The sequence below is a fragment of the Gigantopelta aegis genome, chromosome 4 (genome assembly GCF_016097555.1).
Source record: "Gigantopelta aegis isolate Gae_Host chromosome 4, Gae_host_genome, whole genome shotgun sequence".
Classification (NCBI taxonomy): Eukaryota; Metazoa; Mollusca; class Gastropoda; order Neomphalida; family Peltospiridae; genus Gigantopelta; species Gigantopelta aegis.
In genome coordinates this window covers 22,461,412-22,533,500 of record NC_054702.1, presented here as the reverse complement: position 1 = coordinate 22,533,500, position 72,089 = coordinate 22,461,412, and the positions used below count along the sequence as shown (strand labels likewise).

Sequence of the window (72,089 nt, the reverse complement as noted above, 5' to 3'; positions counted from 1 at the left end):
TACAAAAGAATAACAACGACTTATAGAAGTCCAACTCAAAAATGTTCTTGTTAAGTGGTGAGGTTGACAAATGAAAAGAAAATATGTACAAGCCTAAATGCATGTACAGCGAGAATAAGTTAGCCACGTTTAACAAATTATGAAAATAGAACTGTAACCCCTCCTTGTGGTCAGTTAGCTCAACTGCAGATGGATGGATGGATGGATGGATGGATGGACGGGCTGACGGACACACAGACAGACACAGACAGGATATATGGATGGAGACAGCCCAATGGACAGAAAATGTCAATACTACAATATACATAAAATGTGGGCGGCAGTCACGCGGGCATCTCCTATCGCTCTTGTAGCAATTTTTTACGCTTGCCGCCCACTGCTGCATGGGTGAATTTCCATTTGTCAAGTGTTCTCGGCATTTATTGAGGAAATAGTTGAGTGTTTATGGTTGTTTCTTTTGGGGATTTTTTTTTCCGGAAATATTGCCATATTGCTTTTCCTGTAGTATGTTGTGAACCCACCATCTCCTTTTCTCCTTCTGCCTCTTTCTTTCAGCATGCAGGTAAAGTAATAGGATAGTTTCATCATCGTCATCATCGCTGGACGACAATGATAATGATGGAGGTGACGAATCATTAACAATATTCATAGTTGAAAAATAGAGAAAAAAAAAGCAAAACTAGAAAAATGGCTTTTGTATGTGATTTGCCACTTGCCAGACACATTCAGTATGTTTTCTTTTTCTGCTTGAGTGCCACTTGCCGCCTGCGTGGTGTCCTGTGTATTCTTAACTCCTTCAGTACAACAAACATTTTAAATTATTTTCCATCTTGGTGTGCTTTCACTGTGATGTGTAAAAGCTTACAACAGAAAATCAATGTATACTACTCAAAAGAATTTAAGGGTCAGACGATATTTTCGACATTATTTTCTAAATGTCAATTATAATAGCTAGACCATAATGTCACGCATGGTATTGTTCCATTTTGACGAAAGTGGGTCCAAGCAACCCATAAATGAATAAAAATCCACTGTCATTGACACTGTCGACTAGTTCTAATGGCGAAAACATGCTTACATTGGCACGTAAATTAGGGCGAAAGCGAAAGGTCTGCTAAGTGCCCATAACTTGCTTTTTCACAAAGCGCTTCATTTGTACGCTTTGCATGTGTATTCCATGTTCCCAATGCTGAATTTCCGTATAATTGGAGCTTGCGTTCGTGTACGGTGCACACTCCAAATTCGACAATGGTACGACGTCAACTGACTATCGAAGATCGAGGAAGGGCTATTGCTTGGCTTCAGGATGGCAATACGCAAAGAAATATTGCTCTGAGACTTGGTGTCAGTCAGAGTGTCGTTGGCCGATTGTGGCAACGGTACCAAGCAACGAATTCTGTTCGAAATCGTCCACGTTCGGGAAGACCCCGAAGCACTACAAATAGAGAGGACCGCTACAACACCAATATGGCTCTACGTCAACGCACAACCACTGCACGCCGATTACGTGACAATCTGCGGACTGCGACTGGAACTCGAGTGTCTGATCAAACCATACGCAATCGTCTGAGAGCCAATAATCTACGCTGCCGTCGCCAGGCTGTTCGACCACCACTCCTACCACGTCACAGAACGGCCAGACGTCACTGGTGCACACTTCATCTGCGGTGGCAACGTGTTCAGTGGGGTCGAGTGATGTTCACTGATGAGTCCAGGTTTAGTCTCTAGTTCAACGACAGTCGGGTTCGTGTCTACAGACGTCCTGGGGAGCACTTCGCTAACGTTAACGTTAGACAACGTCACCGGTTCGGTGGTGGCAGCGCCATGGTGTGGGGCGGCATCTCTATCCACCACAGGACCCCCCTCTATGTGGTGGATGGCAATCTGAATGGAATCCGCTATCTGAATGAGATTATCCGGCCGTTGGTTCTCCCAGGCCTTCAGCAGATTGGCGGCGGGGCAGTTCTGCAGGATGACAATGCCAGACCCCACCGCGCCAGGGTGGTAACGGACTTTCTCAGACAACAAGGTATCGCCAGGATGGATTGGCCAGCATATTCGCCTGACTTGGCCCCAACAGAGCACGCCTGGGACGAATTAGGCAGGAGAGTTTGGGATAACCATGCCCCTTCGGCCAACCTTCATGATCTGGGTCAACTTCTTATGGCAGAGTGGCAGGCCATTCCCCAAGAGTTCTTCAGACGTCTGATCAACAGCATGAGGCAACGATGTGTCGAGTGTATTCGCGCCAAGGGTGGATTCACACACTATTAAACGAATGTTCTAATGTGTAAAATCCATGTTTGACAACCTTCAACTTTGACAGCATGTCATGTGACTTTCTTGTATACAGTGACGTTTATTTGTGGTTTTTTGTAAATATGGAACAAATAAATTAAATTTTTGGTGTAGTTTACATCATCAATCTAATACACTCTGAAACTTATTTGGTTATAAATTTTTGACCCTTAAATTCTTTTGAGTAGTATACATACTTTTGACAGGAAGCCACCATTATGAAAACAGTAAGTTTCTGGAAATGTTTTCAGTACTTACTCAACTGTACACTTATGCTTGCCAGTGGCTGCTTCAACAAACTGATAATCTGGCAGGTCATATCCTGCAACAGATGAAACAGTGGTAGTGAGTCAACTGGTATTATATTGCACAAATGAAATATGGGGTAGCAACGACACATAACATAATGTTTCTTCATTTGGTTACTTCACAGCCATTTTAACGTGGACATTATACAATTAATATAAGGTTATACAATGTACAACAGCATGTCAGATAAATTTGAATCATGAATATAACATCTGACTGTTGACTATTTTTTAATACAGTAACAAAATTCTAAAATACTACCATTACTGTCAATGTGACAAACAATACTAAACAATTTTTTTTTTGTTACAACTTATAATCTCAACCACCTACTTTAGTAGTGGGTGGATCAGTCAGTTTGTGTATATTAGAAAATAAATGGTACAGGTAAATCTATATTGAAAAAAATGGAAGAGAAACAATGGAAAAATCAATTGTCCAAAAATTAGACCGGGTGCAGGCTTTACCATGAGCAAAATCAAGGTGAGCTGAAGTTTCAATTAAATTCATTAAAATGTTTATAATTGCAAGGCAATCAATTTGCATAATCTCTTCTAAAGGGGTGACATATAGCTAAAGGGGTGACATATAGCTAAAGGGGTGACATGTAGCTAAAGGGGTGACATGTAGCTAAAGGGGTGACATGTAGTTTGGTGGTAGAGCACTCGCTTGATGTGTGGTTGGTCTAGGATCGATCTCCGCTGGTGGGCCCACTCAGCTATTTCTCATTCCAGCCAGTGCACCATGACTATATCAAAGGCTGTAGTATGTTCTATCCAGTGTCTGTGGGATTGTGTATATATATAAAAGATCCCTCACTACTAATGCAAAAATGTAGCAAGTTTCATCTCTTAGACTATAATGTCCATTTACCAAATATTTTACATCCAATAGTTGATGCTTAATAATTCGCTGTGCTCTAGTGGTGTTGTTAAACAAAACAAACTTTTAACTTTTTCAAAACTTCCCAGGCGAGTGTGGACTAGAGTAAGAATGATCATTTGCCTTTCTTGGTGAAGACTGGGCTGACTCTTTAAAGCCAGATGGTTTACAACAGCGCTGTCTGCACAGTATAGCATCATAACTTACCCTCCCGTTCAAAGTATCCTTTGAGAGCTTTCTTTGGGTCATCAACGTAGAGGTGTTCATCCTTTGGTACCAGAGACACAAGAGGATTCCCTTCTTCAGGCTCCTCAGCATCTTCACCTGAGAGTTGCAGACATATTGGTATACATGTAATGAATTACAAAAACAAACATTCCAGGCCAACATTGGAACAAATTGAGGTTTAGCCAATTTGGTTAATTTGAGGAATATTTTATTAGCCAATGTCTAAATTTCGTAGCCATTTTGTATAAAAATTAGCAACTGGCTAATTTGGCAATGTACAGGGTCAGCTGAAGGTATGAAATAGTGCTGCTTACCGATGCCCCAGGAACATCCCTCACTGTCATGCCTCTGTTGCTCTAAGTCAACTCTCAGCTGTTCTTCCTGCATATCAGCTTGTCGCAGTACTTCCGCTTCTCTCTTGTGATGTTCTCGCTGCTCCTTTAACTCTGTTACCGACAAACTGGATTCTTCTTCTTGATCATCTTCTGGCCCCTTAATAGAAAGGAAAGTAACACCTGTAGGTATTTTGTTTTTAAACAGCATCCCATCATATTATATTAACTACAACTTCTGTATGATGTACATGTAAGTAATTAACATACATTGTATTTTATTTAACTGAAACACTTTATAGCTTGGATGTGTGATGATCTTCATGTACTCTACATTTAAAAATAAATGCTTAAATAAGTGTAATTTTTCTGCAGTTTAGATCAAATCAGATTATCCATTCTGTACTTAAAGGCATACTGTCACAGACCACTGACCTATTAAATGGCATAACAAAGTATTACCTAAAAAAATATAAATTTGATTTGTCCCTAAATGTACTTTATTCAACCATCTATGTAACCACCATACTCCATTTACTAAAGATATTTTGTAAAAATAACTGAATTATAGCAATGGTCCACAATTCAAAAGCTAATATTGCCAAGAGGGTTGACATGGATTTTATTCCATCATGGTTCAGTTATGGTGATGTGATAGCTAGATTTGGTTTCCAAACATTAATGTAATTATCATTATTTATACGTTTTTAGAGAAATGAGGTCCTTAAATCTGTGTCATCTATTCATGAGGTATTCATGCCGATATTGATTAATATGTAACATACATTTATGCATCTTTTAGATGTACAGAGCTCACTATATGTACATGTTATTTTTTTGGTACCAATGAATTTGTAATATTTATTTGTTATAATTTATATAATCATAATGTACACTGTATGTACACAAATAATATTAGCTACAGTAATAGAATATAAATGGTCATCATTACAAAATGTTACAATATCATAACTAATGATTTTTTTTTTATTATGATTAAATATTTATAGTATTAGGCCTACAGTTCTACCAAATTGAAAGGGGGAAAAACAGGGTTGAAAATTAGCAGTCACCCGGTTGCCCGTGGCATCCTTTGTTGGCGAAGGGCGACTAAGAATTTTAAAAAGGTAGTCCGTTCGGCAACCATCGATTTTAGAGTCTGGTGAGTATGGCACTATCAGTTAAAAAAGAAACACACTGAAAATGAATTGAATGACCAATGTGAAAAAAAACACTGCGTCTCTGCTGGTGCGAACAACAGATCTGGATGTTCTATAGTTTGACAGCGCCGGACTGACTCAGTCTCAGCTTCTACGATTTTGGTCTAGGGTTGTAAACAAATATAGCTCAAACCATACTGTAGACACTTGAATTGTTTTTTTTAATTTCGTCGGCTTATTGTAATGGGATGGATATACTATAATTATCTAGTAAACCTGCTTTTTGACATTATTAAATGTTATGGTACAAATTAATCCTATTTAATTACCTTACTAGTATTTTATTCTGGAACAAAATCAAAATTTATCTTGTAGTTTTAACTCACACTAACAATGAAATTTTCGACTGCTACAATGATTATTCCAAAAGTCAATTAATTGGCATGTAAATATAAAATTCATATAAAAACATATTAATTTATTAAATTGTAAACCCATACCATCTGAAAGAACTTTTTTTCAGTGTAAATAGTAAATAAAATATTTATAAAACTTCATAGGTTTTTAAAATGTTTTCTGATACAGGTTTTACGGCAATTGATGGAACATCTGAGGTAATCTGAAGGACAAAACCATAATACAATACGAGATCAGGGCCGTATCTCTGCAACAATGCAGTCGAATGGGTATTTTACAAAATAGTGGATGATTCCATCAATTCTTATCCAGTGCTTTGTGTATAGGACAGCCACTCTCTAGGAAATCCTTTACTGGAGAGTTCATCCCTTTGCATTGCCATAAAGAGGACTGCCACTCAAGACTAATTTACTAAAACGCGTGCAGTTCTACTTCTTAAGGCTTTAGTCTCTTTGTACTGCATTATTGATTACTTCATAGACAATGCAAGTGAAGCTGCATAAATTAGCTGTTCTAGCATTTTTCTTTACACCTGTATTAAAAATTATATTTAATCTGTATCATTTAATGGTAATTTGTAAAGAAACATTTTTATTTATAATGGATTTTTTTTTTCAAAAATGTTATTTGGGTTGGTATGGGTTTAAAACTTAATAATATGTTTTAAAATATGAATTTTAACTTTATTCATTATGAAATTACATGCCAATTCCTTATTTTCCTTTTGATGCAAACCATGCCAAATGGACTATATATACATGGTTATTATTATACATGGTTGTTATTCAAAAGAAAATTTTATTTTTGATTTTCACTGTGCAGTTAAATTGGAGGGCTAGTTGAACTTGAGAAGGGCCAGTAAGATTTTTCTTCAACTGGCCTTGCTGGTGACCATGGTTTTCATGTTCATTTTCAACCCTGGAAAAAGTGGTAATTACTTGTAACACATGAAGTCTTGTACTTCCACCAAATTTGACAACATGGCCCACTCTAACACGATGATAAACTTTGGGCTTAACTTTTATTTTGTTAACCCATGTTCCGTGCGTACTGTCCAAATCATACAAGTACCAGCCTTTGTTGTGCTCGTCGGTATGATCCTGACAATACTGTAAGACGGCATGGTAACGAGACAGAGAAGGATGTTCTAAAGTAAAGTCACAACTGGGCAGTCTCCCAAAAACATAAAAAGGTTTTGTTCCTGTCAAGTTAATCGTGTCAATTATTGCTCCATTTTTCAAAACTTCAAAATTGTATTGTTCTTCTGGTATCCCGCTCCATGTGGGTTCTTTGTAAGGAAAAGCTATCTGTGCTTGTTTTAATATTTCATCTGGAGAAAGTTCGGCAGGTTTCACATGTGGTAAGCGTTGTTTTGTAACACGGTCACCGTCACTTTTTAGTTTGTCACTGGCGACAGTATCACTGTCAGTAGTCTGAGCAGAGTTGTTTTGTGAATCGCCTGGCTCTGTGTTAGGTTTATCTGTCGTTTTTAATTTGCATATGCCCTCTGGGATTTTAAAGCTGTCTTCCTTCACGGTATTGTTCTCACAAACTGGTGACGGATCATTATTTGTATCGTCCTTTTCGTTCGTATTACTCTCCTCATGTGTTTTCACCGACTCACAACTTACATTGTCCGCCATTTTGTCTTTATTTATATCAGAGTGCTCTCCCATGGAACATTGAAACAAATCCAAGGCTGAATTCGGGCGACATACTTACATCGTACGAGCGTAATTGAAAGTTAAAGTTTGTTTTGTTGAATCTGACATATAATCCGTCTAAGAAGAAACCTCTATATGTTTTCATTAGCATCAAGGAATCTTTTATATGCAGTTCCTCACAAACAGGGCAGCACGTACCACCGTGTCCCCACCCTGCTCCAAGCAATTTGTTTTTGTTAAAGGAAGGGTCAACTCAAACAAGAGCCTTATGTGTTGTAAAGATGCATACCCGGACCACCAACACATACTGACACTTTAACAGATGAAAAACGCGTAATTTTAGAGTTAATTAAAAAAAACCCACATGATTATTCCTGCTAACTGGGGGCAGCCATTTTGTTTCGTTTTTGTGACGTCCGGTGGTATAGCTTGGGGCGAAGTGTCGTCAGCTCCGTCCATTTCCTCTATGCACAGTGTAAATAAATGTTCTAATTTATGATAAGGCGCTTTGCTTTCATCAACCTGACTTGTAAAACAACATAAATGACTTGATAGTATAATAAACTATTTAACTAAATATATTTCAATTGGCATCAATAGAACGAAATGGGACTATATTATTTTTCTTTTTTTAAAAATCCAAAGAAAAAAAATGCATATTATTAGGCCTATTGGTAGGGTACGTTCGAGCAATAACGACCAATCACGGTACCCAAGTGATAATTTTCTTTTCTTTGGAAGTACGTAATTGGTCAGTTTTGTGATTTTAGATGGGAAAGTCTACTTAATCAAGGGTGTTACAGAATTACTTACAGTAATAAGGCCGGTCGGCTGGTAATGTCCATTACGATTTGAGAGGTGTCCGTGCGGATATCACACAATACCCTGTGATCTTAATAAAAGAGGCACGTCTTTTTAGTGTGTCTAGACAGTGTCTGGGGACCGTCTAAATATACACCTGCCAACCAGGAACCACAGGTACAGGCCACGGAAAGAAAATACCAATTAACCAAGAAAACACTCCTATTATTATTTCAGTACGTGGTTTAATTTATGTACAAAATATAATACAGTTATTTTAGTACTTTGACAATGGTGGTTTATTTTGTATTGAAAAATAATATATAATTGTTGCTGGCTTACTGGGATGGCTATTATTACAGAACACTGCGATGCATCCGCAAAAATCAGGTATGTTTTGTTTCTTCAGTTCGAAGACTAATTCCTGACGTGACACGTTAGGTATTACGTAACCACCAGCTTGCCAGAGGGTGTATTCACTGGGATGGTACAAAATGGCTGTGCCCGTTATAATCGTCACATTTAACCGTTTTATTAATTAACTATATGATTATACTTGTTGATATTAAGCAATAATGTGCATTATGTATCGTTGAATATGCATACCAGGCCAAATGCTTTAATTGTCCCTTCTTTTAATGTATTTTTCATGACCAGACTTCTCATAAAACTTCGCTAGTTACAGTCTTTGCTTTATAATGATACCATCTCGTATCCTCCGGAGTCTCCGCACCACTATATCAATCCATGACGACTGGACAAAACCCTAGTCTGATACTCTCTCTCGTTCAGACGGATCCGGCTTCTCAAGATCTGTATTTCAACACAGCATTACACCTTCAACGTTTAATGACTGTCAATCTAGAGGTTTTCTTAACAGGATGCAACCCATCTCGTCCCTATAAGCTGTGCACCCAAACGGCCTTAACGAGGCCACTCATGTGGACATATAGATCAGACTTTTAGATCTACATTCAAAATGTTATGTCGAAATTACTTTCTTTTTTAATATTATTAAATAGTCCGATGCTCTCTTCTTTCTCTTATTTATTTTTGGACTGTCCTTCTAAAATGCTCCAAATTATATAAATATTCGGCCGAGCAGTCAATTCTTTTTATTTTTGGCTTGTAACTTTTTTTTCTTTTTTAAAAAAAATTCTATTAACTTTTTTACTAATTGCTATTTTAAAAATTCTGCCCATTTTAAACTCTACCCTCCCCCTCCCCCCATCCCGAGTCAGGCCACCGATCTAATCGGAGGTCGGACTCTGGATGGGCGTGTTCGAAACCCTAGTGGTATGTGAGCACGTTAAAGTAGCTTTCAATCAATCAATTATAGAATTCGTTTCAAGACCAAAAAAAACCCGTGATGGTACAGCCATAAAATCTGTTTATACTAGTATACAATCCAGAGTTTATTACTGCACGTTTCCCCCTGTTCTTTAATGTTGAAATAGACCAACAAGTTCGCCTATTGCATAAATAGTCTCGCCCGGTATTTTTAGAATTTGTATGCTCCCGAATAACGCTATAAAAGGCGAAGTGTAATTGGTCGATATTTAAATTGTTATTTATAGATGAAATGTCATCTGGACATGGGAGTCCAGGCAATTTTGATAAATTTACTGTTAGACCAGCAGAGCTAATTGCAAAATTAAGTTACCAATATTTGATTATTATTATTATTATTATTCTGTTTTGTTAAGTATAATAAAGAAAATCGTTATTTTAGAGAGACTGAAGGACCAGTATTTGCAAACATGAAAAGATATTGTTCATCATTCAACCAAAGATAATAATTACATATTTTTTAAAGACAGCATTAATTTAGAACCTTATTTATTATTACTAAATAAAAACAATATATCTACTTTTGTTAAGTATCGTACTACCAACCACAAACTACCAAACAAAGTTGGAAGGTTGGAGAATATTCCTAGAGATAAACGTAACTGTTGTTTATGTGATGAACATGTCGTTGGTGATGAATATCACTATTTGTTTCAATACATTTTTGTTCAATAAAGCAACATGCATCTATATACCAAAGTATTTCTTTACTAGACCGTGAATTGTTTTGTAGTACGAATATTAAGTTACTAAATAATATTTGTAAATTTATTGGCTGTGTTTTAAAAACATTTAAATCCCCAAGGAAGAGTATTCCATAAACAAGCAAAATGGCAGATGGCAGAAAACTGCGTGTATTTTGCCCGATGCGATCTCAGCGAAGTCGATATCCGTGACATCGTTACAGTCTCGTATGTGGATATCACTGTAAATACTAATGGGATTTTATTTTCGACTATTTGTGTCTGGACAAAATTGGGTGGAAATCTAACGGTAATTAGACGTATTTGTTAACACTTTGGTTCGGATTTTAGGGAGTTCGTGGGTAACCTCCTCCGTAAAATTTGAAAACTAGATATCATGAAATGCAATTTCCTGCATTCTACAACTAAAATTCATCTCTGCCCTAATTAAGATTTACTACCAATAATAGGTTTGATTTACAATTATTGGGGGTTGCTCCGCGGTGCCTGTAATTGTCATGCAAATATTTTAAGTAATGACTTGACGTTCATTCTTACAGGTTCTAAAATTTAGTATAACCTGACATCTTTTTTTTCGGCTGCGGGTGTTCAATCCCCCTCTCTCCCCCCCATCACGATTACAGAATAATCATGAATACTCACGAACGTTTAAAACACGCAAGATAATAAGGTGATAAAAGTTGTCCATCCTTTGTTTACAAATTGTCTGCTTTTGAAATTAGAATGTTGACACTCTTCATACCCAAGCATCTAACAAAAAGCTGCAAATATCATACATAGTTATTTGTATCCAATAAGTTTTTAGGAATTTGATTATATGTTATGTTATTATATATTACAGAATTTAATGGCATGTTATGTTATTAAAATATATTACAACTCAAAATATGTGTGTGCTTTGTTTAAAAGTTTGACTGTTGCTGTAATTTGTGTTTAATTATGAAACAGATCTAAAAGGTAATAAATTTGTTACCCGGGTTTTTAACAGGGTGTACGGGATTGCACGCCCCTCCAAAAGAAACCCCACCTAACTAGTGGTGTTCGTATATCTCCATAACTGCTGCAGGTTTCACTATATATGGTGCCTAGTGTGCTATTTGATCCATTTTGAATTTTCAACCTGTGTATCGTGACCATGTGTCTACAATATACTGATGAAGAATATTGAATTGTCTGTAGTATATAGGCAGCAAATAAAGTTAGTTTTGCGACTGTTGCAATCATTTAGTAATATTATAGTTTGATGTTTTTAAAGTTTGTTTGTCCTCGTACTCTACGTAACCAATATTTTATCATATACTAGTAAAGCAGTATTTGAGAGTACAGACGATAGTTTCAAGGAACGTGCCGTCAAAAATATATTTCTCCGTCGGTGGGCTCATCCAGTGCATGACGACAAGTATCTATTATCTTGTCTGTGGGATGGTGGATACAAAACACCCCTTGCTCCTAATGAACAAATGTAGTGATTTCCACTCTGATACTATATGCCAGAATTACAAAACGTTTGACATCCAATATCCGATTATTAATAAATCAATGTGCTCTGGTGGTGTCGTTAAATAAAACAAACTTTAACTTACAAATAGTATGCACAATGTTTACAATACATAACATTTAACTTCTTATGTGGTTTTATTCATACAGAATCTAATAGTAAACATAATTTCCCCGACATTGGTAGAAGAATATACATTTGGTAGGCTTTAGCGAGTCAGCTGCCTTTTTGAAACATTAGTTCGAAAGGAACATGCTATTGCTAGAAATGTATGTGCCGTTTTACCGTTACATTAGCATAAGTATTTTAATTTTCTGTACAAATGAACAATATGCAACAATTCTCTAGTTTGTAAATATGCAGATTTCCCACTAATCCTCTGAAATTGGATACTATAGATGTTGCCAGGCCATATTTTTATGAGCATGTGTCTGCGCAATGTTGATAATGGATCCAGATAGGTCATTAAGATTGTTCAGTGCATTTTACCATAAACAATATGTGCGTCTCATATGATCCATCATCGACAGTGAGATACCGACATTGGCGGAATGGTGTAGTGGTTAAGCCATCAGACTTGGTAGGTGCTGTGTTCGACTCAATGGGTAGGTGTAAGACCACTACACCGACTTCTTTCTCACTAACCACTAACCCACTATCCTGAACAGACATCCTAGATAGCTGATGTGTGTGCCCAGGACAGCGTGCTTGAACGTTAATTAGATATAAGGACGAAAATAAGTTGATATGAATGAATGAATGAATGAATGAATGAATGAATGAACAAAGAGATAATGCCTAAAATCATTTTGACCTACCCATGATATATCGATTTCTAATTCACCACCACTCCAAAATGCTACAGTATTTCAAGACTTAACGACCCACCCACCTCCCGAATGACCTTTTAATGCAATTTGTTCTCCAATTTGAATGGATTTCATTGAAAAAATATTACCTAGTTAAATCGGCAACTGCAATTGTTTGATAGCGTCGCCGCCATCTAGACACACAAACTTGAAACTGTATTTCCGTACACTCAGGCCGTCGAATGACATCATCTGAGGAATGATTGTACAATGGGTATTTACAGTGACAAGATAACGAGCTCGTCGTAGAATATATACGAACATAATTTAAAATTGCTATATACACATTTTAAAATGAAGACACATGGTATTGTTAACATCGCAATGTATAGTCCTAATATTAATTTTTGTTTAATAGTATAGTGTAAATGTAAGCATATGTGACCCATATCATTTGGCTGAAGAACATTTAAATGTTCTATAACAAATAACCTGTCACTCCTAAAATGGACATGATCAATTTCTTCTTTTCTTTTTCTTTGTTTAACGACACCACTAGAGTTCACTGATTTATTCACCATTGGATGTCTAACATTTGGTCATTTTGACATAGTCTTAGAGAGGAAACCCGCTACATTTTTTCATTAGTAGCATGGGATCTTTTATTTGCATCATCCCACAGACAGGACAGCATATACCACGGCTTTGATATACCAGTTGTGGTGCACTGGCTGGAACGAGAAATAGCCCAAATGGGCCCACCGACGGGGATCAACCCTAGACCGGTATGCACTTTCCACTACTATGTCGAATACTGAATACATTGTCTCTTACAAAAACTTTGAGTTGATAATAATTTATCAACTATTCAATGAATACAATCCATTCATTATTAGTCCCCTATTGGTCCAACCGGAGTGGACTATATGTTTCATCTCCGTCTGTCTGTCTGTCTGTCTGTCTGTCTGTCTGTCTGTCCCACATGTAGTTTTCTTGATTTTTTTTAGATATTGAGCTGAAATTGTGTATATAACTTTATCATATATACCACCATTACAGATCAAGCTTGACTTTCATGACGATTTACTCATTTTGACCGAATTATGGCCCTTGAACTTATGGAATACAGAAATATGTTTTTCCCCAATGTCTCGAGCTATTGAGCTGCATATAGTTTATAGTGTATCATTACAGATCTAGTTTGACTTTTATGACGATTTACCTATTTTTGTCAGATATATGTCCCTTGAATTAATGAATTTAGGAGATACGAAATTTATTTTTGCAATGCCTCAAGATATTGAGCTGAAGTTTTTTTTATAGAGCTTTATCATATATTATTACAGATCAAGTCTGACTTTCATGACAATTTGGGTAGGGAAGTACCCCAGTGGTAAAGTGCTCGCTTGATGCGCGGTCGGTCTGGGATCGATCCCCGTCGGTGGGCCCATTGGGCTATTTTTTTCGCTCGTCAGTACACTCACCATGACTGGTACATCAAAGGCCATGGTATGTGCTATCCTGTCTATGGGGTGATGAATATAAATATCCCTGGCTACTCCACATTCATTACAATTCATTATTATAATATGTACTCGAACATTCATTCATTCCACATTCATTAGTATACATGTACATAATAATAATAATGTACACATCATATTTATACACTTCATATTCATTACAATACATATAATCTACACTCCACATGCTTTATTATACACATGATTTACACACTTTTCTTTATTATACATATAACCTACACTCTGCATTCATTAATATAAATGTATTCTGCATTCCACAATTATGCTTATATATATGATCTACTCTTAAATTTATTACTATACATATAAAAAGGAATGTGTTGTCTAGATTATATGAATAATAATGAACGGGGAGTGCAGATTATGTGTATAATAACGAATGTGGGGTGCAGATTATAAGTGTAATAATCAATGGGGAGTGCACATTATATGTATATTTAAAAACACAAAATATCATTTGGCATGATTGTCAATTGATAGTAATGAATGGGGAGTGTACATTATATGTATAATAATGAATTGGGAGCGCAGATTATATGTATAGTAATGAATGGGGGGTGGGGGGGGGGGGAGTGCAGATTATATTTATATAATAATGAATGGGGAGTGCAGATTATATGTATGGTAATAAACGGAGGGTGTATATTATGTGTATAATAATGAATGGAAAGTGCAGCTTATATGTATAGTAAGGAATGGGGTGTTTGTAGATTATGTGTATAATAATCCATGTGTATATTATTGTCTAATACGCTGTTACCCACATATGTTACTAACATGCATCAAAATTAAGTTACCTTTATTTGATCTTCATTCTTCTGCTTTGCTAAGTACAATCATTTTCCATTTTTAAATACAAATCGTTGCAAGGTCGTCTAAAATTCGCTTTTCTTCCATTGTCTTTCAGATCGTCCATCTAACTTCCTTTAGTTAAAACATCATAAATGTCGTTCATGTCAGATCTTTAAGTGTTTGGCTGAGGTGGGGTGGGTCTGGTGTAATTATTTTGTGATTATACAATATGAACCTGTTTAAAGGCATATTGTCACAGACCACTGACCCATTAAATGGGCGAACAAAGTATTACCTGAACAAAAATATATTTGATTTTCCCCTAAATGTACTTTATTCAAACATCTACGTAACCATCATACCCCACTTATTAATGTTATTTGGTGAAAATAATTGAATTATGGCAATGGTCCATAATTCAAAAACTAAAATTGCCAAGAGGATTGACATGGATTTCACTCCATTGTGGTTTAATTAAAGAGATGCTATAGTTAGATTTGGTATTCAAAAATTAATGTAATTTTCATTTATTATCCAGTTTTAGAGAAATAAGATATTTAAATCCGTGACAGTATGCCTTTAAGACCAAGCTTTGCAATGTTATCTCCATATAATTTCTGTCATATTAATCGGAAGTAAGAGAAGCCAGTGATGGGTGAAGAGATTCTGGGATCCATCCGATCACCACATATGATGAGTTATTAGTTTTATTCTGCAAATTTGCAAGGGCGGATCCAGAAGAGTTTTAGCCTTTTTGGGTCCGCCCCTGATTCATTTACCCAACACCCTCGTTTAGATTCGCCACTGAGATTTATACCAACTTTTTCAAAGTGTACTGGCTATACAAACGTCAAAAACACTAAAAATATATAATTATGTGAATGCTTACAAATATATTATACCCTACGTGTAATAGGGGAGGGAATATTATTCAGAGGGAGTGCATATTATACATATAATATAGACGGAGGGAGTGTATATTAGACGTATAATATGCACTGGGGGTGGGGGGGGGGGTGCTTATTCTACGTATAATGTTGACTGGGGAGTGCAAATAATATGTGACACCGGTACCGGGATGCGAACCTCTCTGATTGTATGTTCAGCAATTGTTTATACTTGTCAACACTTCTGTCATTGGAAATGTCAAAGGTTAAAAGAGCCACCAAGTTAATATAATTTACCATATACATGAACTTATAAAAAGGAAAGGCAAACCAGCACATTGTTTCTTCAGCTGCAACATGGGTGAGATGAGAAACACTTTCTTTGCATCAATTTATAAAAAAGGAAAGAAATGTTTGTTTAAAGACACAACAGCATATTATTTCACCAGCTGCTTTGAGAAGGTCAAAGTTCAGACACAGTAGCTTTCAAACAGACTACCGGTATTATTTTCAAAGGAAAGGAATGTTCGCTCATCGACCAATGAAAACTGAGCATCTCGAACATTACAGATTTTAGTGCCAAAAACATGTACATATATGTTGTTGGGTATGCAGAGTTCTTTTTTTTCTAATCGAAAGTTCAAAGGATGAAGCATATGGTGGCCACCTTGGATTTTAAAAGAAAAGGAATGTTTTAATGACAATTCGCATAATACTTAATACTCAGTGGCAGGGTCAGGGCCATAGTTCAGAAACAGTAACTTTGTTAACCATTCATGAAGCATCCTTCTTTTAACAGAGCATAATTCATAAATGTATTAAAAGGAAAGGAATCTTTGCTCAACATGGTTGGTTCTGTCAGCATTGACCAATGCAAATTGAGCATCTCAAACATTATGGATATTGGTAACAAAAACATGTACTTGTATGTTTCTGACTAGGTCTAATTTATTTTCGCTAACTATAAGTGTCTACAATAATTTCTCTTGCAACAACAAAGTTATCGCCATCAATTACGAACAAAGAAACTTGCGGCTATATTTGAAACTTATTTTCATGCTTATATCAAATTATTGTTCAAGCACTCTTTCCTAGTACACACACCTCAACTATCTGGGAACTCTGTTCAGGGCAGTGTTTAGCTGTTAGTGGTTAGTGAGAGATGAGTAGTTGTAGTGGTCACACACCTACCCATTGAGCCGTTGAAATTAGCTCTGGGTTTGAATTGACATAATTAAATAGAAACGAAATATTTATTAAAAGAAGAAAACTCAAATTTCGTTTTATTGTAGCATAGTTGCTCGTGTAAAATTGAATACAACTGATTCAGGAGAACCAGTCACCCACGTAACAATAATTGACAAATAAAACGTTTGTCTAATTTATATAATTTTAAACACCATGAAGGCCGACTTCCAAAAATTAACCTAAATATCAGTGCCTACTGAAATGAACTGAACTATCTTCTCTTAATTTGTAAATGTCATGTGTTCCAACGTAAGGTTTACTGATGATCCATTTATCAAAAAGTATATGCACAGCTACCATCTGCTTTGTGGTGACTGGAAAATAAACGAAGTACTACATAATGAAGACACGCAAACGTTACTGCACACAGTCCACAGCTGAACTCATACAATGTTCATTTTCAAAGCTTCTTCAGACTTATTTTTATGGTCCTGATGAAGTGTTTTTAATACCTGATTATATCAACGTCACAAGGTATTTTTCAAGAAACATATGATACAAATTAAGCTGTAAAAGTATTTTTAAAATTTGCATTATGGGCGGTGTAAAATCCTCACTTCGTCCTGGCCGGGAATAAAACGCGAATCAAAATAAAACAAAACAAAAATAGTACTGAATGTTTATCGGACATTGGGCTTTCAATCACAGTGACCAACTCAATGTAGTAACCACCGTATCATGTACTAGTGCCGTTGCGAAATGGTTTATTATCCTGTCATCAAGTACCTATGATATTTGACTAGAATGCTGAACTTGTAGAATAGTGAGTAATGCACGACAAACTCGATTAATCGAAACACCACTTGTGTGTGTGTGTGTGTGTGTGTGTGTGTGTGTGTGTGTGTGCATTTGGTATATATGCATATTCGAGACTGCCCCTTTTACCACTATGGTAACAGAAATATAGCACAAGTACTTTGAGCCACATTCGTGCTGCTCATATCTAGCAGTAGCAGGTGGGACAGGAGGCAGTTATTCTACACATACAATGGTACAACGTAATAACCTCGGTGTAGTTATGAGTGTGAGCATAAAAAGTCCATATTGTCCTTTATGAAGCCAAGGCCGTACGGGCTTCCAACTTTGTAGTGGAGTGGGGAAAATACAGGCCCATTTTTGCCGGAATTAAACGAAAATGTCCGATTCTGGATAACATTTGCATTACAACCTATTAGCTATATAGTGTTCCAAATGAAGCACTATGCATTTTCACATGAATTACAACTAATAGTGTGAGTAGAATGATGGAAATACATGGTGAAAACGATTCTGACCAGTTCATTGTGCCCAAACGTCTCCACTGTTTTTTGCCCGAATGGGAAAATTTGCTCCAGCACGCGTGTGTATGTGTGAAGGGGGTTAGTTGATCTCCCTGACCCTCGTCTCCTATATTTGTGTTTAAAGCAGACACAACTAATTAATATTTAATCATGAACCTTTATTTCATCAAACAGAACAAGTAATATTAATAGTGCAAGTTCTGTGTTGTATATTATAGGCATAACTGAGTTGTGTTTGAACTCTGTGGCAAATCTACTTATATACGTACATATATGACCTCTGTAGTAGTTATTTAAATACATACACACATCCTTTACAGATATTTTTTTTACATCTCCTATCCAAAGAACAGCTTCAAATATGCACTATTTTCACATAAATTTTACACAAGTGGTTGGTATTTTGTCTTTAAAATTACAATTAAACAGACAACAAAAAACCCGACACTTCATATATAGAATAGCTCAATGACAAGTTACCGACAAAACACACACACACACACACACACACACACACACACACACACACACAAACACACAAACAAACAAACAAATTCTCACTCAAACACACACCATGTATGGGACTAAAATGACCACAGGTTTTATTGATTTGATCTAAATTATTATCAAACATGAAACACTGATGTCTTAACCTGTTACTTCTTGAACCACTGATAAAAAAGTCATTAAAAAATTAATGTACATGTTCCAATTTAATACATGTTTAAAAACTATTGATGTCAAACATTTGGCAATGCGGAAATGCAGTCCTTGGTGGAAACTTGCTACATTATTTCAAAAGTGGCAAGGGAAACCTTGCCACTCAGTGAAACCTCTCAAGACCGGACCCTCTGTAAACCGGAATTTTCTCAAAACCGGATATCTTACCCAGTCCCTTTTTAAAAACCAGGACAAAACTTAACCTCTCTAAACTGGATCCCTCTTAAAACCAGACATTTGTCTTGGTCCCAAGGGTGTCCGGTTTACAGGGGTTTCACTGTATATGTATTTTATAACAGACAGGCCAGCACATACCACAGCCTTTGATATAGCAGTCATAGTGCACTGGTTGGGATGGAGAAAACAAGTGAGTTAAATTCTACCAACTCAGATAACCGAATTAATTCACTGACACTAGAGACTATTTCTACTGGGTAGCAACAACAGATGTGATATGATATGCATTTTCCCAGACAGGATTACACACATCATCATGGCACTGTTAGGCCTGCCATCCATTAACATGCTGATGATGTTAACTTTTATATAGAAATCTGCTTGCAAAAACGCAGATATGGAAAAAACTGATTTACCACATGCTGAATCACATTAATACAAAGTAAGCCTTAGATGTTGAAAACCGCCAACAAGTCCACTGATGGCAATGGATCCTACAACCCCCTGCACACCAGGCAAGCTCTATACATATCTACATCACACCAGACCCACCTTCCTGTTTAACAACATACCAGAAGTAGTATGTCAACAATCAGTTCTACAATTTAAAAAAAAAAAATGTTTTTTTTTAAAGTGAACCCATGGAAGGTGAGCCTGAAAATCATCACTACCTGGTATTTCCAAGTATCAAGGGATCGAAGCAAAGCGATAAACTGCTGCTAGATTATCACTAATATGTGATATACCCACCGACTTGTCTGACATTGTTAGTTTACATAGAGTATATGAACAACAAGGAAATATCCAATGGATTAAAGGACCATCTCATAAAAAGGGTATGACATACTATGTACTGCACCGTGTTAAGCAGCAAGGTTTCTGCCAGAGGGTAAAAGGGGTATAGCGCCATACTTAAATATTATGGCAGATTTTAATTTTTTTAAGTTAACTTTTTGACAAAATTAATTACTCTATGATTTTCTTAATCCTAACCCTAAACTTAACCCATTTTCTTTCTGGGGGAGGTCCCCCCCATACCCCCTGTTAACTGTGGTTGCATTCAATTCCATAGTGCCATACCCAAAAATTTCTTTCTGGCAGAAACACTGAGTAGGTAGATGATTATTGCCAGGCTGCAAATTTAGCAGTATTTCGTGTTTCTGTGAATGCCAGATTTTATGTTGAAAACATAAGATTATATGACGGAATCCAAAAATAACCAAATTACATCATTCATCATTTTTACAATTCTGGCAGAATGAAAAAATATATATATATTAAAAAAATATATATATATATGTATATTTTTTTTTTTTTAAATTTTCAAAGCAATCTTTGTACCAAGATATTGTGAAAACCATCATAGACTATTGTGCGTGTCATAGAGATGTTATAGCCTACAGTGGTTTTACAATATTGTACCAAGATATTGTAAAAACCATCATAGACTATTGTGTGTGTGATAGAGATGTTATAGCCTACAGTGGTTTTATAATATTGTACAGCAAAGATAGCTTTGACAATCTGTAACTTGGTTTCTATGCATAAACAACAAGACTTTTGATGCTCTCTTCATGACAGTTGTTCTTGGGCTATTACACCAGCCGAATGCACTAGGATTTCAAGAGGTAATAACAAACAGATCTAACAAAGTAACACAGAGTTATAACTAAATGATCCACCAAAGCACGCTACCTCAGCCACAGTTTGAGTCTGAGAGCGTCAACCCCATTTAAATAATATCTAAACAATCTCTTGTCTCTAACAAAGCCCAGGTTTTCATAAAGATTTAGTGCAGCCTTGTTCGTGATTTCCGTCTCGAGCACAACCTGAAAAACAAAAATAAACCTTTCAATGTTAACATGTGATGTTAAACAAAAATACTGTGGAAAACATATTAAAACCTAATGTCTTCAACTGCCTCACCTCCACCCCCCACCCCCAAAAATATAAAAAGTTCCCTTTTAAGTTATAAACTGTCTTTTTGGTATAGTTGGAGAAGACTTTAAATCACTTTTTATTTTTTGTCTGATTTTCCTTGGTAGTTGTACTGCCCTCTTTGTTATTTCTGCAGAAATTAAAGTGGGTTACAAAAAATAAAATGCAGACATTTTAAATGGTCGAGTCCTGAGATTGGCCCTAGGATTAGCTCTGGGTGAGCAAACATTTTCACCAAATTGTCTATTAAACTTCAAAAATTGCAGAATTCAACAGGTATTTTCTAAAAAATGTCAATTATTGCACAAAATTATTTCACCAAATTGAATTAAAATTCGCCAACTGCTTTCAAAATTCGCAATTGGTGAATTTGGCAAGTACCAGAGCTAGCCCTGGACCGTTAGTGTTGCAGAATGGTCTAAAATGGCTGCCTAGATTCAAAATGTATGCAAAATATCAGCTCAAACGATATCAAGAGTTTTGCTTGGAGAATACGAAAAATTCTACAAACAGCTAAAACTACAGAAACATTATAAGAGACAGTTAAAAATCTGGAAAACTTTCATCTACATACACACATGTAGGTAGGGTCATAACAATGTCACAACTACAAGAGAATCAAGTACCTTTAAAGGTAGACTAAACTCCAACAAGAGCCTTATGTGTTGGAAAGATGCATGCAAATCAAAAACGCGTCATTTTAGAATTAATAAAAAAACGTGATTATTCCTGCTAACTGGGGGCAGCCATTTTGCTTCGTTTTTGTGACGTCTGGTGGTATAGCTTGGGGCGAAGTGATGTCAGCTCAGGTCCAACTTCTCTATTATGCACAGTGTAAACAAATGCTCTAATTTACGACAAGGCGCTTCGCTTTCATCAACCTGACTTGTAAAACAACGTAAATGACTTGATAGTATAATAAACTATTTAACTAAATATATTTCAATTTGCATCAATATAACGAAATGGAGTTATAGTATTTTTTATTTTATTTTAATCCAAAGAAAAAATGCATATTATTAGGCCTATTGGTAGGATACATTCGAGCAAAAACGACCACTCACGATACCCAAGTGATAATTTTCTTTTCTCTGGGACTACGTAATTGGTCAGTTTTGTGATTTTAGATGGGAAAGTCTACTTAATCAAGGGTTTTACAGAATTACTTACAGTAATAAAGCTGGTAAAGTCCATTACGATTTCAGGTTATCACACAATACCCTGTGATCTTAATAAAAGAGGCAAGTCTTTTTAGTGTGTCTAGGGACCGTCTAAATATACACCTGCCAATCAAGAACCACAGGTACAGGCCACGGAAAGAAAAGACCAATTAAGCAAGAAAACACTTCAGTACATGGGTTAATTTATATACAAAATATAATACAGTTATTTCAACATTTTGACAATGGTGGTTTATTTTGTATTGAAAATTAAACCACATATACACATTGCTGTGTTACTGGGATAGATATTATTACAAAACATTGCGATGCATCCGCAAAAATCAGGTATGTTTTGTTTCTTCAGTTCGAAGACTAATTCTTGACGTAACACATTAGGTATTACGTAACCACCAGCTCGCCAGAGGGCGTATTCACTAGGATGGTACAAAATGGCTGCGCCCGTTATATATAATAGCTGTCACATTTAACCGTTTTATTAATTAACTATAAGATTATACTTGTTGATATTAAGCAATAATGTGCATTATGTATCGTTGAATATGCACACCAGTCCAAAAGCCTTGCTTTAGCATTCCTTTAACGAAATCAATCTGTGTTAAGACAAAATTCTGAAGCTAAATTTACTTACCTCATCACAATGATCAGTTATCATTGCACGGATAGCTTTAGTCACAAGGTTTGAGCCTAAAAAACATTTAAAACCAGAAGTACATGACTGTATATAATACAGTTACATTGAATTAGGTGACAATAAACCTTTTTTTCCTTTCACTGCCCTGATAGCGACAGTCACACACACAATATACAGATCCAGGGCTAGCCTTGGGTGACCAGAAATTTTTACCAAATTAACTTTAAAAATGCAACACATATAGCTATTTTCCAACAAAATATTAATTATTACTCAATTTTTTTTCACCAACTTGAAATAAAATTTGCCAGTTGTTCTTAAAATTCACAATTGGAGAATTTGGCGAATGGCAAAGCTAGCTCTGAGAACTATATCAAATGTTATTTTAAAAACATTCCTTTCTTTTGATACAATATTTGTGCTGTAAAATAAGAACTGTATAGATCTAGTAAAAGACATTATAATAATTATATATGCATAAATCACAATATGTCAAATGAATATTGCATGTCTATTGCAACTAAAATGTATATGTAGTACTTACTATATGTATACATGTAATCATTTGATATCATATATCACACTACATACATGTAATATTATAATAATGTATGTTATTACAGTGTGAATATATATTACTTATATATAGATATACAACTTTCACTTGGTCAATGTTACATCAGATGTTTCTGTTTCAGGTTATAATGCATTGCACTGTGGTTTTAAGTTTAACAAATCTGCAATGTTTCATTGAACTCCTCAGCCTTTTTTTAAATATAATGAACAGTTCAACACTGTCCCTAATAATTGTGTTACATGTTAATTAAAGAATATCCAAACTAAGTAACCTATACTGCCTGCATATACCAACCTATCTTTTTCCTCCGATAATTTTGATCAACTGCCAGCATTGCAATGTAGCCTCTTCTCACCATTTTCTTGTGCATGTCCAGCTTGCAAACAATAGCACCAACACACGTATCTCCATCCATGGCCTACAACAGGTAAAAATACATCTACAAAAAGTAAAATTTGTTTTATTTAACGATGCCACTAGAGCACATTGATTTTTTTTATCTATAATCGGCTATTGGATGTCAAACAATATGGTCATTCTGACATTTGTTTTTAGAGGAAACCCGCTACTCTTTTACGACAGGCAGTAAGGGATCTTTTATTTGCGCTTCCCACAGGCAGGATAGCACAAACCATGGCCTTTGTTGAACCAGTTATGGATCACTGGTCGGTGCAAGTGGTTTACACCTACCCATTGAGCCTTGTGAAGCACTCACTCGGGGTTTGGAGTCAGTATCTGGATTAAAAAATCCCATACCTCAACTGGGATCCGAACCCAGTATCTACCAGCCTGTAGACTGATGGCCTAACCATGACGCCACCGAGGCCGGTAAATACATTTACAAGTGACATTGGGAATATGATGAACAGACAGAAAGTGAATCTCATCTGCAAGGAATGTTTTTGGAGGTAGGCTATCGTGTTACGATTCTCTATGCAGGTTTCATTAAAGTTTGTTTTGTTTAGCAACACAACTAGAGCACATTGATTATATATTAGTCTTTGGCTATTGGATGTCAAACATTTAATAATTGACATGTCATAGTTTTAGAGCAAACCTGCTTCATTTTTTCATTAGTACCAAGGGATCTTTTATATATATCATCCCACAGATAGGTTGGCACATACCAGAGTTTTTGTGCACTGGCTGTAATGAAAAAAAGTTATATATCAAATCGATCAAAATATTAATTATTGTTTTATGATTGGACCATGTGTGACGGTACATGCTCTTAATATCTTTTCGCCTGCGGCGATATTAATTGTTTTAGAAGGCCGTGTGCAGTTCCAAATGCACTTAGCCCAGGTGGGCAACTTGTTACGTGATACCTTTGCGCGACGGTCGTCGAGCCGTACTTCTAATACACACCCAGCCCAGGTGCGGAGCCATGTGGCCAGTAGTTACGTAATACCTCCGAGAGTGCGGTTTTTACAACCGTGATTTGGCGACTTGGCGTAATTGAGTCTGGCGATCTAAGAGAAAGATATGCCGTCTTGGTCGCTGTGGAAATTCAGATGATACGCGAGGTACCGCCTTGTGCCCCCAGGCGATATTCGCTGTCTCTGAGAGTTTTGAATAAATAGCTAGGATTTTAGATATATCGAGGAGAAACATAGGAAGGCACCAGGGATCGCTGTCCGTCCACTGAACGATCTATATTAGTTCAGACGGGACTTTGGTAAATATATATTTTCTGCTCTGTGTATAACCTTGATGTGATTGATGTGACTTTAAATATTTTAATACTGTATTATACCAATATTATTTAGACGGTGCTGCCGGTCATCTGACGCAGTAATCTGTAGGCTCACTGTCCTAAATAATTATAAAAAGCTTAACCAGTCATCCTAGAGGACCTAGGTGAACTGTAGGTTATTGTCTTTATTGTGATAGGTACCAGTATTAATTCTGTGTTACAAGGTCACTGAATGAGTAGTAAGGGTTAATTAAAAATTAACCAGTTAGGAATAGAGTTGTAATTCCTTTATTAATTAAGTTCCCCTGGCAGCGTTTCTCAATTATTACACTTTACTGAACGAGTAGTAAGGGTGAATTAAAAATTAACCAGTTAGGAATAGAGTTGTAATTCCTTTATTAGTTAAGTTCTCCTGGAAGCGTTTCTCAATTATCACACGTGTGGGTGTTGTGTCACGGTGAAGTGATTAGCATATTGTGTAAACTAGACACCTAGAGATTAACTAATTAAGTGATCAGTTCTGGGTTGTTATTATTTGTTGTTGTTAATTAACTACATTTGTCAGCGTAGGTTAATACAGATTCCAAAGTGTATTGTGTTTTTGTTGTGTTTTCTAGTGAACTAAACGTGCTATATTATATATACTTTATATAAGATCTTATCTCTGATCATACCTAGAGACGAGCCACAGCGGGTATAACTGCCTGTTACAGAGAGATCTAATTGATATACAGTTAGGAGAGATATTTGGGACAATCGTGTTTCATTCAGTCACGGGTATTATAGGATCCCCGTGACACCATGCAATATGAGAGGTTAGATTGTGATGATCCATGTGATATAACAGTGTTCGAGATTAAAAATTTGGGGCAGTATCCCAGTTGGATACTAACATTTCAAAATCTGGTATCCCACCTGAGAATTTAGTATCCCATTTAAATGAAATTCATAAATAACATTGTAACAAACTTGGACGACACTGTTGTTGTTCAGTCTATTGCAATGCTGCAATCGCCAAATTCATGAAATTTGCAATCAAACAGAATTTATTTTTGAATAAAACTAACATAAATTAATATTTAGCAGTAATTTATAAGTGATTCTGACATTATTAATGATAAACCTACCTGTATCAATTTTCAAATAACATTTGAAGGAAGGAAACATCCAACAAAAACAATACCGATTTAGCAGTTCCCAGTCTATTGCTACACCACTATTGTTATGGCATAGCATTAGACTGGGTACAAGCTCGAAAATACTGTTACTTAACTTCACCAGTAAATGATGACTTTCATTGTTTAGCAAAAAAAAACCCTGCAAGATTGAAAAAAACAAAACATTATATGGTATCCCGGTGGGATACTGGGCTCTTGAAGTCTGGTATCCAAAATTAAATTCTGGTATCCCTGGGATATTGGGATACTGTTAATCTCGAACACTGATATATGATTGTTTGTGAGATGAGTGCTTCAGACTGCAGTTTCGCCTTCACATACTGTTTGCACTGTAAGTTAATTCGTACCCTGGTCATTTCATATCATAGTCAGTTCTAAGATAGTAGTCAGTATTATGATTTGGCAAAGCAACAGAATAACTGATATACAGAAATCATGAGCACTTCCCTATCTGCACTTCAAATCCTAAAGTCCATTATAAATGCATTGAGTGGCTTGTGTACTTTTATAGACTGTTGTATTATGTTATTTAATTTATTGTTGAACTGTTTTTAATATGTAACGTCAGATGAAAATAATGAAAAGTTTGTTTTGTTTAACGACACCACTAGAGCACATTGATTTATTAATAATAATTATTGGCTACTGAATATTAAAGATTTGGTCATTCTGACATATAGTTTTAGAGAGGAAACATGCTACATTTTTCCATTAATAGCAAGGGATCTTTTATATGCACCATCCCACAGACAGAATAGCACACACCACAGCCTTTGATGTATAATACCAGTCATGGTATGTACACTGGCTGGAACGAGAAATAGCCGAATAGGCCCACCAATGGGGTGTCTGTAGCAAGAAATAGCCCACTTGTCAATTTGTAGGCGAGCAGATCAACTCATCCCCTACCAACTCGTCCCAGCGGCTGGTCAACGTGCCCCACACTGTTCAGTCAACTCATATTATTACTATTTCATTAATTAATATACCAATATTTTAAGCAATAATAAGAAAATAAGGGACAAACTCACAAATGTCATTAAAATAGGCGTAACAGTTCATTGTACATAATAGATTATTATTTACCCACTATTAGTATTAGGATCTCCCCAATATAAAACCATTTAATAAGTGGTCGTAATACTCACCGGTAATAGCAGAGTTTCACTGTAATATTAATAAATAAAATGACACCAGAGTTGTAGATGTCCAGTTTTAATTTTGTCACAATTATTTATGGACAGTAAAGTTTGGGGCGAGTTGGTTTTAGGGCGTGTTAGTTTTGGGGTGAGTTGACCTGCATTCATTTACAAGTAGAACTTTACTTCATGCTTCCTTTTCAGACATAATGAGACTAAAGACAAGCCGTATATCTACATTTGTCTACCGATGTATATACACTACACATGCATAACATCCATAGGCATAGTCACGTGATAGATGTCATGATCGGATCATTCAATTATCAATAAAACGTTAATAAATACTCACCAAAAAACATAATTTTGGCCAATTGTGAATGAAGTATCGATATGTGTAAATGGAATATGGTTCTGAAAGATCTTTAGTTATGAGGCGCATTATGTCGGGCATTTGCCTCTCTGATTCATACACAACATATTCAATGCCATCGCGAATATCTCTCATATTTTCATCACCAACTGCTAATTCATGAGTCGTGTTTTGTCCTTCGCTCATTCGTAGACTGTCATTCAGGTAGAAAAACGTCATCCAGCGGTACATTTAAAAGAATGACAGTTTATCCAAAAAGGCCGATAAGTTCATAAATTAGTTTGAAAGTAGTAGATGAACACGAAACCCGACGATCAAAGTAGTTCCGGACAATCTTATATACACTGAGGTAAGGGAGAATTTACAAATGTTCATCAGACATCATTTAAATAAAATACTAATATTAATTTGAATTATTAAATAATAATCACAGTGATTAAGCGACATATTCAGAATATCACAAAGTTGTCATATGTTCTAAGTTCATACGCATCTATATGTAATATAATTATATGCTTAATTAATTTGAAATTAAAATATTACACCTACAAAGATGTACTCATAAAAAGAATTATAACTAAATAATTTAACTTAATAGTAAAAAAAACCCCCACAAAAACAAAATATATTTATATATTATGTATTGATTGGAAAATCTCCAGTGAACGACCGACGTACGGTATTGGGAACGTTCAGATGAGGCAAAAGGGGACGGAATTTAGCTCGATCGGTTGAGTGCTCGTTTGATGTGCTTGTGTCGCAGAATCGAACCACTTCGGCTGATCTATTCAACTAATTTGATTTTTTTTCTTTCATTCCAACCAACCACCGGCCTCGGTGGCGTCGTGGCAGGCTATCGGTCTACAGGCTGATAGGTACTGGGTTCGGATCCCAGTCGAGGCATGGGATTTTTAATCCAGATACCGACTCCAAACCCTGAGTGAGTTCCCCGCAAGGCTCAGTGGGTAGGTGTAAACCACCTGCACCGACTAGTGATCCATAACTGGTTCAACAAAGGCCATGGTTTGTGCTATCCTGCCTATGGGAAGTGCAAATAAAAGATCTCTTGCTGCTAATCGGAAGAGTAGCCCATGTTGTGGCGACAGCGGGTTTCCTCTCAAAATCTGTGTGGTCCTGACGCCATATAACCGTAAATAAAATGTGTTGAGTGCGTCGTTAAATAAAACACTTCTTTCTTTCTTTCATTCCAACCAGTGCACTACAACTGGTCAAAGGCCGTGGTGTGTGCTTTTCTGTCTGTGGAAAAGTACATATAAAAGATCCCTTGCTACTAATGGAAAAATGTAGAGCGTTTCCTCTCTAAAACTCTGTGTCAAAGTTACCAAATGTTTGACATCCAATAGCCGATGATTAATAAATCAATGTGCTCTAGTGGTGTCGTTAAACTGATTTATTAATTATCGGCTATTGGATGTCAAACATTTGGCAACTCCGACACAGTCTTCAGAGGAAACCCGACACATTTTCCCAACGCAGCAAGGGATCCCTCATATGCACCACCATCCCACAGATAGGATAGCACATACCACAACCTTTGATACACCAGTCGTGGTGCACTGGCTGGAACGACAAATAACCTAATGGGCTCACCAACGGGGATCGATCCCAAACATACATGCCGCCTAATTCACAAAGGTCTCTTAGGCTCTGCTAGACAACAAAGCATCTTCTTTGTAAGTCTTTTAGCATTCCACTGCTAGATCGCAATTTTGCAAGAGTTTAGTTAATTAGGCCCCAGGCTCCGTATTCATAAACACACTTAAGTCAATGTATGATACCTAAATACATACTTAAAGTACACAGATAAGTATCATACATTCACTTAAGTACGTTTATGAATACGGAGCCAGGTCTGCAATCAGTTCCATGCACGTAAGTGCAATTTGCGGGGGATTCGGTGCCATAGGTTCGAGTCCCAGCAAAGGCACGGGACAATTTGTGAGGCCAGAAAGGATTTAATTATCCCATGTGCCAGTGCGTTAATATATATGTATGTAACAGTCATCCTCGACATACATACAATATATAGATATTCATACATCAATACATGCATACATACATATTGGAAGACTGAGGTAAATAGTTTTGCGAAATATCTATTCATATTACTGTTATCAAGCGATTTAAGAATTCACGATACTATTGCAATACTATTGCATCACAATACTATTGCAACAGTACTATCACTATTGCGATACCATCACAATAGTATTTTAACTATCGCAATACTATTACAATAGTAAAACTGACCGTAATAGTCATCCCTAATCTTTTATATACACCATCCCAAAGACAGGATAGCACATACCACGGCATTTTATATACCAGTCGTGGTGCACGGACAGGAACGAGAAATAGCCCAATGGGCCCACCGACAGGGATCGATCCCAAACCGACCGCGCATCAAGCGAGCGCCGACAAATGCTTCTTCCTTCAACTGATCTCATCTCAACTCATACACTTGTTACAGTGTGATAAGATGGGAATAAATGTAAAATTAGTGAAATATTAATTGAACATTAAAATTGTAAATTCATAGTCCCCGTATTGTGCACATTTCTAGGGTGGATACGTTGCCCAACACGGATGAGCTTGAATCTTTTGGGAATGTCAGCAAGTGTCATACATTTGATTGATTTATTGATTGGTTGACTGATTTGTTGAAAGAAAGAAATGTTTTATTTAACGACGCACTCAACACCTTTTATTTACGGTTATATGGCGTCAGACATATGGTTAAGGACCACACAGATTTTTTTAGAGGAAACCCGCTGTCGCCACATAGGCTACTCTTTTACGACAGGCAGCAAGGGATCTTTTATTTGCGCTTCCCACAGGCAGGATAGCACAAACCATGGCCTTTGTTGAACCAGTTATGGATCACTGGTCGGTGCAAGTGGTTTACACCTACCCATTGAGCCTTGCGGAGCACTCACTCAGGGTTTGGAGTCGGTATCTGGATTAAAAATCCCATGCCTCGACTGGGATCCGAACCCAGTACCTACCAGCCTGTAGACCGATGGCCTAACCACTACGCCACCGAGGCCGGTAAACTGATTTATTGATTGATCAATTGATCGATTATAACAAGATTTTTAAAAACTCATCTAACGGGCAAAAGCTAGTTTAATAGGCCTACGTTTCCAAGAAACGAGTTGTTAATTAAAAACCACGGCGTCATTGAAGCTACTCATATTATTGTAAATGAGTGACTGCAAAAATAATTCCAGCCGACGTAGGGACTCGAACCCTAGACCCTCAGATTAAAAGTCTGATGCTCTACCGACTGAGCTACGAAGGCTGATAGTATTATAATTGCAAAACTGTAACTATTTCACATTCAAATGGTAAGATTAAGCAACAGAACACGTTTACTATTAATCGTTATTTATATATAATGATTCAAATATTCAAACGCATGTTACACGTAGTCTAGATCGATATAATAGACATGAGAATCTCACTTTTTCTCTTTTGACTCCAGAAAATAGCATACACATCTCAGGTTTATAATGTGTATAGTGTTTCATTTGTTTATAAAACGTAGTGCCACCCCTAGGATTTTGATCAGGGTACGGCCCTGGTCTAGTCCGTTTGCGTTAAAAGGGAATCGATGAATTGGCATGAAACATTATAGTGAATAATGATAAAATATATATAAAAAACGAAATACTACGTGTTAAAGGCATATTGTAACAGACCACTGACCTATTTAATGGTCTAACAAAGTATTACCTGAACAAAAACAATTTGATTTGTCCCTAAATGTACTTTATTCAACCATCTTCATAACCACCATACTCCATTTATTAATGACATTTTGTAAAAATAATTGAATTATGGCAATGGTCCATAATTCAAAAACTAAAATTGCCGAGAGGGATGACATGGAGTTCACTCCATCATGGTTCAGTTAAGGTGATGCGATAGCTAGATTTCGTTTCCAACGATTAATGTAATTTTTATTTATTATTCATTTTTAGAGAAATAAGGTCCTTAAATCCGTGACAGTATGCCTTTAAAGCAACGACAACTTACATAACGTTTCTTATTTAAAAAACAGAACCCCCCCCCCCCCACCCCCTACTATCACCACCACCACCACCAAAACACCAAAACAACCTTCTTTTTTTAAAATTGTAAATAATAACATAGGTTTCTTAAATTTCCACCAAAATGCATAGAGTGCAATAGCCATTGTCTAAACATCAGCCACATATCAAAACATGCTGTCTGTTTTCTTTTCAGTGCATACATTCGAATTCTTTAATTAAATAAATTGTAGCTTCCATGCATATTTCCCAATGTTTGGAAATCCGTAAAGAATTAACCTATGTACACAAGGATTATCGAGCAGCTAAAAAGACAGAGGTTTTAAATGTTTTAATGACGGCGACGATAAAATACGGAAGAACGCGCGCAGTGCGTGGAACGTACTGACACGCGCTGCGCAGACAGGTGATGCAGTTTAGTCAGATACACATTTATTAGACCAATTTACACATTTCACCGTTATAGCTAAGAATGCGTCCACTTCAATTGTGTTGTGATCCGTCTTGTCAGTAGGGCCTCCGCGAATCCAAAAGATTGGACTCAAGTACTCGAGAGTCAAACCTGACCCGGATCCGAGTATCCGACATTTATACTAGATGATAATTAATGAGACTAGGGAATAAAGTAAAACAGCATTATGCATCTTAATTCCAGCACTGAACAATAATGCCAAATCATGGCATTGTATTGCATTCCACACATTCAACTTTTGTTTTCCCTTCATGTCTAGACTATGGCAAAGTGACGTAAAAATATATTTAAAGAGACATTCCTGAGTTTGCTGGAATTTTTAAGATGTTATCGACTAACAGAGACTTTTTGATGACTGTAATTACACACCAAATATATTTTTCTGCATACAGTATTAGTGGCTGTATATTAAACGTGTTTCCGATCGTTCTAATATTTGTACTAGGTTAAATTTCATTTTATTTCCTAAAATAGGCCTATATTTTTTTCGTACGTATGAAATTATTTAAAGACGAAATCCAGCTTGGGCTTCTTACAAATATTAAGACGACCAGACACACATTGAATATACAGACACTGATATTCTAAACAAGAAAATATATTTAATATGTAAGTTTAATCGTAAACATATTGTATTAGTTGGAAACATCTTACAATGCAACAAACTCGGGAATGTCCCTTTAAATGAGAATGCTCTTCCTTGCACCGATACTCGAGTCTTGAACGGACTTTCGAGTCTTGCTAGACTCGGCCTGTGCCCGAGTACTCGAGTACTCGTGGAGACCTAAAGTGAATATTTCTCTCTGTAAAGCTTTATTTCATTATATATATATTTATATATATATATATATATGTATATATAATGTTGTTTTTATTATTATTATTAATGATTTTATATCTATATCTATTTCTATGTGATATGGCTTTTATGGCTAGGGAATCCCGGTACAAACGTCAATCTAGATAGTGAGTTTTAATGACCAATTGAGAAGGTGTAAAGCCATAAAAGCGACTTCTACACAGTAAGTGAAAAGTTACGTGACGAGGTTTAAAGGCTACCGCAAACATTTGCAACTTTGTCGCAGGCAACTGAAATTGCATGATTGCAAGCAACTTTTTTCTCGCTGCACTGATCTGCACACACATGCGACAACCAGCAATTTTAGTCTAGCAATGATGACGTGACAGACAAAATGGCGGGTTTTTTTCCCGTTTTTGTTTGGACGGTGGTCATCGAGACATGTTCTACACCATATTTTTTATGACATAGAAGAGTGAATTTACGTAAAGTAGCACTGTAGTCGTCCCGCATAGGATATAACAACACAATTTGTGTATAAAACTTATATAAACATACCTGGTAATCCAAGCGCAGATTTCATCTCTGCAAGACACATCTCCCTTTTAGCCCTGTTGCTGTATTCAGGGGATGATGTGTCAAAACGACTTGGCATTGTCTACCATATCACCATTAGGCCTAATACATCCTCCTTTTCTGAATACCACATGCTGCTGGAGGCTGCCATTTTGAGTCATGTGATCACTATCTATCCGTTCATTGGCAGTTTAAATTATTGCGTCAACGTTTTGTAGCACTGAAGAAAGGAAGGAGATGATTTATTTAACGACGCACTCAACACATTTTATTTACGGTTATATGGCGTCGGACATATGGTTAAGGACCACACAGATATTGAGGAAGGAAACCCGCTGTCTCCACTTCATGGGCTACTCTTTTCGATCAGCAGCAAGGGATCTTTTATATGCACCATCCCATAGACAGGATTACACTTACCACGGCCTTTGATGTACCAGTCGTGGTGCACTGGCTGGAGTGAGAAATAGCCCAATGGGCCCACCGACGGGGATCGATCCCAAACCGACCGCGCACCAAGTGAGCACTTTACCACTGGGCTACGTCTCGCTCCTTGTTGCATTGAAGGCGCACACGTTTGCGACAGCGTGCAATTAGATGCCATTGCATGCAATAAAATCAAACATGTTTGATCAGAGCAATTTTAGTTGCATGTAACAAAAATTGCATCGCAGGCTAGCGGACACGATGCAACGACATACGATTTTTGTTGCATGCAACAAAAACTGCACCTTGTTGCAAAGGACTGCGGTGGCCTTAAGGCAATTATAGATTCTTCTAGTGTTAGGCGAAAACACGAGTCTAGTGAGCGACCGCGATAGCTCGCCCTCCTGAACACGCCCCAGGACAACTTATTGCTTAAATGGATCCAAGTACAAAATTAATTGAAAATTAATGAATGTTTTAAATTATATTATATTACATTACATTACATTACATTACATTACATTACATTATATTATATTAAACTATAAAGAGATCGAATCTGTGAACACAATATTTACTTGTTGCGAAATATCTTGTTACTGTTTGACGCAAATACGGTTTTACGTGATTAGTAACATTAAGCAAGATGAACATTTCATAGTCAGTTAAATCCTCGAATGCGACGCATTTAATCACTTTTTGCTGTTAGTAAGCGGCTGAGCGACGGCAGCACGTTCGGTTGTAGAAATGCCCGCCAGTACCAGCCGACAGCCATACATCATAATGTAGCTGTTTGGATTAGTATGTCCTGATAGGTCATTTGCATAAACTCGCTTAGACTACGCTATAAAACACCAAACGTCACGCTGACGAACAGAAGATACCTGCGACTATTGGGACAGATTCATGTTTTATTTTGTAAGCCTTGTATCAAAGCAGGACATTTAATTTTAAATTTATTACGCAACGCGGGTAGTCCACGGTCTAGTTGACTTTTTATGTACCTTTCGCCTCCGTATCTGATTGACTTGTTTGCTTTCGTTTCAGTATTTAAGCATATTATATTCTAATTAATTAAACCAATCCACAGACAAAGATTACTTTTAACGCAGATTAGTGTTTAGTTTCCGTTAAAAGATGAACTACAGAATAATGGTTCGACTGATTTTCACGGCTTGCGTTGCATGCACGTGGATTTCAATGACGTCTGCTGCCCGACCGACCCTGAGCAGTGTGTTATCGGACCTGGCGGCAGGGGGAAGTCGAATCTGTCCCTACTGCAGCTTGTGTTCCTACATCAGCATCTGCAACGGCTACTGTCTTCAGCAGCCGACGATGTCGTGCTTCCTGTGCCAGTTCAAAGGTCATTGCAATACCACGTGCACGAGCACGTGCAAGCGTCGAACCCATGCAGCAGCGGGAAAGAGACTTGTGAAGTGACCGGCAGCGGGAAGTATCGTTGTACTTGCAAGACGCTTGCATGTTTGAATCAGGTTCGTAATCTATCTAGGGCCCAGGGCCCCGTTCCACGAAGCGATCTTAGCCCAAAGATTACTGTAAGCGCATAGCTACCCAATACACGTAAGTTGATCTTAGGACTAAGAACGCTTCGTGGAACGGGGCCCTGTTCCACAAAGCGATCTTAGCACTAAGATCACCTTAAGTGCATAACTATCTTATGCAATTAAGGTGAATTTAGCGCTAAGATCGTTTCGTGGAATGGTGTCCTGTTCCCGTGTCTATAAAACGTTTAAAAATTAAGACGCATGGATTTAATGAAGTATATTTCCTTTAAAAATTATCTTGTAGTTAAGAGTATAGCTAAAATGTATGTTTGTTTTGCTTAACGACACCACTAGAATATATTGATTTATCTATCTGGTCCCGTGCTTATTATAAAACTTTTAAAAGTTAAGACTCCTGGATTGAATGGTGTATTTTCCCCATTTAAAATAACGTGTATAGAATTCTGCTAAAGTATTGAGTCAGGATTTTTCGAAGATTTATAAGCAATGGCTTTGCATGGTTTCCTTGATATAGCTCAGTCGTCCACTAGAGATCATGCCACTTTAAAATAAGCCACTGAGTCATTGAAAAGTGTGCCCCTTTTCGTTTCATTATTTTGTTCGAATTATAACTGATTTGACTTTTAGGATATACAGTGTTGAAAGTGGGTCTAAACCCCATAATTATGATGTACAAACAGGGTTGATTCTTGCGTCTAGAACTGAATGCCATACAATGTAGTATGTTGTCCGTCTACAGAGGCTTAACGAGAGTTGTTGGCCTTTTTTGGACCCCATCGAAGTAAAGCTACGTAACCGGCCTCGGTGGCGTCGTGGTTGAGCCATCGAACATAAGGCTGGTAAGTACAGGGTTCGCAACCCGGTACCGGCTCCCACCCAGAGCGAGTTTTAACGACTCAATGGATAGGTGTAAGGCCACTACACCCTCTTCTCTCTCACTAACCACTAAAAACTAACAACTAACCCACTGTTCTGGACAGACAGCCCAGATAGCTGAAGCGTGTGCCCAGAACAGCGTGCTTGAACCTTAATTGGATATAAGCACGAAAATAAGTTAAAATGAAAAGTTATGTTCACATATACACGAATACGGATCCGATCATGCGGCAAATGAATAAGGAACTGGGATCGTACAATCGGACGTAGTGCTCACATGTGTACGATTATAAATGCAATTCGTGTACGACAATAGGTGTCCTAAATGAAGACAACACTAAAGCACATTGATTTATTAATCATCGGCTATTGCATGTCAAACATTTGGTAATTTCTGACTCGTAGTTTTAACATAGCTGTCGTGGTACTCTGTTTAGAACGGGGAAAAGCAGAATCAGAGAATGGCTCCACTGTGGTGGTTCGATCCTACGACGAATGCACCTCAGTTCTAAATATATAAATGAAACAAAACGTTTCCCTTAATTAGTATATATCGTATGGTCATTTTTTTGTATAGGCTGTATGTAATCAGATTGCGAAGAAGGAAGGAAATGTTTTATTTAACGACGCACTCAACACATTTTATTTACGGTTATATGGCGTCGGATCAGATTGCGATGTCTAGTTTTTGTTTTGACTAGCAAACAAGCTGTCTGACTGTCAAACACCTAAGAAACATGCTTCTTTTTTTCCCTTTGTTTGTTTGTTTCCTTCCTTCTTTTCTTCAATAATATTCACTTTTGTCATATTTAAATTGTATAAATATATTACTGCCATATGTATGTATAATGGAGAAAGCCTATTAAGTTGTAAAATTTGTGCCTAATCCATTAGTTTTTCAAGATAATAAACTATGTTTCAAGCAATAAACAGGTCTTTCCAAACGAAAGTTGGAGCATAGCCCAGTGGTCAAGTGCTCGCTTAATGCGCAGTGACGGTCGGCCTGGGATCGATCCCCGTCGGTGGGTCCATTTGGGCTATTTCTCGTTTCAGCCAGTGCACCACGACTAGTATAACAAAGGTGGCGGTATTTGCTATCTTGTCTGTTCGATGGTGCATATAAAAGATCCCTTGCTATCAACTGAAAATGTAGGGGTTTTCTCTAGGAAGTACCAAATGTTTGACATCCAGTAACCGATGGTCAGTATGCTCTAGTGGTGTTGTTAAACAAAACAAACTAACTTTTTTCATGGGAAGCTATTTTTGTCAACTTCTGGCGTGCGTTTTGAGGTGGGGATACGATTTACATCACTATACGGAGCGATCGATAATATGAGCTGCGTTCAGCCAGACCGAGCGGGAAAATGTCTGCTAGACTGGTTTATGCGCTTCACAATAAACCAAATGGTCACGTTGGGAACCAGTCAAAAAGTTCACGAACGTTAGCGAAACGTTTGCTGGCTAAACTTGGGGCTGGTGTCCGTATCCAGATGTCGTGTACGTTTCCGTACCCAGACATATGTAAACACCTACACTGAAAACAATAGTTGGCGATTTTTGCCATATCCGTATCCGTATCCGTGTCCGTGTATATGTGAACACAGCTTTAAGAGGGCTACTCTTTTCTTCTAAGGGAGAAATGTAAACACTATTTAGGGTTTTTGTTCTACTTTAATTGCCAATAGTTGTGAGATACCGCCTTATCCTGTTTATATTCAAAGATAATCTAGCGCAATTAATGTTTAAAAATGTTTTGAAAACGGTCTGCAGGTATTCAATATTCATGATTAAAATACACAAACCTTACGAAATCTAATACAACAGACCATTAGTTGGATCTTTTTGGGGCGTAGGCGTACGGGCTTGAACCATTTAAAAAATATATATACATGTATATATTTATTTATTTTTTAATTATTTTGTTGTTTTTTGAAGGGGCGGAGGTTAGAGCTGGCTAACTTTTGCTCGAATTAAACGAAAATTCCCGAATCATATGTATATAAGCATTACTACCAAACAGCTATATAGTGTGAGCTATATTGTGAGTACAGTGATGGAAATACATGGTGAAAAGGTTTCAGGTCAGAGTATTTGCTTCGACACTGACACCCCTCCTCCCTTCCCGTCTCGAACGCTCATGTTCACCCTTGACATTAAACTTACTTGTTAGTGACTAGTATACATTTCAAAGATTAAACCCGACGGTCTTATCCGAAACCGGATGACTCTATGTTGAAGTGTCCGGTTTTTACTTATATGGGGTGCGAGACGTAGCCCAGTGGTAAAGCTCGCTTGATGTGCGGTCGGTTTGGGATCGATCCCTGCCAGTGGACCCATTGAGCTATTTCTCGCTCCAGCATGGTACATCATAGGTCGTGCTATCCTATGGGATGATGCATATAAAAGATCTCTTGCTGCTAATCGAAAACAGTAGCCCATGAAGTGGCGACAGCGGATTTCCTCCCTCAATATCTGTGTGGTCCTTAACCATATGTCCGACGCCATATAACCGTAATAAAAAAAGTTGAGTGCGTCGTTAAATAAACCATTTCTTTCTTTCTTTCTCTTTTTATTTCTTTCTACTTATATGGGTTTTTTTTTAAAAGACACAATTCATATATAGACTGCCAAAATGGGCCTAAATTGTTAACGATATTGATCATTTCAATAGGCCCAAAACGTGATCGGCTTCAAACTGAATAACTTAAAATAAATTAAGAGCGGGACATAGCCCAGAGATAAATTATAAACTTACAGATGCAGTAGTAAATAAATTACTGTATGTTGTTACAAACAAGGATGTAAAAAATAATTAATTATACTTTTTAAAAAAGCAAACCAAAAAACCCGCCCCCCCCCCCCCGATAAAACGCATAAATTATTTTATTACAAACAAGGATACATGTACAAAAATTATAATTAATTATACTTAAAAAAAAAAAAAAACCTAAATAAAAACAAAACACCCCCCCCACACACACACACACCTCCCCTCTGATAAAACGTATAAATTATGTCGTTACAAACAAGGATGCAAAAAATTATTAATTATAGTTTGTTTTTTTAAGTTTTAAATAAAAAACAAACAAAACAAACAAAACAAAACCGGATTCCCCCCCCCACCCCACCCCCCAATAAAACGCATGTATTATGTTGTTACGAACAAGGAAGTAAAAAATAATTAATTATACTTTAAAAAAAAAAAAAAAACCCGAAAAAAAAAAAAAAAAAAAAAAAAAAAACCCGGAAAAAACAGATTAAAAAGTTTGTTTGTTTTATTTAACGACGCCACTAGAGCACATTGATTTTTTTTATCTTATCACCGGCGATTGGACGTCAAACATATGGTCATTCTGACACTGTTTTTTTTTAGAGGAAACCCGCTGTCACCACATATGCTACTCTTTTACGACAGGCAGCAAGGGATCTTTTATTTGCGCTTCCCACAGGCAGGATAGCACAAACCATGACCTTTGTTGAACCAGTTATGGATCACTGGTCGGTGCAAGTGGTTTACACCTACCCATTGAGCCTTGTGAAGCACTCACTCAGGGTTTAGAGTCGGTATCTGGATTAAAAATCCCATGCCTCGACTGGGATCCGAACCCAGTACCTACCAGCCTGTACAGCGACGGCCTAACGACGACGCCACCGAGTCCGGTCCACAGATTAAAGACATACATTAATATAATGTCACTCGACAAACAGGATTTGCATTAATATTTATTTTCCACGAACAGCTGGTAATTAACTCACACTTCTCCAACGTCACATATAGTCAACATGTGTTGGGTGCCATCGGCCACGCTGGTGTAGTGGCTAGGTCTGGGAGGTAGTGGGTTCGCCTACCGGTAAAGGCTCCCTACCCAGAGCGAGTTTTAACGACTCACTGGGTACGTGTAAGGCCACCACATAGGCTTCTATCTCGTTAACCACTAAACCCACTGTCCTGGACAGACAATCCAGATAGCTGAAGTGTGTTGCCCAGTACAGCGTGCTTGAACCTTACTTGGATATAAGCACGAAATAACTACAAATGAATGAATAAGTTGAGTGCCCTTCTCGCACACGGATTTAGCTCAGTCGGTTGAGTGTTGGTTTGAGATGCTTACATCGCAGGATCGAACCACCTTGGTTGATCCATTCAGCTGATTCGGGTTTTTTTCTAGTTCCAACCAGTGCACCACAACTGGTCAAAGGCCGTGGTATGTGCTTTCCTGTCTGTCGGAAATTGCAAATAAAAGATCCCTTGCTGCATTAGGAAGAAATGTAGCGGGTTTTCTTTGATGACTATGTGTCAGAATTACCAAATGTTTGACATCCAATAGCCGATGATTAATTAATCAATGTGCACTAGTGGTGTTGTTAAACAAAGCAAACGTTAACTTTTCTCGCACACTTCTGAGCCTCGATCGGACTGCTTGTGCTCCCTTGTACCTGCCAGTGTGTGCGATCCCGCCGTGTCCCTCCCCACATACCTTTTCTGTCTTGGACGAAGGAGCTGGCAGTGATCAGAACCTGGGCCCATGACAGGCGTGCGCTATAACAAGCCTGTTCTGAACGTGCGCGGTAAAGCACTTGACCATTGATCAAATTGTGTCATATGCGTCGTTAACTTATGCTAGACTCAGACTGTCATCTGCCACGACGAAGTTGGCCAACTCGACGGTTGCGTTGTAATTTCCCCCAACTCCCGACTTACGACAGGTGCGCTCAGATCAACAACTAAAGGGTTATATGTCGAGAACCGAGTTGTAAGAGCGCTCAGACTCGCAATTTGACAGTCGTACAAGTCGTGACAGCAGTAATTTGACCAACTTTGCGCTGACAGTTGGTAGTCTGAACCTAGCTTAACACACTTCTTTCTTTCTGGATACACAAACCAGGTTGCTGAAGGGTGAGCCCATAACAGTGTGAATGAGTCTTATCTGGACATAAGTACAACGTTAAACTAAACGAATGAAGACATATACAGGTGTGTTTTATGGTCGGTTGAATATTACTACATTACGTTTTGTCCCATAAAAACGAACTGTTTCTATTCATTATACTTTTTCTGTACAGTAAAAAAAAAAGAACAGTTCATGAACTACACGATTAACTCGTGACGATTTAAGTCGTTTGATAAATGACGTGTCACTTTGCCGAATCCTGTTCGCTTTACAAACAGGACTACGTCAGTGTCCCTCGAGTCATAATAAAAACATACGAGTAGGTTTGGTTTTTCCCAGATGGTGAGATGATTGTATAACATTAATATACCTAGCTTCACCGCTGAGTATATGCGACTGGAATGAATGAATGAATGAATGTTTAACGACACCCCAGCACGAAAAATACATCGGCTATTGGGTGTCAAACTATGGTAATGCAAACAAAGTGATGATCAACATCAATATAAAAATTCAAGACTCAAACAAATCCGCCTCTGAATTTGTTTATGCGTATTTGGGCTTTTTGTTTTGTTTTATTGATTGTTATTTTATCTGGTGGATTAGATTATGTCTTTTCTTCTGTACTTAAATGGTTTATATATAAAAATATTTTGAGAGTAGTGGGAATTCAAAACAAATTGTATTCCATATGTGATTAATTCTACAACATATTTTTAAAATGTCGATGCTTGTAACGATTTCATTTTAACTTCTTCAGCTCTAACTGAAACAGATAAAAGAATGTTTACAATGTCGATGTTTGTGACGATTCCATTTTAATATCTTTTCCAGGCCAGAGTTATAATACCAAGAAAATAAAATTTCAAATGTCGATGTTTGTAAAAAAAAAAAATATATTTTTTTTTTATCTTGTTTTCCAGGCAAAAGTGATAATCCAAACAGACAAATCCAAAACAGTGTGAACGACGTCATCACCGGTGAAAACTCGTCGAAATCAACTTTAAAAACACATCATAATAAATAGTAATAATCAGTTAAAGAGACAACAACACCAAAGAAAATTGGCGAACTCATATTGGCGAACATTTATATATATTCAATATTTGAATTAAACATACAAGACGCCATTGTTGTTGTATTGTGTTTATTTCGAAGCTGATGTATGCCACGTGTGTTTCACCCCCAGGGCAGCCTCAGATTGTAATGTTTCGCCCATTATACCAAGCATTTTCCTGACAGACACCTTATCTTCACTTTCTTTGAGAACGAGTGTATCATAGGCGAAATAAAACTGTCTAAATTTATATCTTCATAGTCATCATTATACTAAATAGTAAACAGCATCTCATCAGGTGAAAAGGGCAGGATTTAGCTCAGTCGGTTGAGCGCTCGCTTGGGGTGCTTGTGTCGCAGGATCGATCCACCTCAGTGGATTCGTTCAACTGATTGGGTTTTTTTCTCGTTCCAACCAGTGCACCACAACTGGTTAAAGGCCGTGGTGTTTGCTTTCCTGTCTATCGGAAAGTGCATGTAAAAGATCCCTTTCTGCATTAAGAAAATGTCGCGGCTTTTTTCTTCTGACTACGAGTCTGACTTACCAAATGTCTGACATCCAATAGCCGATGATTAATATATCAATGTGCTTTACTTTACTTTACTTTACTTTACTTTACTCACCAGTTGATAAGGTTGCCTGGTTCCCAACTTTATAGAATACGGTCATTATATTAGGATAATGACGTGTTGTTGCAAGATTCATATACACTGGATGCTGCGGGTGCGTGCTTACCGGCTAAACAAAATCAAAATCCATTAGTTTCGATGAGAGCGATGTGTGCGTCTGTAAAACACATGAGGTCAGCCGCAATGAAATAATCGTATATGATGTATATGCCCTAAAACGCAAGCCGCAAATGCAACTGTCGGACCGCACGCACGCACGCGCCGCATCCAGTCTGTATGAGCCTTTACTGTCACCAGATGTAAGTTCGGGCAGCAGTTTGTAGCTAACGCTCGCTAAACTAGTTTTTACGCTGCAAGTTAAACCGAATGACCATTTCTGGAACCAGTGAAAAATAGTTTGTAAACATTTAGCTAAAAGCGGCTAACTGGACTTGGGCAGGTATAGACCTTTATTATTCACGTGGTTTCCAATAAACGATTATATAATTATCGTACTATTTCATGCTAACTTTAAGCTAAGTTTTAATGTTATGTTTTTGTTTATTGTTCGTTTATGTTATACAGTATGAACCGTCATCATTTTCATTTATAGTTATTTATATCTAATTAAGGTTCAAGCACACTGTCCTGGGCACACACACCTCATCTATCTGGACTATCGGTCTAGGACACTGGGTTAGTGGTTAGTGAGAGAGAACTCGCTTCAAGTCGGTGTAGTGACCATACACCTACCCACTGAGTCAGTACAAGGAGGCGAACCCAGTACCTACCAGCCTTAAGTCCGATGGCTTATGCTAGTTTCAGACTGTCAACTGTCACGACGAAGTGGGCCAACTCGACGGTTGCGTTGTAATTTCCCCAACTCCCGACTTAGACAGGTGCGCTCAGATTAACAACTAATGGGTTGTACGACGAGACTCGAGTTGTAATCTCAGACTAGCAACTGGACAGTCATAGAAGTCGTGAGAGCAGAAAGTTGGCCAACTGTGTGCTGACAATTGGTAGTCTGAGCCTAGTATTAGCCACTACACCACTGAGACCGGTAACGTCATCTCGTGGATAGGCATATCAATCCACTCCATTTATTCAATTAAAAAAGTATGGCATGTCATTATTTTGCATAGCAGCTGCAAGCCTGTGGCGGTTTGTGACCTTGATATCATTAATGTTTCTCTGACACTGTAATTTGCTATAAGTAACAGGTAATATGAAGTATAAGGCTTTTTGAACCACTACATACATTAGCGCTACCAGAAGCATACTAGATAACAGAAAGGAGCCTATTTCCCTAAACAACGTAAACTTACGCTTACGTGCAAAACTACGCTTTCGATGTTTAGTGAAATTGAAAAAGAAAGAAATGTTTTATTTAACGACGCACTCAAGCACATTTTATTTACGATTATAGTTAAGGACCACACAGATATTGAGAGAGGAAACCCGCTGTCGCCACTTCATGGGCTACTCTTTCCGATTAGCAGCAAGGGATCTTTTATATGTACCATCCCACAGACAGGGTAGTACATACCACGGCCTTTGATATACCAGTCGCGGTGCACTGGCTGGAACGAGAAATAGCCCAATGGGCCCACCGACGGGGATCGATCCCACACCGACCTCGCATCGAACGAACGCTGTACCACTGGGCTACGTTTCGCCCCTAGTAAAATTGGGTCCAGCATTCTAAGCAACAAAACGTGATGGCTATGTAATTGTTTATCATTAAAACAGGGTCTGTGGATTATAAACTTGTTACAGTGGCTGCATAATCAGTTTAGGCTGTTAAACATATGTTTTCGACAGGTGGTCCAGGTAACTGAGTCGCTTGTCCAGGATAGCGTGCCTGAACATTTTCAAAATATAAGGATGGAAATTTATTATCAATATCAACAGCCGTTTGAACATTATCTAGTTAAACGGGTGATATATTACATCAATTATTATGTGACAGTATGCATAAATAGTGTATTACGTTGGACGACAATTTACAATTAGACGAAACACAATGGGCAATCTCCGGCAGGAGAATGATTCCGTTACAACTCCTTCTTCCTAAGTAAAACGGATAAATGTCTTTACTGCATTAAAACACTTACTATTTGGATTTTAATGCATGGCAGTTTACGAAAAAAAAATTCATCCATAAAGACACATAATTTCAACAACCTTTATACAGTTGATATTTTAAAAAGGCATAGACTGCTCTCTTTATTATTATTATTATTATTATTATTATTATTATTATTATTATTATTTATTTATTTATTTATTTTTGAGTTGGGTGGGTGGGTGGTGTTGTGGTTGTTTAGATAATCGTATCAGGGTTTTGGTGGAGAGCCAACGCTTTTGCCGCCATTTTGATTGTGCAATTGTAAGCGATGATAGTTTCCGGACATAAAATAGTTCATCTACAGAAAGAAAGAAGTGTTTTATTTAACGACGCACTCAACACATTTTATTTACGGTTATATGGCGTCAGACATATGGTTAAGGACCACACAGATTTTGAGAGGAAACCCGCTGTCGCCACTTCATGGGCTAAGCATAAGCAGAAAGGGATCTTTTATATGCACCATCCCAGAGACAGGGTAGTGCATACCACGGTCTTTGATATACCAGTCGTGGTGCACTGGTTTTATGAATTTTTATATTGATGTCTCTTATCACATTATTGTTGCATTTACCATAGTTTAACACCAAATAGCCGATGTATTTTTCATGCTGGGGTGTCGTTTTCATTCATTCATTCATTCATTCATTGGTGCACTGGCTAGAACGAGAAATAGCCCAATGGACCCACCGACGGGGATCGACCCCAGACCGACCGCGCATCGAGCGAACGCTTTACCACTGGGCTATGTCCCGCCCCATGAGTGACAGGTTGTGTCGATGTCGATAAAACTACAGATATCAGTTTTAACAATCGCGGGTCAGAGATTGTTTAAAGGTAATACCAGAAACAAAGTTTATATTTTATCAGCTGCTACATAACAATTTGAATAGACACACACGATGGGTTTATTTTGAAAAAAATTCATAGTAGAACTTTAAATGTTTTCTTCTAAGTACGAGTATTTAAATTAAGAAAGAGAATCAACATATTCTACTCAAGTATTTGTTATGATGATAATATATTATTTATTATTTTTCTTTTTTTAATCGAATGTTCATTTCATAAACGCATACTGAATTCGAAAATTCCCATTACGAATATTTATGAAGTAGTCAGAACGTCGCACATTGTGATTTCAATTGTATAAAATTTGAAATTCTATTTGTTAAGAGACACCGGCCTCGGCGGTGTCGTGATTAAGCCATCGGACATAAGGCTGGTAGGTACAGGGTTCGCAGCCAGGTACCGGCTCCCACCGATTAGCAGCAAGGGATCTTTTATTTGCGCTTCCCACAGGCAGGATAGCACAAACCATGGCCTTTGTTGAACCAGTTATGGATCACTGGTCGGTGCAAGTGGTTTACACCTACCCATTGAGCCTTGCGGAGCACTCACTCATGGTTTGGAGTCGGTATCTGGATTAAAAATTCCATGCCTCGACTGGGATCTGAACCCAGTACCTACCAGCCTGTAGACCGATGGCCTGCCACGACGCCACCGAGGCCGGTTTCATCTACAGATACTTTTATTACATCAGAATTACTGAGTCAGTTTGAACGTTAGGGCTTGTACTAGTTTTAATACTACATGCAAATTTAGATGGGGTGTGGTTAGCTTTACACTGGGCTTTTACATAAAGCCATCGAACTACAGTCTGATAGGTACAGAGTTCACAGCCCGGTACCGGCTCCAACCCAGAGCGAGTTCTTAAGGGCTCAATGGGTAGGTGTACGGCCACTACACTCTCTTCTCTTTCACTAACCACTAGCCAACTAACAACTAACCCACTGTCCTGGACAGACAGCCCAGATAGCTGAGGTGTGTGCCCAGGACAGCGTGCTTGAACCTTAATTGGATATAAGCACGAAAATAAGTTGAAATTAATTAATTTTACATAAAAATATGACCGCCGTGTAGACAGCCAGACCTCATTAGCCGAGGCTATATACACGGCCACCGTGTACATAGCTACTTCTATGTTAAGTGACAGAGATGGCGACATACATTACCGTTGTGTTTGTGGAATTCATCTTTGTACGCAATATTTAGCGGGATGTGTGTACGGTAGATGACTGGACATGAGCGCAAGTGTGGCTTCGTGTAAATAAAGAAGGAGGTTGGCAGTGTTGATGAAATTAGGTAAAGCGGTCAGAACTATGGGCCTTGCGTATTACTAGTATATTATAGATAACGTGCGGCGGAATGTATGTCCAGGTGGGCTTAATACTGTGATTATATAATCAGGAAAAACGTTTGATTTGTTCAACGACACCACAAGAACACACTAATTAATTTAAAAACAAATTATTATATGTAAAACATTTGGTAATTATGACTCATAGTCTTCATAGGACATCCGCTACTTTTTTCCATGAGCAACAAGGGATCTTTTATGTATATTTTCGCACAAACAGGACAGCACACACCTCGGCCTTTGATATACTGGTCGTGGGGAACTGGATGGGTCCGGTAAAAACAATCACAGAATGGGTTCACTGAGAAGATTCGATCCTTCGACCCAACTGAGCTAGATTCCACCCCTGACATAAATAAAGGCATACTGTCACAGATTTAAGGACCTTATTTCTCTAAAAATTGATAATAAATGATAATTATATTAATTTTTGGAAACCAAATCTAGCTATCGCATCCCCATAACTGAACCATGATGGAGTGAAATCCATGTCAAGCCTCTTGGCAATATTAATTTTTTAATTATGGACCATTGCCATAATTCAATATTTTTTTACAAAATATCATTAGTAAGTGAAGTATGGTGGTTACATAGAATGGTTGAATAAAGTACATTTAGGGACAGATCAAATTTATATTTGTTTAGGTAATACTTTGTCAGGCCATTTAATAGGTCAGTGGTCTGTGACAATATGCCTTTAAGACGTTTAATTTTTATTTTTACAAAATGTCTGTGAACTATAATATGGTTTAGGAGTCTAGTAGTTGTTTTATAAAATATATAATTCAATAGCCGACGTTTAGTTTTGTGCTGGGGTGTTGTTAAACATCCATTCATTAATTAATGCATATTTTATAGTATTGTATATCGAAGTTGCGTAAAAAGTTAAAAGTTAAAATTTGTTTTGTTTAACAATATCACTAGAGCACATTGATTTATTAATCATCAGCATATGGTCTTTGAGAGGAAACCCGCTACATTTTATTAGTTGTAGCAAGGGACCTTTAATATGTATCATCCCACAGACAGGATAGTACATACCACGGCCAACTGGTGTTCCCGTCGTGGTGCACTGGCTGAAACGAGAAATAGCCCAATGAGTCCACCGACGGGGATCGATCTTAGACCGACCGCGCATTAGGCGAGCCCTTTACCACTAGGCTACCCCCCCCCACCCCCCCCCCCCCCCCCCCCCCCCCCCCCCCCCCCCCCCCCCACCCCCCGACACACTCACCAAACATTCCAAGGCGACATTATGTCAGGAGTATTACCTTTGATCAAATTCTTTCCATATCAATGACGATAGTGTATAAAACGGTATTGTTATTGTCAGTTTTGAGTAAGATGATGACTTATGTGTATGTGATGGAAAGGGCATTTGTTCAACAACATTTGAGTATATTTTAAACCACGTTTATTTGTATTGTTGGGGTGGGGTTTTTTTTAAATGACATTGAGCTTTACGGCTCATTTGTACACACAATACAAATACAAAACCACGGCTCTTTGGTATGTTTATTATATTGTTATTTTAACACTTGGTCTGGAAAAAGAAATAGAAAGGAAACCTGCTGACGCCACACAAACTATTCCTCCTGATAAAACAGCAAGGTATAATGTTATATGCATATTTCCATTGCCAGGACAGTACATACCTCGACCTTTGATGTACAGTCGTGTTGGACTGATTGGGACGAGTGAAAAAAACAAGTCATTTGAGGGAGATCGATCGTTCAACTCATTGCACTTCATTGGAGCACTCTACCACAGCGAAACGTAGTCCAGTGGTAAAACGCTCGCCTGATGCGCTGTCAATCTAGGATCGATCCCCGTTGGTGGGCGCACTGGACTATGTCTCGTTCCAGCCAGTGCAACAAGACTGGTATATCAAAGGCCGTGGTATGTGCTATCCTGTCTGTGGGATGGTGCATATAAAATATCCCTTGCTACTAATGGAAAAAACTCCTGTTCTGGACGGAGGAGTCGACGAAAGTTGAACACTTACGCCCATGGCAGACTTGCGTTTCAGCAGCTTGTTCTGAAACATATGAACTTAATAGAAAAATATAGCGGTTTTCTCCTCTAAGACTATATGTCAGAATTAGCCAATGTTTGACATCCAATAGCCGATGATAAATAAATCAATGTGCTCGAGTGGTGTCGTTAAACAAAACAAACTTTAACTCTAACACAGAGCCACATTCCGCACGTTATACATCGGGAAATGTCTACCTGTCATTTAAAATATTGCATGGATTTTATTTGTATGTGTATGCCAATAAGGAAACTGATTTTAAAATTATATTACACTCTTAATAGATAATAGTGAAAGGAAATGTTTTATTTAACGACGCATTCATCACATTTTATTCACGGTTATATGGCGTCAGACATATGGTTAAGGACCACACAGATATTGAGAGATGAAACCCGCTGTCGCCACTTCATGGGCTAAGCATAAGCAGAAAGGGATCTTTTATATGCACCATCCCAGAGACAGGGTAGTGCATACCACGGTCTTTGATATACCAGTCGTGGTGCACTGGTTTTATGAATTTTTATATTGATGTCTCTTATCACATTATTGTTGCATTTACCATAGTTTAACACCAAATAGCCGATGTATTTTTCATGCTGGGGTGTCGTTTTCATTCATTCATTCATTCATTCATTGGTGCACTGGCTAGAACGAGAAATAGCCCAATGGACCCACCGACGGGGATCGACCCCAGACCGACCGCGCATCGAGCGAACGCTTTACCACTGGGCTATGTCCCGCCCCATGAGTGACAGGTTGTGTCGATGTCGATAAAACTACAGATATCAGTTTTAACAATCGCGGGTCAGAGATTGTTTAAAGGTAATACCAGAAACAAAGTTTATATTTTATCAGCTGCTACATAACAATTTGAATAGACACACACGATGGGTTTATTTTGAAAAAAATTCATAGTAGAACTTTAAATGTTTTCTTCTAAGTACGAGTATTTAAATTAAGAAAGAGAATCAACATATTCTACTCAAGTATTTGTTATGATGATAATATATTATTTATTATTTTTCTTTTTTTAATCGAATGTTCATTTCATAAACGCATACTGAATTCGAAAATTCCCATTACGAATATTTATGAAGTAGTCAGAACGTCGCACATTGTGATTTCAATTGTATAAAATTTGAAATTCTATTTGTTAAGAGACACCGGCCTCGGCGGTGTCGTGATTAAGCCATCGGACATAAGGCTGGTAGGTACAGGGTTCGCAGCCAGGTACCGGCTCCCACCCAGAGCGAGTTTTAACGACTCAGTGGGTAGGTAAACTACACCCTCTTCTCTCTCACTAACCACTAACAACTAACCCACTGTCATGGACAGACAGCCCAGATAGCTGAAATGTTTGTCCAGGACAGCGTGTTTGAACCTTAATTGGATATAAGCACAAATGAAATTATTAAGAGATCCTTGTTATACATGATTGATATGGCAACATAACATGTTATATGACATTCTTTGCCTTTGTATCCTGTTGTCATGTTGAGTGTTTTCTAAACCCTTATATAATGTAGTGAATGTTGTTCACTTTCAGTATCAGTTGGAGTACATACTCAGCTATACCATGCCAGTCAGTATGGAAACTGTTTGTTCTTCCTGACGATACGTCGTGTAATAGAGATCAGAAACTTCTCCCTAAAAGAATAACCTTTGGCTATAACCGCAAGTTGAACTGTCTGGAAGCCAATACTGCGTCAATTTGGGATTATTACCTGAATATGAACTCCACAAAGGACAACTACAAAGAGACGTTTCACCTACCTACAGATGGTACGGACTTATTTAGCAACTATAAACTATTTTTAACAATATGCAGTGGCGATTGTCAAGATCGATGTTTATTGAGTAGAGTACCACACGCCCATCTAGTTTCGTGTCCTCGAGCATCACCATTTGAAACTTACATGACATTCTTTTACGAATGTATTCATGGTACGTATTAAAGATTACATCTGCACGTTAAATATATTTTTGTAAACTACATTCAGAGACAAATGTTTCACTGACTTATCAAGGTTTTGTTCAATCTAGCTTTCCAAGTGGATGTTGGTTTGACTTTTATTTACAATGCGTGACACATTGCCCAATAATTCATTATTATTATGCAGTACAATAATACGATGTCGTAAATACCGTTCATAGTTTTTTTTTCTAAAAAAAACCAATCTCCCCCACGCTGGCTAAATGCTGTGCGGAATGTCCGCAAACAATGAGTGAGAGGTAGCTCAGTGGTAGAGTGGTTGCCTTGGCTGTGATCAATCTATCGAAGGCCATTCTGTGATTTTCTCCATCCAACGCCTGACTAAACACCGCGGTATACACTGTCCTATCTATGGGAAAGTGCATATAAAAGGGCACAATCATGATCATCATTACTATCATCACCATCACCACCACCACCACCACCACCACTACCACCATCATCATCATCATAATCACATTCACCACAACCACCACCACCACCACCATCATCATCATCACCACTACCACCACCAGCATCATCATCATAATCACATTTACCACAACCACCACCATCATCATCATCATAATCACATTCACCACAACCACCACCACCACCACCACCACCACCATCATCATAATCACATTCACCACAACCACCACCACCACCACCATCATCATCATCATAATCACATTCACCACAACCACCACCACCATCACCATCACCATCATCATCGTCACCATTACCACTACCACTACCACTACCACCACCATCACCATCACCATCATCACCATCATCATCATTATGAATCGCGTAGTATTCTCAAATGGTATTTGAAAGATAGGAACCATTACGTGGGAAGTAAATCACACATATGTCTTAGTTTGTATGAAGACTGATGATTGTTTTTGTCTTTCTAGTAAACAACATGATACATTTTAGCGACACCAGGACGCTCAGTTCAACAAAACCGCACCTCATTATATGTGGAGTCTCTGGCAGCACTAGCTCAGAGTATGCGATCTACACCACAGACTGTACCTTCAACATCCGGCTGTGGCAGACGTGATCCTACTAACCACAAGTAGCTGTCGTCTGAACATTTCTGATGGACAAAGAAACTTCGTAACAGATACGTGCCGCGATCATAGGACGTACCCGCATCAACCGATATTGATAAGTGATGGGAATTACGTAAACCTTAAGTTAAATATTAACATAAGCATAAACATCGGACATAAGGCTGGGAGGTACAGGGTTCGCAGCCCGGTACCGGCTCCCACCCAGAGCGAGTTTTAATGACTCAATGGGTTGGTTTAAGACCACTATATCCTCTTTAGCTGAGGTGTGTGTCCAGGACAACGTGCTTAAACCTTAATTGGATATAAACACGAAAATATGTTGAAATGAATAAGCACAAGAGATGAAAAAATATAGCTTGAAATTGCTTATAAGTAGAAGTGTATTGTGAATAACAATAGATATATTTTACAAAATATTTATTCTTTCAAACGATTATTAGAAATGACAGTCAAACTATCTGAGGCTACATAGACTACCCTATTAACTGTTGGAATATTTTATATGTACTTTCCAACAGGTTTTACATCACATACCTTTACTCTAGTGGTAACCGTAAATACCCCATTGGTCTTACGAATGACACAAGTGCTTATTATATCTACTGGTCATCATCAAAATCCATGTGATAAAAAAATCATCATCTCGGTTAATGTCAAAATCATTATCTTGGATTTTTCCTTTTTATGTAATACATTTGTGTTTGAGTAATTTCGCGCATTTGAATATTAATATCGGTGTCCTCCCATAAGACAGACGTCCCATAACGCAGACGCGTTAAAACAACACAAGACCCATTACTAATTACCTGCCGTTTACCTTGAATAATACATGTAGTAAATAATGGAATAGTCGGATACATGTCTCACGATTCAATTTTCTGTCTGTTCCACAATTTGTACTAATTTTAACAGATGTCCAACGGCATCCAAGAACTGAATGGGCGTTTTCTGTTCAAGGGTTAGTTGCGCCTTCAATCTCACGATTCTATTTTCATTCTGCTTATACACTCTCTTTCTTGGTGGTGGGGCAGCTCCAAAGTTTATCTGTCTCAATTTAGCACGTTCGGAGGTCTCTATTCCTTTGATTAATTCTACAAATCGGTATATGTTTGGATGATGAACTTGGATTGAACGATTCATTCTGGAATGAAATCCCTCCAGATTATTATTTGTTCTTGGGCCAGTGGTCAGATGATGGTTCCATACAATCAAAGGGAATCTGGAGTCATCGTCTACCCATGTTAAAACAACATAATCATTAAATGCCTCCGCCTGTGGAACATCAGGTCCGTCATTCATGGCTTCTAACCATGCATCCTGTACTTGTGCAATGGGCAAAAGTGGTAGTCCAGCAGCCCTCCGAATCCATGTCTGTACAGCTGGATCTTCTTTGTACAAAACAGCAAGACCCAGTTCTTGAGTTTTCCTCCAAATGGCCTGTTTAAAGTGAAAAAAGCACCCTTTTACTTCAGCTTGCGGAAACTCCGTCTCAACTGCCTGGATTGCAGCCATCTCAAAATCAGTCTGAACGACTGTTTTTGGTAGCTACATGCAGTTAATATATAAGAACTTTTATGTTATCTCTGTGCTTAGCTATGGTTTAAATGTATGGTCAATGAAATACAAGACATTGGTCGTCAGAGACATAATACTCATTGATATACAAACAATGTCTATCTGAAGTGAAATGAATTGTATACGGATGTTGCTAAACTCTAAAAACACGGACATCATAAAACACAGTATCTTTACATTTGTTAATTCTGTTTAGCAGATTACAATTAACTTCTCCTAGTTGCCTGTGTGGAATTGGTAGATATAACAATTTTTTTAAATAGGTACTGTCATAACTGTGCTAAATCATTGATATAAAAACAAAACATTGTCAATCTGAAGTGAAATGAATTGAATGGAGATATTGCAGTGGAAAATCCACCAAGCACTGTATCTTTACATTTATTAATTGCATTTACCAGATTACAATTAAGCTCTCGCTGTTGTTTGCATGAAATCAGCTCATTAATTAAGACTGCAGTTGCACTGCAGCATAGCTTGCTGAGCAGATTGGAGCAATACCATTAACGCAGTCAGGGGTGTACAGGATACATTACATAACCCAATAAAGAGTTTTGTCTATCAAATGGCATGTCTGCCTTATGGGACGTCTGTCTTATGGGAGTGAACCTTAATATCAGTTGATTTTTTTTAATGAAATGTTTCTTAAATTTATTTAAAGCTGACATCTCGAGTATATCAATAGAAGACCCAGAAGATATTTTAAGGAGGGGACCAAGCGCAAAAGGGCCAACTCACCGAAAAGGGCACTTCTATAAAAAATATTTTAAAATATTTTGAAAAAAGGAATTTTTTTTACCGGAAAACAATTCCCCTGGTTCTCTCCCTAGATCCACCCTTGTATGCGTTTATTATTTAATAATTTAGAGTAGATCGTTCACAATAATGTTCTTACCGTCGCACACCATTGTTCGACATCGTTTGAATAGTGAAACAAGTTTGGAAAAATTATAAAAAGAAAATTCACTTGTATTGATGCAGTATATATTGATACAATAAATTAAATTGAAATTGAAATTTGTTCTATTTCAGCATCGACCAACAAGACAATAACAGTCACTTGTGGGGAAGATGTGTCCAAGATCAGACGTAAAACATATCCAACGACTACTTCATCAACTACTTCAAAGACTACTTCAACAACTACTTCATTAACTACTTCAACAACTACTTCATCAACTACTTCATTAACTACTTTAACGACTACTTTAACGACTGCTTTAAAAACTATTTCAACGACTCTATCGGCGGTTATTTTAACGATTACACGAAGACTATCTCATGTTCTACCTCAACGTTAGGAAACAATCCAATAACTTCAAGTATTATATACGAACTCATTCTTCTCGCTTTTTCAATCTCGTTGTTCCTCTGACTCCCTCTTTTTCTCTCATTGGCTTTCTTTTTATTCCCCCCCCCCTCTTTCATTCTACTCTATCCCTATACCTCTATCTCCCCCCCCTCTCTCCCATTCTCTCTTCCCCTCTCTTATTCTCTCTCTCTTTCTTCTCTCTCTCTCTCTCTCTCTCTCTCTCTCTCTCTCTCTCTCTCTCTCTCTCTCTCTCTCTCTCTCTCATTCTCTCTCTTCCCCTCTCCCTCTTCCCCTCTCCCTCTCTCATTCTCCCTCTTTCTTATCCCCTCTCGCTCTTTCATTATTTCTCTCTCATTCTCTCTCGCTCTCTCATTCTCTCTCTCTCTCTCTCTCTCTCTCTCTCTCTCTCTCTCTCTCTCTCTCTCTCTCTCTCTCTCTCTCTCTCTCTCTCTCTCTCTCTCTCTCTCTCTCTCTCTCTCTCACTCACACACACATACATACACACACACACAGTCTGATAACGTAGAGAAAACGTAACAGGGAAAACAACTCTTGGTGCTTTAGTGATTTACTAAAAGGTGGAGTTTTCGTTAATGCCTCTTATTTTTCAGTTAATTGTTCTGGGCCCCGTTCCACGAAGCGATCTTAAGTGCATTAAGTGCATCAGATCGCTTCGTAAAACAGGACACTGGCACCTAATTTGTTAAATAAAGACGCAGTAAAGTAATGGATTTTTTTTTCAGTTCTCTGAAATATCATGATAATATTATTTTACTGTTATATCGAAACATCCTCCAGTCTTCATAACATTAATATTGGTAAGGATCTAACAGCTCACAGGCGTGTACAGTTTCAGAAGAGTTTTATTTGTTGTTTGTTTGCTTTTTAATTTTCTTAAAACTATATAATAGAAATAATATCTAATTCAAGCTATGTTCATTATTTAAGAATTTTCTATTTATTTTTTGATACAATAAAAGCGAATTTATGGAACTTAAAATGTGATGGCATTTACGTTTCTTGCATTGAACATTAAAATCCCCACACCTGAAGTGGTTTTGTCATTTTAATGTTTCTAGGAAACCATGCTTATAATTGCTCACGCCATTTTGCAACCATGACAGTTCAACTCCTAATCTGTCAAATGTTATTATTAATATTATAACTTTCGCTGTGTGATTTCTGTCACCAAGCTGTGTTACACGTCAATAAATTAATCATGTTTCACTATAAAATGCAATTTTAAGACGCCAGTGTCATTATTTATTTATGGGAATCACCCTGCTTCATAGATATTGAACCATTGCCTTGTTTTGGAGTGGTTGTTTTGAAGGTATATTGTTGTTGTTGTGTCTTTATTTTGGTGAGTTTCATTGTTTTGTTTTGAGGGTTTTTTTTTTAATTGTATTTTTTTTTTCTTCTTCTTTTTTTCTTTTTGGGGGTGAGTTTTTTGTTTTGTTTTGGGGGTTTTGGCTTCTTTTTTTTCTTTCGTTTTTAAGTATTTTTGGTGGCTTTTTTCTTCTTCTTCTACTTTGTTAACGATAGGTGAATATAGATTTTCTCTTTTAAACACACCCCCCCCCCCCCCCCCCCCCCCCCCCCCCCCCCCCACCCCCCCCCCCCCCCCCCCCCCCCCCCCCCCCCCCCCCCCCCCCCCCCCCCCCCCCCCCCCCCCCCCCCCCCCCCCCCCCACCCCCCCCCCCCCCCCCCCCCCCCCCCCCCCCCCCCCCCCCCCCCCCCCCCCCCCCCCCCCCCCCCCCCCCCCCCCCCCCCCCCAGTTCTCCACTGTCTACCTGTCATTGTCTTGACATGTTTAGCGGTTGATCTGTCAATATGTTGGTGTATGCTTCTGTCATCTTGGCGATCTATCATTGTGTCACTGGGTAAACAATGCTGTGCAGGTGTGTATCTTGACCTATTAATTTTAACTCTTATTGACATTTAGGACTATAGACAATTGGTTAAAGTAGCACTAAACAAAATAATTTCCGGCTGGGTCAAAGTTCGAGGTGCACCGAACTTTTGATAGAGAAGTTAACCCCACAAGTCCTGTGTTAGGTTATACTTGTGTGTGTTGGTTGTAACAAACATTAGTTTCATCTGGGCTAAAAATGTATGTAATTTTATTTCATCTAGTACCACTGTGTCAAGTAGTCTTGTGCTTGGAACATGTATGGGTACCTGTAAAAAAACAGTACTCAGATTTTGTGTGAAACTAGGGGTGTTGTAAAAACATCTGGTTATACCGAAAATGAGCCATGAAAGGTACCATTTTCTTCAGTTATGGTAATACTTTGAGGTAGTTGTAGGACTGATATTTATGGGTCATAGTTTGGTTGATATATTGCATATAGTGTTTTTAAGCACAAACGTCAATATGGTCGCCTATGGGATTTTATTTGGCATAGTACAACCTTAAGGTGCTGGGTGTAAATGATTGTAAGGTCGATATATAGACCTATTTGACGGGGCAGCAATTCACGACTAAGGAGATGAATATTTCAGGAAAAGTGTGTTGGGTAGATCATTCTGTGTTAATTTTGTTTTAAAAAAACAACCTCTAGACCTATATTTCGTACCAGCAAAATGTAAAGTTTTGGATTCACATTTTAAAAAAAAAACTGGGTTGAAACTAACTAATATGATCTCTTTTTATGTTCAGATTTTAAAAGCATTGGTCGAGGCAGGACCGTAGCTATTTTTATCACAAATCCGGTAAAAAAAAAAAACCCACATAATAGAAACTTAGAGGAAAGCCTCATCGTAACCGTTTGAGGAGTTTCAGGTATGAGCAGAATTCATCCCAAACAGAATATAGCCCAAACAATTTTCCTTTTGCTTTTATTGGAATTATTGACTGGTAGTGGGTATAGTTTCAAATTTATTATGTTTTCCACTAACAGCCGCTAATTAATTATAGAAGTCGAAGTTTGTTTTGTTTAACGACACTATTAGAGCAAATTTATTGATTAATCATCATCTGCCGGATGTCAAACATTTGGTCATTCTGACACGTAGTCAAGAAAGAAAAACCCCGCTACATAGACATCACAGCACACACCACGACCTTTGATATACCAGTGGTGGTGCACTGATTGGAACGGGGTCAAAGCATAGGTCCACTGAGGATGATTCGAGCCTTCAACTAAAGCACCTCTAAATCTGTCAGATTTGCAGGACCGTACCTAGAAGGGGACTGGTGACGGGTGGGCAAGGGGCGGTTGCCATTTTTCACTCCCAGCGTATCATTTTATTTATTTACGTGTTTATATCCTACTACGATTCGAGGGCGAGATGTAGCCCGGTGATAAAGCGCTCGCTTGATGCGCGGTCGCTTTGGGATCGATCCCCGTCAGTGGGCCCATTGGGCTATTTCTCGCTCCAGCCAGTGCATCACGACTGGTACATCAAAGACCTTTGTATGTCTATCCTGTCTATGGGATGGTACATATAAAAGATCCCTTGCTGCTAATCGAAAAGAGTAGCCCATGAAGTGGCGACAGAGGGTTTCCTCCCTCAATATGTCCATATGTCCGACGCCATATAACCGTAAATAAAATGTGTTGAATGCATCGTTAAATAAACCATTTCCTTCCTTCCTATTAAGATTCAAACACGCTATCCTGGACATACACCTTGGTTAACTGAACTGCCTTTTCAGAACAGGGTATAATTATTACTTGATAGTGGTTTGTGAGAGACACGTTCGTGCAGTAGGTTTTTTTGTTTGTTTTTGTTTGTTGTTGTTGTTGTTGTTGTTTTTTGTTTGTTTGTTGTTCTTGGTTTTTTGGGGGGTTTTTTTGTTAGTTTTTTGTTGTTGTTGTTTGTTTGTTTTTTTGTTTTTTTTTGTTGTTGTTTTTTTTTTTGTTTTTTTTTTTTTGGGGGGGGGGGGGGGTTGCCACCCCATTTACACGTTTAAAACTGGATATGGCTGTTCCTTACTGGCCGTATGGGCCGATGGTTTAGCCACTACTCCACTGTGGCTCGAATGACATTCATTTGTGTGTGATGAGCGAGTGGTAGGATCGGTGACTACACTATGGAAACGGATGAAGTTGTATAGGTGTATCCGTTGTGCGCCTATTATCGACCTTGTCTCATTTAGCGATCGTTTACTAACCTCTTATTGTCTGGTGTTCGTGGTTGGAATTGTGATAATAGTCAATAATTCGCTGCTAAATAGTTCACAAGCTTGATAATTAAAATGAGTTACGCACAGCTGTGCTAACAACACGATCGATCTCGCAGGTTTCACAAGCCTGATTTACATTCATTAAACAACACACTCACCAAAAAAACACAAAAAACAAAACAAAGCAAGAACACACACACACAGACACACACAAATACACACACACACACACACACACACACACACACACACACACACACAAATACACACACACACACACACACACAAATACACACACACACACACAAATACACACACACACACACACACACACACACACACACAAATGAAAAACAACAACAAAAAACAACCCCAAACAAACAAACAAAAACCTAACAAACAAAAAACACACACAACAGCATGACACATATCACGAATTACTGCACATACCAGTTAATATCAAGGTTGTGGACTACTGGTTAAAATGGAAAGAAAGCACTATAAATTTATCACAACTGTTTAAATATGTAATGAGATCAGGCTTGTGAAGGTTTGGATTTGTCAAATAAGTCTTTTTAAGTGGCAGTCCTCTTACAGACAATGTAAAGATTATCGTCCTGGGGAATTGCAATTCCTAGATGCGAAGTAATGAAATGAAGATATATGGGAATGACAATCCAAGAGCTGATGATATGTCATCCTGGGGAGTGGCAGTCCTCCTAGAGATGAAGATGTATCGTCCTGGGAGTGGCAGACCTCCTAGAAATGAAGATGTATCGTCCTGGGAGTGGCACACCTCCTAGAGATGAAGATGTATCGTCCTGGGAGTGGCAGTCCTCCTAGAGATAAAGATGTATCGTCCTGGGAGTGGCAGAACTCCTAGAGATGAAGATGTATCGTCCTGGGAGTGGCAGTCCTCCTAGAGATGAAGATGTATCGTCCTGGGAGTGGCAGACCTAGAGATAAAGATGTATCGTCCTGGGAGTGGCAGTCCTCCTAGAGATGAAGATGTATCGTCCTGGGAGTGGCAGACCTCCTAGAGGCGAGGCGCATGTATGACAGTGATTCATGGTGAGCAGTCACGATCTTATAAAAGCTCCCCTTTGCAGATGTATTAAATGATTTTAATAGTGTTAAATGAAAGGAAATGTTTTATTTAACGACGCACTCAACACATTTATTTACGGTTATATGGCGTCGGACATATGGTTAAGAACTACACATATGTTAAGAGAGGAAACCCGCTGTCGCCACTTTATGGGCTACTCTTTCCAATTAGCAGCAATGGATCTTTTATATGCACCATCACACAGACAGAATAACACATACCACGGCCTCTGATATACCAGTCGTGATGCACTGTCTGGAACGAGAAATAGCCAACATGAGCCCACCGACGGGGATCGATCGCAGACCGACCACGCACACCAAAAAAAAAAAAAACCCAAACAAAGCAAGAACACACACACACACACACACACACACACACACACACACACACACACACACACACACAGACACACACACACATACACACATCCTTATAAAGCGAGCGCTGTACCACTGAGCTACGTCCAGCTCTTGTCCGCCATGGAACCGTGGGCTGACGAAGTCAGAACGCGGATCCATGGTGGACGTGCCTGAACCATGTTGGATAGGGGCACGTGAAAATAGTTCCCACTCCCACTCCCAGCTCTTGTCGTTCAGAGTTTAGTACATGTATACATACACTTTGAAATCGACTGATAGTTTACTCTGCAACCGTTTAACACCTTATGCGATCAATGTTTCCAGCGATTAGCACCTCGATCATTTAGTGCAAGAACGCCAGTTCTCGTGGCATGCACTGTCATTACCAGTACACTGCATTATATATGGAATACACGAGTGTCTGATGCTAATTCTTCTAGCTAGCCATTACATCATTTAAAGTACACATTATATACTGAACACGTGAGTGTCTGATGCTAATTCTTCTAGCTAGCCATTACATCATTTAAAGTACACATTATATACTGAACACGTGAGTGTCTGGTGCTAATTCTTCTAGCTAGCCATTACATCATTTAAAGTACACATTATATACTGAACACGTGAGTGTCTGATGCTAATTCTTCTAGCTAGCCATTACATCATTTAAAGTACACATTATATATTGAACACATGAGTGTTTGGTGCTAATTCTTCTAGCTAGCGATTACATCATTTAAAGTATACACCATATACTGAACACGTGAGTGTTTGGTGCTAATTCTTCTAGCTAGTCATTACATCATTTAAAGTACACATTATATACTGAACACGTGAGTGTTTGGTGCTAATTCTTCTAGCTAGCCATTACATCATTTAAAGTACACACCATATACTGAACACGTGAGTGTTTGGTGCTAATTCTTCTAGCTAGCCATTACATCATTTAAAGTACACATTATATACTGAACACGTGAGTGTCTGATGCTAATTCTTCTAGCTAGCCATTACATCATTTAAAGTACACATTATATACTGAACACGTGAGTGTCTGATGCTAATTCTTCTAGCTAGCCATTACATCATTTAAAGTATACACCATATACTGAACACGTGAGTGTTTGGTGCTAATTCTTCTAGCTAGTCATTACATCATTTAAAGTACACATTATATACTGAACACGTGAGTGTTTGGTGCTAATTCTTCTAGCTAGCCATTACATCATTTAAAGTACACATTATATACTGAACACGTGAGTGTCTGATGCTAATTCTTCTAGCTAGCCATTACATCATTTAAAGTACACATTATATACTGAACACGTGAGTGTCTGATGCTAATTCTTCTAGCTAGCCATTACATCATTTAAAGTACACATTATATATTGAACACATGAGTGTTTGGTGCTAATTCTTCTAGCTAGCGATTACATCATTTAAAGTATACACCATATACCGAACACGTGAGTGTTTGGTGCTAATTCTTCTAGCTAGTCATTACATCATTTAAAGTACACATTATATACTGAACACGTGAGTGTTTGGTGCTAATTCTTCTAGCTAGCCATTACATCATTTAAAGTACACACCATATACTGAACACGTGAGTGTTTGGTGCTAATTCTTCTAGCTAGCCATTACATCATTTAAAGTACACATTATATACTGAACACGTGAGTGTCTGATGCTAATTCTTCTAGCTAGCCATTACATCATTTAAAGTACACATTATATACTGAGCACGTGAGTGTCTGATGCTAATTCTTCTAGCTAGCCATTACATCATTTAAAGTACACATTATATATTGAACACATGAGTGTTTGGTGCTAATTCTTCTAGCTAGCGATTACATCATTTAAAGTACACATTATATACTGAACACGTGAGTGTCTGATGCTAATTCTTCTAGCTAGCCGTTACATCATTTAAAGTATACACCATATACTGAACACGTGAGTGTTTGGTGCTAATTCTTCTAGCTAGTCATTACATCATTTAAAGTACACATTATATACTGAACACGTGAGTGTTTGGTGCTAATTCTTCTAGCTAGCCATTACATCATTTAAAGTATACACCATATACTGAACACGTGAGTGTTTGGTGCTAATTCTTCTAGCTAGTCATTACATCATTTAAAGTACACATTATATACTGAACACGTGAGTGTTTGGTGCTAATTCTTCTAGCTAGCCATTACATCATTTAAAGTACACACCATATACTGAACACGTGAGTGTTTGGTGCTAATTCTTCTAGCTAGCCATTACATCATTTAAAGTACACATTATATACTGAACACGTGAGTGTTTGGTGCTAATTCTTCTACCAAGCACCACCATTCTTAGTACACATTATATATTGAGCACGTGAGTGTCTGATGCTAATTCTGAGTACAATATCTCATCTAACAGGCGATTGTGTGCATGAATACTCCGCATTCAACAGATGACGCAGATTTAATCACCAGACGCAATGTTATAGCCTATGTTCATGACAATCACCCGCTGTAAAGAGAATCCCTGCAGTCTTTTATTTCCTCTCCTACCGAGTTTGTCAATAATATATGTCTTCTTCCGACACCTTTGAAGTGCGTACTGGACTGCCTGACTATTAACCTCAGCCCACCTGGTAGAAAACAGGGTCTTATCTAGCAGAAAGGATAGGGGTGGGGTGCAGGTGAGTAATCGCCTCCCCCCCCCCAAAAAAAAAAAAAAAAAAACAACAAACCCAACAACTCCCCCTCCCACCCCCCACCCCCCCCCCAAAAAAAAAACCAACCCCCCAAAAAAACCCCAAACAAACCCAAAACAACACAACAACAAACAAAAAACAAAAAACCCACCCAACCTGTTAGTTTAGAAGTTGCCTTTTTGTTTAGCTGAAGGAAGTTAAAGTTTGTTTTGTTTAAGGTAATAAATAGAGGACATTGATTTATTATTCATCGGCTATTTAGTCATTTTGGACTCGTAGTCTGAAGAGGAAACCCGCCACATTTTCTTCATTAGCAGCAAGGGATGTTTTATATGCGCTTTCCCACACCGACAGAAGAGCCAGAAGAGCACGTATCATGGCCTTTGAAGTACCAGTCGTGGTGCACTGGTTGGAACGGGAAAATCAATCCACAGAGGTGATTCGATGGAAAGAGTTCGACCCGTACCCCTCTATATCAAAGGCTCTAAAGACTAACCCTATCCCTAACCACTGAAAGGGAGGCACGGGTCGAACTCATACCTATATTTTGACTGTATACGCGCATTACTCGTTCCATCGAGTGGCACTAATTAAACACACTTAAACTCTACCCAGGACCAGAACGCCCGTGGTATAGAGAGACAGAGAAACACACAGAGAGACATAGAGAGAGGGGGGGGGGGGGCAGTAAGAGACTAGAAGGAAGACCGAGAGGGGGAGGGGTGAGAGAGAGAGAGAGAGAGAGAGAGAGAGAGAGAGAGAGAGAGAGAGAGAGAGAGAGAGAGAGAGAGAGAGAGAGAGGGAGTAGGGGAGAGCGCAGTAGAGAGAGCTAGAAGGGAGCCGCTAGAGAGACTAGAGAGAGAGGAGACCGAGAGAGAGAGAGAGAGAGAGAGAGAGAGAGAGAGAGAGAGAGAGAGAGAGAGAGATGGATAGGTAAATAGATAGATATTGAGAATGAATTAATGACTTTTTTTCCCAGCAAAATCACAGCATTTTGTCTTTCTCCTTTTTGCTCTTGCTTTTTCCTTTTCTATTTATTTCCCTGTTAAACTGTACAGGTTTTCTTTGTTATAGCATTGTTTTTGTCATTACATTTTGTATCACGCGCCATTTTAACTTTAAGCCATGTATCAAAATGAAACATTTGACATCAGTACACAGCATAATAAACTGGTGTTGTTCAAAAGTTCAATGTTTTGTAATCCATAGTTCTCCCGCTATTCAACTTCAAAAAGTAGGACTGTTTTTCAGTCAACCGGTATAGATATCAGTGCTACTTTTATATATATAATAGTTCTTGTTTTCAGTGGTGATGAGTCTACTTGCTGGAATCGCCATTAGTGTTGGACTGACCACGACTGTCATCTGGTGTAGACGACGCAAACGGTAACGTTGCAGCATATTTTGTGTACAACAAATGCGTAATTGTTATTACATGTACTCTGATAACGGTCAGATATAGTTTGTAAAGGGTAGGATCAGCGGCTTTAATTAAGGAACACGATGAACCAGACACTCCTTTAACTACGTATTCTGACACTCAGTGAAAATGTAAATTTTATGCACCTGTTGAGTTGGCCAACTTTCTGCAAGAAGTTGGTAGGTTGACCCTAGCATTAGTTTATTGATAGGATCTGCAGTCTGTCCCATCATAACACCTTATAATGCTTATTGTTGCCAAAGGTAATACCTATGTACCGGTATGTAATAGTCAACATCGATATGTACAATATATAGATATTCATACATCAATACATACTTACTTATATACTTACATACGTACAATACATACATAAAACATTTATTTTATTTTCGTTTGATTGATAGATACATACATTCAACTTTTATTTTATTTTTGTTTGATTGATTGACAGATACATACAACGTTTGTTTTATTTTCGTTGATTGATAGATATAAATCGATAGAGAGCCGTAAGAGAAAACAGTAAGAACAACACCAATTGTCCGAGAACGTGTATGTCGACGTCAAGACGCCATTATCCGTACAGTCACGACATTCTAACAAGACATCTGATTACAACAGCTCACCTCACAATGGCGGCGCACCTGCAAGAGATTCAGAAGATTTAGAACGGGAGGCGTTAAAAGAACGGCGGAAAGACAACTGCAAAACACGGAGTATGGTTACGGTAACGGTTACTTTATGAACGTGCCTATAACCAAAAGAGGTTCAGGCACGGAGTATGAGAAACCAGTCCGAAATCTTCCAGATAATGTCGTCGACAGCCACATGTATGACACCGTTAAGTGATGACAGTTCGCGGTTTGAAACTGTTACAGTTCGCGGTTTGAAACTGTTACAGTTCGCGGTGTGAGACTGTTACAGTTCGTGGTGTGAGACTGTTACAGTTCGCGGTGTAAGACTGTTACATTTCGCGGTGAGAGACTGATACAGTTCGTGGTATGAAACGTTTACAGTTCGCGGTGAGAGACTGTTACAGTTCGCGGTAAGAAACTGTTACAGTTCGTGGTATGAAACTGTTACAGTTCGTGGTATGAGACTGTTACAGTTCGCGGTGTGAGAAACTGTTATAGTTCGCGGTGTGAGACTGTTACAGTTCGCGGTGTGAGACTGTTACAGTTCGCGGTGTGAGATTGTTATAGCTCGTGGTGCGAGACTTTTACAGTTCGTGGTGTGAGACTGTTACAGTTCGCGGTTTGAGACTGTTATAGCTCGTGGTTTGAAACTGTTGCAGTTCGTGGTGCGGAACTGTAACAGTTCACGGTATCAAGCTATTACAGTTCGAGGTTTGAACCTGTTACAGTTTGAGGTGTGTTACTATTACAGTTAGTGATGTGAGACAGTTACAGCTCGCGGTGTCAGATTATTACAGTTCGTGGTATAAAACTGTTGCAGTTCGTGGTACGAAACTGTTGCAGTTCGTGGTGTGAAACTGTTACAGTTCGTGGTATGAGACTGTTACAGTCCGTGGTATGAAACTGTTACAGTTCGTGGTATGAAACTGTTACAGTTCGCGGTGTGAGACTGTTATAGTTCGCGGTGTGAGACTGTTACAGTTCGCGGTGTGAGACTGATACAGTTCGCGGTGTGAGATTGTTATAGTTCGTGGTGCGAAACTTTTACAGTTCGTGGTTTGAAACTGTTGTAGCTCGTGGTTTGAAACTGTTATAGCTCGTGGTTTGAAACTGTTGCAGTTCGTGGTGCGGAACTGTAACAGTTCACGGTATCAAGCTATTACAGTTCGAGGTTTGAACCTGTTACAGTTTGAGGTGTGTTACTGTTACAGTTAGCGATGTGAGACAGTTACAGCTCGCGGTGTCAGATTGTTACAGTTCGTGGTACGAAACTGTTGGAGTTCGTGGTACGAAACTGTTACAGTTCGTGGTACGAAACGTTTACAGTTCGTGGTACGAAATTGTTACAGTTTGTAGTGTGAATCTGTTACAGTTCGTGGTGTGAAATTGTTAAAGTTCGTGGTGTGAAACTGTTACAGTTCGTAGTATGAGACTGTTACAGTCCGTAGTATGAACCTGTTACAGTTTGTGGTATGAGACTGTTACAGTTCGTAGTATGAAACTGTTCACTAACCCAACAGCCATGATTATTACTGTGAAATTACTGTTGTTCCCTGTGGGATAATTTTCGTATACATGTAGTTCGTGTATTTTTTTTTTTAGTTTTTTTTTTTTTTTGGTGGGGGGGGATTTTTTTAAATTTATTTATTATTTTATTTATTTTTTAATTTATTTGTATCTTTTTATTTATTTATTTTATATTGGTACCTGAATCACAGATGATTTCTGTACACGTCTATGTTTTATTTTCAATCCCTGGATCAAGTTGTCTGTAGAACAGTATCGATTGTATTTAAAGTTCACATCACACACGGTGTGAACTAGATCAGTATGCCTGAATCATTTTGTTTTTCTCCAGAGCAATTCAAAGTCATTCGAAGTTTAGGGTTTTTTATGTATTTCTGTCACGGTCATCCCTTCAGTTAAAACGGACAGGAAACGAGAATAATATTATAAACTGCCGTCTTGGAACTTCCGGGAACCTCAATAATTTTCCATTGGCCACCGGAGGCTACTACTGTTTGACGTAATGTATTCAATACCCCCCCCCACCCCCCCAAAAAAAAAAAAAAAAAAACCCTCACTAAATAAACAAAACAAACAAAACAAAAAAAAACAAAGAAAAGAAAAGAAATTTAAAAAACAGAAAAAAACCCCACCAAAAACAACAACAGTCAAACAAACAAAACAAACAAAACAAACAAAAAACAAAACAAACAAAAAACAAAACACCACAAAACCCGCACAAAACCCCCCACAAAAAGCAACAAACTAAAACTAAAACCAACAAAACTAAAACAAATAACATTGATAGAGGCAGCGAGATACGTAATAGAGTTTGGACGCGCCTCTTTAAATAATATTTTGTAATTCCATGGGTTTTTTTATATACATGTATATACATTCTTGGATGTTTTAAATATGATTGCCTACCTTATTTTCGAAGAGGGATCATTAGCAGTAAAGATGAATCCTGCGAGCCACCCCGCCACTTACGACACTGGATGACTAAATCTTCCCAATAGCCACATTCTGCAGGTGTGTATGCAAATATTCTTATGTGCATTTTGGGACATTAATTTTCTGCTATTTTAAAAAAGGGCTTGGTAACAGTGGTAGGGTCATGACCCCCGAGCTCACCCCATCAATGACGGTCTTGGATGGTGAATTCTTCCCAATTAGGCCAATAACACTGTTCTTCTATTTGCAGGTGTGTATGTATATAATCTTACGAACATTTTGGGACATTGTAATTCTGATATTTTGTCATTTCAAAAAATAAACAAAACAACGGCTTGGTAACAATGGTGAGGACATGACCCTCGAGTTCACCAGCCACCCCGTCATTACCTTTCGAACAGCTACACCCTTCAATATGTAAGTAATGTAACATTTGGTTTTCTCTCACTTCAAAAGACTTGTGTCAATGCAGTGTAAATGACCTCAAAATCCATCTCTGCTCCCAGATGGTCCTGGATGGCAATAGGTTTAAACAAAGTTAAAACGTTTGTTTTGTTTAACGACACAACTAGAGCACATTGATTTATGAATAATCGGCTATTGTATGTCAAACATTTGGTAATTTTTGACTCGTAGTCATAAAGAAAACCGCCTATATTTTTTTCAGTAGCAGCAAGTGATGTTAATAATAAGCACTTTCCCACATAGCACGGCGTTTGATCATTTTAAATAGCTACACCCTTCCTATCTTCAAGATTCGTTATATTCTGACATTGTTTAAATAGCTACACCCTTCCTATCTTCAAGATTCGTTATATTCTGACATTGTTTAAATAGCTACACCCTTCCTATCTTCAAGATTCGTTATATTCTGACATTGTTTAAATAGCTACACCCTTCCTATTTTCAAGATTCGTTATATTCTGACATTGTTTAAATTCCATCGACTAAAAGAGCCAAAATATATTATAGGGACCCACAATTGTTGTTTTCTCTTCAGAATGCAGACTACTTTCATTATTCAGTAATTTCGCCACGAGTGGAAATTCCTGGTGTTCGTGACATTTGGTAAGCTTGATGAGTGAAATTAATTTACCAAATTAGCAGCGTCCTTAACAATGCACTGTCGTAATGACTGGTACTCGTTTCGTTCTCGAGGATGCCTAGGCCCTGGAACGTGCCAACAAAAGAGTCTTGACCAACGGAATGGCCTAGACTGAATTACCTCATTTTCTTTTCTAGGTCTCGCCAAGTGTGCCATGAATATTCATTGGACTAACGTGAATTGAAATTGTTGTGAAGGATGCAGGCTTGCGTTATTAACGTTATTGCGTGATGTAAGACATTATTAGAACGGGAAATTAAACGTGTTCGTAATTACTTTAAGAAATACTCTTCTGTGGGGTTTTTTTTCTCAAATTGTTAACGTTTACCTACTTATTTATTTATTTATATATAACAAATTATTTATCTATTTCAATTTCGAAACATTGTTAAAGTTTAATTTTATTTATTTATTTATTACAATAAAGTGACAGTTTTTTTTTATCTAATGGATTTTGCATTTCATATCTTGATTATTTCATTACATCGATGCTCAGTTAAATATCAACATTTATAAAACTTTGTGTATTAAAATTACTGTATTGATACAACACTAAGTTCAGCCCGCGAACGCTTCGCTAACGTTCGCGAACTACACATGTATTTGAATGGTTGCCGAAGTGGTAATTCGGTTTACTGTGTAGCGTAAAAATCAGTCTAGCTAACGTTAGTGACAAACGGTTGGCTGAACGTACGCCTGGTATGACGCATTTCGTAGTTTGATCGTTTCATTAGTTCGATGCGTAGTTGAATATTATTATATAGCTTTTTATGTTGATATACGATTAACTATAGATAATGATATAGTGTATAATTATTTAAAATTTCAGGAGTGTGTTTTTTAAGTTACACTACCAAAAAAAAGAAAGAAAAAGTTTGTTTTGTTTAACGACACCACTGGAGCACACCCCTGCGCGTGCTGTAACCTCACCGTGGTGCAGGGGTGTAACATTCTCTTTGAGAATGGCCAATACAGCACAAATTGAAGTTCAGAGTAAAATTCGGTGTCCGTAAAATTCTGTGATATTTGTATTTGTATGTTTGCACAGTTCTTTACACTGTTTTTGTTTAAACCTTGAATTTTTATGTTGATGTTGATCATCACTTTATTTATTTGCATTACCATAGTTTGACACCCAATAGCCGATGTATTTTTCGTACTGAGGTGTCGTTAAACATTCATTCATTCATTCCACTGGAGCACATCGATTAATTAATCATCGGCTATTGGATGTCACACATTTGGTAATTCTGACTCGTAGTCATCAGAGGAAACCCGCTACAGTTTTTTTCTAATGCAGGAAAACACATACAGGAAAACACATACCACTGCCTTTGTCCAGTTGTGGTGCACTGGTAGGAACGAGAAAAACCCAATCAGGTGGTTCGATCCTTACACTACCATGAACTATAGATAATGGTATAGCGTATAAGTATTTCATATTTCAGGAGTGTGGATGAAACTGAACTTTCTCGCTCCAGACAGTGCACCACGACTGGTGCATCAAAGGCCGTGGTATGTGTTATCCTGTCTATGGGATGATGCATATAAAAAGATCCCTTGCTGCTAATCGAAAATAGTAGCCCATGAAGTGGCGACAGCTGGTTTCTTCTTTCAATATCTGTGTGGTCTTTAACCATATGTCCCACGCCATATAACCGTAAATAAAATGTGTTGAGTGCGTCGTTAAATAAAACATTTCCTTCCTTCCTGTCGAGATCCTCACCACGTAAATCATTGATGGACATTCAGATATCATCATAGCATAGCAGTACAGCGATTCGCTCCGGGTGGCCCTTCTAGAGATCGTCAATCATATCATTCAGATCTGTTTCATGTAACGGACCGAAAGTCGGTGCATGTACTGGTGTCCAAATGGACACAGCACTTTGCTTCTGCATGAATCTTCAGCCATATGGCGTCATAGACGTTCAGATTGGAATTAACGATTCTTCTTTTATCGTAATGGTTAAGATAGCAATCGGAATTTGTCGTATATTAAAGCATTTATTATTAATAAAAATGTGTAATGGGGGGAAAAAGACCGTGTGAAGTAAATGGGTTATCGGGAGAACGTCGTATTACGTGCTGGGCAGGTGATAGATGTGGAGGTTAAGTGGTATAAGAGAAATATCTGTGATGAAGTTATCGCATAGGGGATGGAGAGGGTCAGTGCTTTCAGTTATCTGTCTACATCTTTATATGCATGTGTCTGTCTGTCTGTCTGTCTGTCTGTCTGTCTCTCTCTCTCTCTCTCTCTCTCTCTCTCTCTCTAGAGAGAGAGAGAGAGAGAGAGAGAGAGGAGAGAGAGAGCAAAGAGAGAGCGAGAGAGAGAGAGAGAGAGAGAGAGAGAGAGAGAGAGAGAGAGAGAGAGAGAGAGAGGGAAGGAAGGGAAGGAAGGAAATGTTTTATTTAACGACGCACTCAACATATTTTATTTACGGTTATATGGCGTCAGACATATGGTTAAGGACCACACAGATATTGAGAGAGGAAACCCGCTGTCGCCACTTCATGGGCTACTCTTTCCGATTAGAAGCAAGGGATCAGATTCTTTTATATGCACCATCCCACAGACAGGGTAGTACATACCACGGCCTTTGATATACCAGTCGTTGTGCACTGGCTGGAACGAGAAATAGCCCAATGGGCTAGGGAGATAAAAATATGAATATGATTATTTACACAAGTTGATTAGACATTTGGTCTGGAGAGCCAAAAACCCGAAATCTTCTGCCAGG

At 38.1% G+C, this 72,089-nt stretch overlaps 3 protein-coding genes and 1 non-coding gene across 5 annotated transcripts in view; 1 reads left to right on the top strand and 3 right to left on the bottom strand.

Moving 5' to 3' along the window:
• The window catches only part of LOC121369918 (kanadaptin-like), a 23,331-nt gene extending 15,897 nt beyond the window's left edge, over positions 1–7,434 (bottom strand). The window contains exons 1-4 of one of the 2 annotated variants that reach the window (XM_041494999.1): positions 6,565–7,434; positions 4,032–4,209; positions 3,697–3,813; positions 2,557–2,620 (exon numbers count right to left, since the gene is read on the bottom strand). In XM_041494999.1, the coding sequence (XP_041350933.1) occupies positions 2,557–2,620; positions 3,697–3,813; positions 4,032–4,209; positions 6,565–7,302 (1,097 nt within the window). In that variant the 5' untranslated portion in view covers positions 7,303–7,434. The remainder of the gene's footprint in view (positions 1–2,556; positions 2,621–3,696; positions 3,814–4,031; positions 4,210–6,564) is intronic. The other variant, XM_041494998.1, reaches the window with a different exon arrangement.
• A 10,912-nt stretch (positions 7,435–18,346) lies between these two features.
• On the bottom strand, positions 18,347–28,025 carry LOC121369916 (N-alpha-acetyltransferase 30-like). Its single transcript, XM_041494996.1, has 4 exons — positions 27,796–28,025; positions 23,725–23,848; positions 22,851–22,906; positions 18,347–20,929 (listed from the first exon to the last, which is right to left on the bottom strand). The coding sequence occupies exons 1-4, from the start codon at positions 28,000–28,002 to the stop codon at positions 20,792–20,794; spliced, it is 525 nt and encodes a 174-aa protein (XP_041350930.1). The 5' UTR covers positions 28,003–28,025; the 3' UTR covers positions 18,347–20,791.
• A 3,040-nt stretch (positions 28,026–31,065) lies between these two features.
• On the bottom strand, positions 31,066–31,138 carry Trnak-uuu. Its single transcript has one exon. It is a non-coding gene; the product is annotated as a tRNA-Lys (tRNA).
• Positions 31,139–35,036: 3,898 nt separating this feature from the next.
• LOC121369912 lies at positions 35,037–42,584 on the top strand. Its single transcript, XM_041494992.1, has 2 exons — positions 35,037–35,655; positions 42,380–42,584. Exons 1-2 carry the CDS (start codon positions 35,347–35,349, stop codon positions 42,419–42,421), a joined length of 351 nt encoding a protein of 116 aa, XP_041350926.1. The 5' UTR covers positions 35,037–35,346; the 3' UTR covers positions 42,422–42,584.
• Positions 42,585–72,089: the final 29,505 nt, after the last annotated feature.

Coding starts and splice junctions, on each gene's coding strand:
- LOC121369916 (XM_041494996.1), bottom strand. CDS start 28,002: ATGAGCGAAGGACAAAACACGACTCATGAATTAGCAGTTGGTGATGAA. Junction 23,849..27,795: donor GGCCAAAATTATGTTTTTTG/GTGAGTATTTAT, acceptor TACCTGTTGTAG/GCCATGGATGGAGATACGTG. Junction 20,930..22,850: donor TAACTGATCATTGTGATGAG/GTAAGTAAATTT, acceptor TTTGTTTTTCAG/GTTGTGCTCGAGACGGAAAT.
- LOC121369912 (XM_041494992.1), top strand. CDS start 35,347: ATGCACGTGGATTTCAATGACGTCTGCTGCCCGACCGACCCTGAGCAG. Junction 35,656..42,379: donor CGCTTGCATGTTTGAATCAG/GTTCGTAATCTA, acceptor CTTGTTTTCCAG/GCAAAAGTGATAATCCAAAC.